We start from the raw sequence: 72089 nt of genomic DNA on the forward strand, positions 1-72089 counted from the left end.
ACACACTTCTCTTCCTCCAATGGCATTTACGCTATTGGCAAGAGGCAAAGGCGCAACTCCCCTCACCGAAGGCCCTGCTTTTGTAACTCGAAGTTGTCCACATGTAAGGCCAAGATGTAGCCAAGTCGATATGCTCATTTACACCGACTTGTGTACTATACAAGCACTGTTTTTTGTTTTTTGTTTTTTGTTTATTATTATTATTATTATTTTTTTCCTTTTGATATGGGTGTTTGCTGCTAGGTAAAGACAAAATTATCTTATTTAAAATTTTTTAAAAGACCGAGTTGTTTGTTTTGGATAAAATTTGTTGGTTAGGCTTAATTTTTTTAATTTTGCTATTAGTATTTTTTGGGACTCATATATTTTGTTTTAGATTTTAAATCTATAAATTTTTTATAGCCTTTAAAATGAGGAAAATGTTAGAGATACAAACATTTTTCCATAAAATAATGAAGTGGTAAGTGGTTATTAGTAACTAAAAAAATGGTAGGCCAAAATACAAATCAATAAGAATTTGTTATCTCAACAGTTTGTAAAAATATTATAAAAAAATTTGTGGCTATAGTATTAGTGTATTATTCTTAAAAGAATCAATGATATTATTAGGGAGACAAAGTGTATTTTTATAGAACAAAATTGCTAAAATTAATACATAATAATATATTTTTTTTAAACACCCCGCCCCCCTCCCCAAGTCCAAGCTTAACTCCATCCTGATTGAATCCTATCATATAAAATAAAGGCATAAATGCACTTTTAGTCCTTACATTTTGACTTTTTTCCATTTTGGTCTCTACATTTTAATTTTACCACTTTTAGTCTCTAAATCAATTAGCATGTGTTATATCAGTTCTTGCTGTCAATTAACATAAAAAGCTAACGTGACTGATGACACTATTAAAATAATAATAATAAAATTTATTTTGGCATTAAAAAATGCCACATCAGCATCTAAATTAAAAAATAATAATTTATAAATTTTAACTAAATAAAAAAAATTTCATTATTTTCAAAAGAACAATGGGTAACATGTTCTTTATGTTCTTCGAGTTGCCTAAAAAATTAAAATAATCTAAGATTTTCTTTTCTTTTCTTGTATCTTCTTATCAAATAAACATGCAAAAATTCATACAAAATCCCTATCCTCCACTGAAACCTCCAACATGAAAAAATCATCAAACCCACATTAAAAAACCAACCCAAAAAAATCGTCAAACCTCCAACCTAGAAAAATCATCAAACCCACCACAACCAACAAAATCCAAACCAATCAACAACAACCACTGCTTGGGGTTCACAACGCCACAGCCACCAATCTTAAAGAAAACCCACTATCATCAACCCAAGCCAAAATCATCAATGGACCCAACTGACCAAAGGAAGACCAAAAACAAACAAACCAATCGACCCACACCAACAACAAACCCACCAATCCACAACCACCACCACTTGGAGTTCACAACACCACAGCCACCAACCACCGATCCATTTTTCACAACACCCACCAACAAGACTCCAAATTTTTCCCATTATTTTCTTCGCATTAAGACCCCATGGTGTCCATAATCAAAACCTCGAAGATCAACCCCTTATTTGCTTGTCGTTGGCTGAGATTGGGTGTAAGGTTTTGAGCGGAGATGAGATTTTTAGACTAGAGAAAGCTTAGGTCAGATCAGTGGTGCGTGGTGGAGAAGAAGGCCGACCTTGTGAGCTCCGGCCATGGAGCTATAGTGGAGAGAATTTTGAGATCAAAGGGAGATTCTATCCATGGAGGCTATAGAGAGAAAGGGAGAGGGAGAAAGAGAGAATTAAAGATAGATAAAGTTGGTTAGGGTTTTTAAAAAAATTTGATGACTAACACGTTAAAGAAAAAAAAAAGAATTGAAAAGATAATGATTTTTGTTATTTAAGAAATAATTTTAATTAAATTGTATTTTAGGTTTTTTTATTATTATTTTAATAGTGCCGTCAGTCACGTTTGCTATTTCTGCTAGTTGGCTGACGACAAGGATTGATATGACACGTGCTAATTGGTTTAAGGACTAAAAGTGGTAAAATTAAAATGTAGGGACAAAAATGGAAAAAAGTCAAAACTTAGAGACTAAAAGTGCTTTTACACCTAAAATAAAATTAGATATTCAAATTGATCACACGGTTACAAGCTAGTTTGAATCAAAAGGTATATATAAGGTTCTACACACGAGAAGGCATTTGGTATAGAATAATACCATGTCAACGGTATTAAAATCCAATAAATGTGAGACATATCAGTAAAAAATAATTACTTCACTAACAAATAAAAGATATGTGTTAGTTGATAGTTATTTTTATATATGTCTCTCATTTATTGGGTTTTGATATGGATGACATGGTAGCATTTGATGCAAAATATTTTTCCTACATACAATCCTTACTGAATTTAATAGCGTGCATCAAACTGTTTATTATTCCAGATGCTGTCTTTTGCCTAATTTTACCATTATCATTGAGAATCCGAAGTCCAAACAAGTAGCAACTCCATCACTAGAAAAACAAACAAAATACAAAGACATCAATACAGACCATTTCTTTGCAACAACAGTGTCAGGTACTGCTAAATTTCTTTACAACAACAGTGAAGCACCAACACTAGGGGAATTCAACAATATCATCAGGCTCTGCTGGATTCATAAGTTTTTCTTGAACCACCAATGCCGTCGTTAGCATCATTTTCTTTTGAGCAATTCATTGGCCATTAGAGCAAAGGCTTCCACTTTTGTATGGGTTTTGAGGGATTTTGAGTAAATGGGAACTTTGGATGGATTGAACATGTTGGTGGAGGAAGGTTCCCAAAACAATTCAAGAAGTTCTTCTCCAAAGAAGTGACCTGCTTCAAGACGCTCAGCACATCGGGAGGCAGTTCCTGTTCCTTCACCATTACTGCTGCTTTGAAAGGCCCATGCACTGCCGTCTGTAATCAAGAATACTGCATCCATAGGCTCTCCCTCCCGAACAATGTAGCACTGCTCATTGTAGTACACTGGCTTGAGAGAGTTGCAGATGTCACGCAACAATTTTTCATGCTCAGGATTATCCAAGCTATTCTTTATTTTGTTCATGAGCTGAGCAAGAAAAAAATATTAGTTGAAGTGCAGATCTACTTCCTAACCAAAAAAAAAAAAAAGTTTTTTTAATACGTAAAATAAAAGGGTTTTATAGACTAATTTTTTTTAATTAATTAATAACACCAAATAAAGTTCGGAGTTCTATAGATATCACTATAGAGTTGCAACCATTAATTTTTATGTTATCCCTTTTATCTAGTACAAAATTAACAATTTTACAAACTAAAAGCAATCACAGCAAAGATATGAAAAAGTTAAAATAATGAAAATCAAGCTGCATCAAAATTGCTACATCTAAAATTTTTAGCTTTTAGATACAGTAAGCTGTTATCTAAAATAACTCACTATAGCATCAACTTAAACATAAAACTCAATTTTTTATACTACCATCTCTCTTCCTACACAAGGCCGGCTGAATCTATAGGCCACTTAGGCAGTGGCCTAAGGCCCCCACTGATAAAGAGGCCCACAAATAATAATAATATATTATATAATATCCCATAAAAAAAATTGTATAATTTGAAAAAAAAATTTTCTTAATCTTGAATATTTTCTCACACATAAAACTTATTCCAATATTGATGGCTTAGATTTATTTTCAGAACTAAAAGTTTTAAAAGAAGTTTTGCAAATAAATGAAAACTCTCTAATTAATGTACTAAATTATATAAAGAGGCTAGAATATTTTTCAAATGCATGTATTGCGTTCAAAATATTACTAACTATACCTGTTAAAGTTGCTTCCGCATAAATAAGTTTTTCAAAATTAAAATTAATAAAATCCTATTTAGGATCAACTATGTCACAAGAAAGATTAAGTGGATTAACCATATTACCAATTAAAAAGGAAATGTTAGTGGAACTTGAATGCAAAAATTTAATTAGTAATTTTGCCCCTCAAAAAGCAAGAAAAATAAATTATAATTGAAAAAAATATATGAATTTATAATTAAATATAATAAAAGGTCACATTTAAAGATTTCGCCTAGGACCCCTAAATTCATTGAGCCAGCCCTGTTCCTACAATTAAAAATTCATTTCTTTCTCACTCTCCCTAACGTTTCTCTCCTTATTCTCCTCCCTCTCAGACCCGATGTCTTTATTCTAACATCTCCTTCCTTTCCTTATTTTTTTTATTCCTCTCATCTCTCACTCTCAAATTTCCTCTCATCTCTCATTTTCTCTCTTCTCTTACTCTCTTGGCTGTGTTGTGGGTCTTGGTGGTTCAATCGTGATTATGGGCAACTGTGGATTCTTGGATTTGTGGTTGGGTTGATTTTGGAATGGGTTATGGTGGGTTCATGATGGTTGAAGTTTTGTGGGTTTCTTTTTTTCTTTTTCTTTTTGTTGATGGTGGTGGCTGACGGTGGTTGTGGTTGCAGTTTGTGGGGTTTTTTTTTTTTTTCCTCTGGCAAGTTGCTTTTTTCTTGTTTGTACTAGAAGTTTTATGAGTTTTTTGTACGGTGGTGATGGTTGGCAGTGGTTGAAGTTGGTGGATTTTTTTTTTCCTCCAACAAGTTGCTTTTTTTCTTGATTGTGGTTGATTTTTTTTTTTTTTTTTTTTTCAGTGGTGGCGTTGGTGGTGGCTGGCAGTGGTTGAAGTTTGTGGGGTTTTTTCTTTACCCTCCAGCGGGTTGCTTTTTTTTGTGTTTGTGGTTGAAGTTTAATGGTTTTTTTTTTCTTTTTTCCGGTGGTGGTTGGCAGTGGGCTGTGGATTCTTGTTTTATGTTTTTTTATAACCGGTGGTGGTGGATGGTGACAGTGGGTAGGGGCAGCAAAGAAGAGAAAGAGATGGAGGAGAAGAATAGAAGATAGAGAAAGAGGAGAGACTAAGAATTAAAAACGAATAAAAAATGAATATTTAAATGAAGTGGTAAAAAAATAGAGACTTTAATGTAGGATGTATTGTAAAGTAAGGTATTAAAGTAAATAAAGTAGATTTTTTGAGTTGCTCATAACTAAAATTTTTAGCTCCTTTGATATGTATGTTCTAATTAGAAAAGAACTGTCAAAATTTATATTCAGATCACATGAGATGAAAATTTTATATTGTTAAGAAAATGATAATGTGAGAGACAGAGATCTAGTGAGAATTTAAGGCTAACTTTTTTATTATAATTGTAAGGATATTATGTGACAATGACATGCATCATTGAAGAAGACCAAAAAGTCTTTTATTTATTTATTTATTAAGAAACAAACACACATATGAGAGAAAAAATGAGATTCTAAATCCAAACTAATTTGGAAAGAAAATTTTTCAAACTCTGGTGATATATTTTTATTGGGTGCGAATTTTGAAAATCAAACTTTAGATTGTACATTCTTATTATATTCTTCATATTTGCAAAATTTGAAGAATATCAAAGATCAATAGATATGTCATCAATGAAATGTTTAAATTTTAAATATTTGTGATATAAAATTATGCATAAAAAGTTAGTTTATTAATCGAATAGTAAAAACATTAAATTTGAATGAAATTTGACATGCGTGTTAAGAACATAAAGTACATATAAATCAAAGATTAGATTTTCAAAATTCATATTCAATAAAAAGATATATAAAAAATCTAAAGGGTATTTTTGTAAACTAATTTGTAGACAAACTTTGTCCTGATAAGAATATGCATATATGTTTATATTTGGTATAGGCCCTTCTAGAGTGGGTATTCCAATATTTGATACGTATCAAACACAGACGCCTCATACACTTGTTAAACACTTATTCAACAAAATAATATTGATCTCAACATTAAACCAAAAAAAAAAAAAAAGATTTCAATACATAATGGACAAAAACTTTTGCTAACTTTTGCCGATAATAAAGGTATGCAAGATGTCGGCAGCTCCAAGAAATTTTTTAGGGTCGTCACTAAGAAAATTAAATTATATAAAATTTAATAAAAAGATAACTTGAATATATCAACATTATCAAAAAAAACACAAAAACACAAAAATACATGAATTATTACAACTTTTTTCCTACTAACAAAGAGAAAAAGAAAGAAATGTACTAATAAGAAATAAAGTAGAAATTGAGAATGCTGAAATTAGAGTAATAAAGTAAGAGAATTGAAATGATAATAGAAAAAAGAAAGAAAAATGGATGATATTTGTTACAACTACAAACTAGTTTGCTAAGGATAGCAAAATTATTGCGATTGCAAAACCAAAAAAAGCATAACTACCGGAACTCCCAAAGAACCTATGAAATTAGGGATTATTTTTATGAAAGAGTTACAAATTTGAATGATTATTTTTATTTTTTTCTTTTTCAATAGATTTTTTGTTGAATAATTTGTTTACTAGTTGTTGTTTGATCTAGTATTTTTTTTTTTTTTTTTTTTTAATTTAAGGGGTTTTTTTTTTAAGGGGTTAAGAATTATGTTTGAGGAGCCAAAATCAATATTAAAAAAAAAAAAAAATTCGTATACACCAATTTGTTATTAGTGGGTTAAAAAGTGATGTCAATGTTAAGTTCAAATTAAAATTAGTAACCACTTTCTGCTTATCACATAAAATTTATTGTAAAATTATTGTAAAAATGTTATGAATGTAACATTACTCTTATTTTTATTGAACCGAATTTTTTGTAATTCTCAAGTTAGGGTGGTCAATACTTTTATCAAGGTAGTCAAAATAGATTAGTTTATTGTGTGTATATATATATTTTGGCAAGTGGGTAGTCCTGTGACCACCTTGAGTTACATATGGAGCCACCACTTATAATAATATAATCCTTCAATTTTATTGTTGGATGATATTTATAATACCATTTAATGGCATATTCAATATGCCCGGGACAAACATTTATTTAGCAAATTTATAGAGGTGAAGAAACTCACCTGCTTTAGTGGTTCAAAGCAGATTTCGTTCTTGACATCCCATTGAAGTTGTGCAGGAAGTTCAGAGATCAGGATCTCCACATAAATATCTTCTTCTTCGTGAAATTTCTTTTGCACGATATTAATAATTTCACTGCTTGTTTCTGTCCGGAACTTTTTATTTTCAATCCACAAGTTAATGCTTTCTACTTTTCTTTTCGCAGCTGTTTGGTACAACTTATCTTTTTAGTTTTTGAAAAGGAAAATCTAGGATTTTTAAAAAATTGTACTTGGCAAAAAAAGTTGATACTTAAAAGAAAAATGTTGAACTAGAACGTACCTTCTGCAATTGATTTTTTTTTTTGCTGAAGTTCTGCAATTGATTTTGAAGTTATCCGACGCTGCAAGTATATCTGTCCCAGCCCACTTATGCTAGTAAGTTAACTTTGGCATATCTTACAATATACTACATTTTTACAAGCATACATCTCATTGTTCCAAACACTTTTTTTTTTCTTTTTTTCTTTTTTTGAGAAAGTTGTTCCAAACACATCTTAAGTGGGAGATCCACAAATGAAAAAAAAAACACTCATTACCCTAAAATTGAGAAGTGTAGCTTAGTAATCTCTCTCTGGAAAAAAAGAAAAAAGAAAAGGTTTGATGGCATAATAAAATTAGATTGGTCTTGGAATTTTTTTTTTTTTTTTTTAAATAGAATCTTTAATAAAGACCAAAATAATAAATATTATGAGGTTCCAAGGTATTTGGGAAGACCAAAGACAATAAATGTTGTGTGATTCCTAGATGGTTATGTTTGAAGGGAAGAATTCCAAGACAATTTCATCTACTTTACTGAACATCCAAACTCATGTGATGGGATAATTATTAAATTTGGATAGGACATTAACCTAGTCTAAGAGTTAGGTCATTTGGTCATTAGTTCAACTAATGGGTTATCAGTCGAACCACATTGTTAAAAAAAAAAATATATATATATATATATATTAAAATAAGTTTGAGAAGCCATAAAATAATATGAAAGTTAGAAAAAATAAGCATGTCTAAATTAAGTCTAAAATACAAGCCATCTAATATAATTCAAACTCAATGTTTCACAAGTGACAACACTAAAAAATAAAAAATATGAGATAGAAGAATGTCAAAATTGTGGCCAAGTCCTTACTATATCATTTTAAAAAAACAGTCTTTACTATTTTTTTTTTTTTTTTTTACAACACATTTCTTAAAATTCTAGGAATAAAAGCCTATCCCAACCTTCAAAAAGTCACATTTTGCATTTACATATTAGAAACCATATATGAATATATTTTCATAAAGATGTTATATGTTCATGATTAAAAATCAGATTTGAAATTTCCTTTGAAAAAATATTTCTTTTTCATATAAAAAATCAGATCTGGAAATTCACTTTCAAAATCATTCTCTTTTGCACATCAAAAACCACATCTGAGTCTATTTTCATAAAACATTCTATTTTCCTTGACAAAAACCAGATCTGAATCTTTTTTTTTTTTTAATAAAAACAACAGGTTTAGTGTTTCCATGAAATATTCCATTTTTCCTAATAAAAAATCAGATCTAATATTTTTTATATATAAAATATATTTCTTTCAATAAAAATAACAATTAACAACAACAGTAAAAACGAGAGCAACAACAAAGTAAAAACGAGAGCAACAACAACGACAGAAATATAAAAATAGCATTATGAGATTGACAATCGTATCAATGTAATAATATAGTAGGATGATTAGTATATTACTCGGAAAATTATGGTGTTTCATTCTTGCCATTTAGAAACCACTGTCTCTCTGCTTTATAATTGTACAACTAAGAGCCTAACATTAAATAAAAAATAAATAAATAGAAGAATTGGATTCGCACCTGAAAATTTCCCATGTAATATAGAAATAGTAACAAGCCAAAGATAGTAATGCAAAGTACAAAGCAGTTTTCCCATACATCGCTACTTATTTGGAGGTTAGAACCAAATGAACTGCAAAAGCGGCACAACTATAATGTATGAGATGCTAATCTTGAAAATTTATAACTACAATGAATTTACAAAATTTTATAGGGAATGAATAAGCTTAGAGAATATATATATATATATATATATATATATGTGCGTGTGTGTTTGATATGTGCACGCGCATAGGTTTCAGGCCCTCCAATCCTAATATGCAAGATGTAGAGCACCGACAATGATTTTGGCAATCAGAGAAGTCCTGAGCACGAAATCCAAGTCTCCATAGTGGATAAATGCTATGGCATAAACCACCTAGGAAACTAATAGTAACTCTTTTAGTCCATAATGTAAGCAAAAAACAAATTTAATGCATTGAAATAGCTTAATATTGATCTTCTCAAAAAAAAAGCTTAATATGGAATTGTACAGTCTAATATGTGCAAACCTCAGATTTCGCATGCCCCAACAGAAACAGTAGAATATTTTTTGTGGAATATTTTTGGACTCTAAGATCTTAGACTGATGAGCGTCAAGATATACTCCAAAATCAAAGAGCTCCGCATTTGGCATATTTTTAGGGCAAAATTCATCTAAAACGGAGTGATAGCGAAAGTCGTGGTCGCAGTAATAAAAAGAATTTCGGACACATCCACCAAGATTTTTACACGCCATGTACCAGCAAGCCACAGTTCGTTGAATAGAGAAACAATACCAAAAGGCTCCTAATACCTAAAAGACGAGCAAATCATTTAACATCAGTCAATTTTGTAGATATCATAACCAAATGTAATAACTATTTCAACTAAAACGATAATAATTAAAAGAAAAAAGAAGAAGAGAAGAGAATTCAAAAGATATGAAACTACTTAATTTAGTTAAAAGATTTAAGTAGGAAAGAAGTAATACACCTAAGCACAAAAAGCACGCTTGGTTGAAGGGAAGTGCACAATTTTCAAATATAATATTTCATAACTTCTAATAGAAATATTCATAATATATTATAAAAAAAAAAAAAATAAGAACAAAGTTTATTAAAAAAAAAAATTAATATTACTACATATTTTAAAAATCTAACAATTAAATTGCATGTTTTTTATGCTCTTAATATACATGTGTCAAATTTGTGCCAATTGGATATTATTTACTATATGATTTATAAGTTTATATTTTATGCATAATTTTAAACTATAAAAACTTTCAATTTAAACAATTTATTAATAACATAACTATTAATCTTTAATTTTCTAGAAATTTTGCAAGCAAGGAGGGTGTAAAAAGAAAATATAATCCAATTGTGGATTTGTCAAAATTCACCTCCAATTTTGTAACTAAACTTTTTCCAAAAAATAATAATAGCCAAAAATTTCTATTTTTTACCGATTAGGGAAGTCAATTGTATAATGTTTGTAAATTCAATTTTTACCTAAGTTATTTCAATTCTTAAAATTTTTATATAGTAAATTGAAAACAATTATCAATGGTCAATATCATAATAATCTAATCATAGAAAGTTTTATACATAATATATTCTATATTTCTCTTGTGCTATAAAGTACAAAATCATGATAGCTATAATCAAATGATGTATGTGGTTCAATCAACATACATCTAAAAGTCGAAGATCAAAGAGCACAAGAATTGTAAATTAACCTATCTTATTACATGTAAATAAAAAAATAATGTGTAATACAACACCCTAAAGATAGTAGTTGTGTAGTAAATCATTGGTCCATGTTATTTCTTTCAAGATCAAACAATTAATTTTTATGATCCATATCTATTTTAGCAATAAAATAAAATAAAATAAAAACGTGCCTATGCATGCTTTATTCTTCTTCAAAAAGCTCCAAAAAAAACATGCATAAGGCATGCTTCATTAAATGATCTATTTTTTGGCCTCGCAAAGCTTTGAGAGATTGGGACTTGGAGCTTTGAGCTTAGGCGCACTTTTAACAACAATGGTGCACTTATGTGAAACCTGTCTTGACCACATGTGATTTTGATCTTTTAAGATATGAAATTACTTAATTTTAAGAGAGAAATCTAAGTAACAGTATTTAAGTATTATATCTAAGTTTTGCCCATAGTTATATAAGATCTAACTTTAACCCAACTCCTCAAAAAAAAAAAAAAAAAAACCATCTCTCTCTCTCTCTCTCTCAGAGAGAGAGAGAGAGAGAGAGAGAGAGAGAGAGAGATGGTTTCAACACTTGCACACTTGCCAAGATTAAATTTAATGAATATGAAATTTCTACACAATCAAACTTACATGACCGGCAATGATGTATAGAAAGAAATCCAGTGGGCCTAGGACCCATAGCCTTTCACCAAGTATCTCATGAGAGAGAGAGAGAGAGAGAGATGGTTTCAACACTTGCACACTTGCCAAGATTAAATTTAATGAATATGAAATTTCTACACAATCAAACTTACATGACCGGCAATGATGTATAGAAAGAAATCCAGTGGGCCTAGGACCCATAGCCTTTCACCAAGTATCTCATGATTTGATCCCAGATCCTTCCTTGGTAGGTAAATTTGAAAAACTCTTGGCCAATATTGGAAGAAAATAAAAATGTTTAAGATCTGTAATGTTTTTAAAGATTTCATGGCTCTCACGTCTAAGAGTATGCAAAACATTACCACCTGAACAAATTACAAGTAGTTCCATGTTTAGAGGCGCTGAATAAAATCCAATTATGTGTAGGACAATGTTAATTCAAAGAAGATAGTATGCGTGTATAAGAAATTGCATCAAATTTCTGCTTTAATTATTCTATTTGAACCCTTTTGTTGTGGAAGAAAAATGTTTTATTTGTCAAAGAAATAATTTAGTTTTCCTTATAAAAGAATCAGTATTATTTGTCCATTAAAAATTAGGTGTTATAGCCGTATGCAGGCACTGCAATTAATAAGTAATTAAGAATTAAATATATGCTAAAAAAAAAGGTGATTATGTTTAGAGGTTGACAGATATCTTATTGGTTTTGTGGTCAAAAGATACAGATATCATATTTTTGTACGTCGGCGTAATTCGAATTAAAACAAACTTATAATGTGTTAGAGTGGTATCTAGGCACTACTATTAATAAGTAATTAGAGAATTGAAACATATGCAAAAAACGTGATTGTGTTTGGATGTTGATAGATATCTTATTGGATTTTTGGTCGAAGGATACAGGAGCGTGATTTTTTTGTTTATTTGTATAGGTGAACACATTGAGTGTTGTTTGGGTCATATTTTTGTATTTTGGCATAATCTGAATCAAAACACACTTTTTATGTATTTAGTCTTGGTTTAAGTGTGTTCATATTCATAAACAAACGGAATATATTGAAGACACAAGAAACTACTAAAGAACGGTTGAATCTGCTGCCTCAATATAAAGCTCGACTCCACTTTAATGGCTTGGAGGTATGACAAAATTGCTTTCCTTATATTATATTTTCCCCCATACTCAAGTAGTTAAAAGGGTTATTGTAAACTTGCCCCCAACATACAACCAATCCTATTGGGTTTTACAAATTGCAACTTTGGAGAATACCTAGTTTTTCTAAATTTTTTTGTTAGGGAGAATAATGAGAGTTTATACATTATATATAGACCATGAAAATTCAGAAATAAAATGTTATAAGGGCTGAAAAAATGTTAAAAACAATCTCCAAATATTCATAAATGTTTAAATATGAAATGGTGCAACTCTTGGCAATAACTCTGTAAAAAAAAATTGCATAATCTCACAAGACATTGGTCAATGAGTGTCTATCGAGTTTCAGACAAAAACTCTCGTAAGACATTTGTTAGATGTTCAATCATTCAAAAACACAATTTCAATCAACTCAACATCTATCCAAACATTATAAATGCATTTTCCACTTGATTTTTGATCATTTCTTTCACACTGTCTCTTCTAAAGAGATAATGACACTTTTCAACTTGCAAAGTGGAATCAAACAACAGTCTTCCACTACCAAAGTGGGATCAAACTTGTACTACAACTTATTTAGATATACAAAATATCCAATGAAAAATTGGAATTTTGATTCCAGGTTGTTGCTAAATTTTATGCTTTCAGCTGCTCAGGAAGTGACTGGCTGCTCCTTCAACCCAGAGTGGATTCTAGGGGAAGGGCAAGGAATTCGAACAAACAGGTGGCAAGGAAATAGTTATTGGCTAATTTATTTGAAGCTTCCATTGAATTTGAACAAACAGGGGGCAAGGAAATAGTCTGTTGTGTGTTATATCTATTAATTGACTCTTTTTCCCAATAAAATATGAGAATTTGTTTTGGGCTTAATGAGATTTAGGTTAATTTGTGTTTTTTAAAGGATTGTGAGTGCATTGATATTTGTAAGTTCGTAAGTGGGGTCTATAAAAATTTATCAAATGTGTAATATTTATCATTGATAATAAATTTTAATTGTTGTCGCATGTGAATAAAAACATGTGATTTGTTGAACTATGTTACATTTTTGTGTTGTTAAATTTCAGTTTACATGAATGTGCTTTTGTTAGTCCCAAACTACAAGAAGATGTGAAAAAAGTATTTTGCAACCAAGAATTTAGCTTTTAGTCTAGTCCATTACCTGTGGGATGGGAAGAAAAACTAAAATGTCAAATAGAAAGTGTCGATGCAAGATATATTTTCTGAGATCTGTTTGCCACTTATCTGCATAAAGGAACCGGGATTTTAGTTTTGGGGGAGACAAATTATAAATAATTATTTTTTTAATTAAGAATTAAAAATATACTTAGGGTCCGTTTGGATAAAGCTGAAAACTGAAAACTGAAACTGAAAACTGAAAAACACTGTAGCAAAATAATTTTTAAATATGTGAATAGTATCGTGGGATCCATTTTTAATGAAAAAGTTGTTGAAAAATGTATTTTGTGGGACCCATGAACAGTGCATGAAAGCACTGTTCACAACAAGAAAGTCAAAAAGTTACGGCTTGACCAAAAAAAAAAAAAAAAAAAAAATTTCTGAAACGTAAACGTGCGTCTGGGAAGCAAAACGCGCTTCCCAAACGCACTCTTAGTATGCATTTGGATTGGCATTTTTCAGCAAATCCATGCGTCTGCGTTTATTTTTGGGTCCATGGATACTGTTCACGGACCCACAAAAGTCAACAAAACACAATTTTCTCTCTTTGGATCCCACAGCATTATTCATCATCTAAAAATTATTTTGTAATAGTATTTTCAACAATAAGTTTTTTGTTTTCACCAAATAAGCGATATCCAAACATACTCTTAGAATCCGTTTGAAAACAGCTTATTTAGCTAAAACTAAAAACTTTTTACTGAAAGTGTAGGAAAAAAGTTAAAAAATTAGCTGAATAGTACAATGAGGTCCTATGAATAGTATCAAAAAGTACAATAAGACTCATGAATAGTATTAAAAATAAACTAAAATTACAAATAAGCTGAAAATTTCAGCTCATTCCAAACGATCTCTTAGAGTGTGTTTGGAACTAGCTTATAAGCTAGCTTTTAATTTTTTAGTTTTTTTTTTTTTTTTTACATTTTCTGCAAAAAAGTTAAATAATTTATTCCCAAACGACACTAAAAAGCAAAATGCTAACTTATAAGCTAGTCCCAAATACACAAAAGATGCATTACTAAATACTACAAAAAAATATAAAACTAGTATCAATTCAATATAACAATATATAAACAAACGAAAAGACAAATAATTATTACTCAATGCATTTCAATCAGTCATTTATCAAAACGAAATTTGACGTCTTTTAAATACAGGAAATCATTTATGATATAATTTCTATATTAAATTCAAGGTAATTTTCCTTTTAATAAACAAAATCAAGTAGTCCTTTAAACAATCATTTCCATAAGAGTAACTAGTAAGCATAAGTACAATCACCTTATAAACAAGTTGGTAGATCTTTATCTTTAAATCACTATCAACCATTTGGTACCATTCAAAAAGAAATGGTGACTAATTTTTATTAAAAAAAAAAAAAATTTATATATATGTGTGTGTACTTCAGATCTACTACCATGCCATCAAAATTTTGAAGAAAAAACAAACGAGGACACCTGTACATGCAACATATATAAGATCACAAAAGCAACTTAGAATAAATACTTAGTAAAAAAATTGGGGGGTGTAGTTTGGATTGTTGATATCATTATTTTTTTTTTTTCTTATGTTGTTATTATTTAACTAGGTTCATTTTATTTATTTATTTATTTTTATTGGAGAGATATTAGGTAGATTACAATTTAGATAGCATGTTATTATGTTGATATTTACCTTTAACAGGTGTTGGGCCAGTGGGGCCCCTGATCTCCGTTGATCTTGACGTGGCTCCGTTGATCCTTACCTTTACCAGGTGATTTTTTATTTTTTTTCTATATTTCCGAAATTGGTAGCCTAAAAACCCAGTATGAAATCGCAGCACTAGGTAACTGATATCAAGGATAGATCGCGAAACTATAGCTGTGATCCCCAACTTTCTGTCTATCTCAACGCATTTCTTGTATTCATTGATCATGAGACCATACAAGAACAAGGGTTCCAGTGATAATGCGATCATGCGCACCAATATAACTATTAGATTCCAATCCCATGGAAGAGAATTTACCCATTTTTTTATTCTATTCCAATCCCATAGAAGAGAATTCCCTCGTGAGTCCGAACTTGTCTTTGTCGTAGATTCTTTCACTGATGCAGCTTTGCCAACCTTGGGAGCCTGCTCTTCGATATCATTTGTCCTAAACAAAAAGCATGGAAAACATAAAATTAGTTTATATGACTCTTATCTTATAGGACTGACTTTCAACTAGATAAAAATAAACCCATAAACACAAACTTCCCATAATGTATTAGTAAAATTAATCATTTTTTTTTTCAGCTCATCCCAAATGGATGCCTAACAGTAACCAATTTAGAAATATGTTAGACTTATAAAAAATGACAAGTGTTATTGTTAGAACATAAAAAGAGGTGAAAAAGAATAATAATTAACTAAATATGATTAATTAATATGAAAGGATTTAAAATATTTTGAATAGATATTAAAGACACAAAAGATGAGGTAAAAAAAAATAATGTCAAGGGCTAAGGAAACTAACCTCGTACCATTCCCCAGCTGATTTGAACCAGAATTCATAACTAAAGCTTATCAAGGAAACGATGCCCAAAATGAAGAATCAGCCTTTAAACTATGTGTAGGCCCAGCCCACTTAAACAGGAAAATCTGAATTAATCTTGATCCCTGGAGAAATGGGAAACAGATTAGACAACAAAGGCAAATTTCTTTTTTTTTTTTTCTTTTTTTTTTTTTCTCGAGAGAAGCAAAAGATTTTCACCAAATGGTGTGACTAGCGTGTGAAGTGTGAGAAGGTGGAGCAATGCATAAAGTGGCAGAAGTTGGCTTTGTAATGGGATTTTAAGAGTGCTCAGAGGCAGATGCAAGTAATAACAAGCAAGAGCAAATCCTCGCTGCTAATGGTCAATCCTGGCTGCTAATGTTGTCTAGTACTGGCGTGTGAAGTGTGAGAGTCATTCACAATGGTCAATAGTCTTCTAATGTTGTCCTATTTCAGCAAGTCTTTGTTTTTTTTTAATAAAAGAAGACCCGGTCAACTCCATCTGCTCAGACTAGTAGTGTGTGTAGTGTGGACCATATATGGTCCATGGACAATGTTCTAGTCTTTCTTTAGCATTGTCTTCTTCATCAAAGGGTATGAGGAAAAAAAAAAAAAAAAAAAAAGGGTATGAGCCAGGGGGGGGGGGGGGGACCCCAAAAGGACACGTCTCATTTATTCCAAAGTAAAATCAGCTAACTAAATATGGTAGTGTTGTACATATGGCGGAAATGAAAATAAACAATATTAAAACTTATCAAGGACATATGATATTTTTCAAAATTTATTAAAGTAGGAAGTCGTGATTAAATCAAAATCACTTTTAAAATGATATATTATTGATACATTTTTTATTATGCACTTATTACAATATATCACATTAATAATTATGAAATTTTATTTTATGAGAAGACTTTTTGAATAAAATTCTAACTCACTACTTCCTAACAAAAAAAAAAAAAAAAGGTAAAAAAAAAGAAAGCATAATTACACTTCTTAATATTTTCAAAAAGTTTATTATTATTATTATTATTTCAAGTGCTAACAATGCACACCTAACCACAAAAATATTTTTTGTTAGTTAATTGATGGTAGGAACCTACTTGATTGCAAATTAAAAATAAATTATATTCCATTAACATATCTTAAGATTTGGGCTAATGACAATCAGATCTAAAAAATTTCAAAACTAGCCAATTTGATCCCCTAAAGCCAACTTAGGCCCTAAGATAGTTTAGAAAAATAACTAATTGACCTTTTGTTTATTGAGAAACAAACACACACATACATGCAAAAGAGAGGAAAAGAAGTTTTAACACAGACGTAAACCACAAATTCCACTCAAAAGCCATAATAACTTTTAAATATTTAGAGATTAAGTTGACTTTAAAGGCCAAATTAATCAATTTTGAAAAATTTTAGACCTAATTGATATTAATCCAAATTTCACACTATTTTAATAGAATTTTCCTTTAAAAATAAAATAAATCAAATTAAAAATTACAAAAATAAAAAAATAAAATTAAATGGTTATGATCAAAGTTAAGAGAGTTACGTTTAATATTAGGCCTAAGATTTAAAAAGTTAAATGTAACAAGAAGTAAAAGATTAAAAATAAAAAAGTTTAAACTTGTTATGAGTGATTTAAGAGGTATTAGGCCTATTCCAACTGGATCCAAATCCCCAAAATTCTATTTCTTGGCCGTCTATTTTAAGCTATCTTTTTTTGTCCGTTTATGTCAAGTGATTGTCGGAGACTCTGATGTGAGATTAAGGGGGTGTTTGGTACACCATTTCAAACAATAATTTTCAATTTTTAAATAACATTACACATTTTTTTATATATTTTTTTCATTTACACGTAAATACGCATATTTTCAGACAACAAAACACATGTTCTTAAATTACAGGAAACAAACGCCCCTAAATAATGGAAAAGTAACTTTAAACTTTGTGCCTTACAGCTCGATTCAACTCACCCTCAAAAAACGTGCCAACTTGAATGTATTTTTGCAATATTGCAACTTTATTTTAATTTATTGATTTTCATTACACAGGTAGGCAGTAGCAAGTACGAGTCAATTGGTTATATATTAATAGTACCGCAGCCTATTCAACAACTTTTGATTTGATTTTAAGATAAATTATTTGGCAATTTTTTGCTACAACTTTAATGAAGTAAATTATGAATAATTATAAAATAAATCTATAAAATTAATAAAAATATTTTATAAATTTTCTATGTGAGAAACAATTTTTCATTTAAAAAAAATCTTATTTTCCTTAGATAATTACGTAGTTAATGGCAATATTTTAATAGAATTGGATGAAAGCAAGGTCAGCTCAATCATATACGTAATAACGTAAATGATGCAATAGCCTAAGCCCCAAATAAAATTAGGCCTCCATTTTTAACTAATACAATATAATTTATTTATTTTTATATTTTAATTAAAAAAAAAATTTAAGTCCTTTTACTTGTCAATAAAATGCATCAAAAAGGCTTCGGTGTATCTCTAAATACAGAAAATTAAAAAGGAAAAAAAAAATTAGTCAAAATTCAGCTAACAAATTCACTAGAGACAAATTCATTAACTCATTCTTTAAATCCGCTAAAATCCAATTTAATACCATACAAATTCGTTAATAATATAACGTAAATATCTTGAAATATGCTAAAATATATATTATAAATCTCTAAAAACAAAAGACAAAAAAAAAAAATCTCTCTCTCTCACGCTCATACCCATATTGCTATACAATCATGAAATCTCCACTAACAAAGGATGAAACAATTAAGATTTCTAGAAGTTTATTCACAGATGAAATTGATAGGTCGGTTCTCAAAAAAAAAAAAAAAAAAAAATTGATAGGTCAAAACATTTCTTCATCCCTCTATTCTCTTTAGTACAAATAAAATACTCAGAAATCACACTAAAGCATCACATAAATGAACTTCATCACAAAAATGTGGATCAATTCTTTTCCCATTTACCTAAAAAAATAAACCACCATTGTTTCTTGGATTGGGTATGGAATAAGAGGCCTATACATCCACTATCATAGCATAGCTGGTGTGTCAGTGAATGCTTTATTACTTTGTATGGTCACTTACACCTCATCAAGTAGTAGTTTTTTTAAGCATTCATTTCACTTGTAACTCCTCACAAACCCAACGAAACAACTTAACTAAGTTACAAATTGAGCGCCTAGTGTAGGTTATTACTCATCCAACCCATAACACATCACTTGGGTGGAGAGCACTGGCCATCTTTATTGTTAAAATAGCTATCTAAAAAGCTTGATCTCAAAGTTTTGAATAAAGTTTCTATATTGACATTGATATTCTAGAACAACCAACAATTTATATATTGTACTTCTAAAGCATTCTAAACATCATTAATGATTAGTTTAACAGATTTAACCAGAGCAACAGAAAGATATAAATTCAGTCCCCTAAATAAAAACATCATGCTCCTCCCCTTCTTGGCACAAAACTAATCTAGACTGTAAAGAATTAAAATTTTCACTTTTAATAAGTAAATTTTGAAATGTCAAGGTTTGGGACCTTTGGGTAATGTGTTTCATACGCATATCTTTACTCACAATCTTGCTCAGTTACTCTCAAATCTAGGAGAGGTATCACATTTACAACCAAATAAAAAATAAATATATAAAAAAACCCAGAGAGCCCAAATCATGTCAAATTACTGTAACTTAGTATTTTCTAAATGATATATATATAGGGCAAAATTTAAGTACAATATTTAGGTGTTTTTCCTTAGATTCCCTTCTTAAAATTCAATCACATGGCTGCTTAATACTTCCATCCCATGAGAAAAAAATCACATAGCTGAATTTAAAAAAATGAATCTAAGGAACAACATTTAAGATACTATACCTAAGTTTTGTCCACATATACATATATATATATATATATAGAGAGAGAGAGAGAGAGAGAGAGAGAATTACCTCAAGATCAATGCAGCGGTAGAACTGCGGATCATGGGCATCAACAACCATTACAAGCTGAAAAGAACAAAATGAAATCAGTATTAACCTAAACTAAATCATATGATTTAAGACGAAGGAAACAATGTGTTCTATAAAAAGAAATGCAAAAAATAAAGGGAATGCTTGATATGGGTGCAAGGAAAACTAACATGAGACTTTAAAAGGGAAATCTAACAGGATTTCATAATTATGGTAGATTGCATGTATCAACATTACAAGTGAATAAAAATTGCTATCAGCCAGTAAGGTCATTACTCAAAAAAGATAGGTCAATAAGTATGATCACAAACTAAAACTTAGAGAAAGCATACTATGACCACAAGGTCCACAAACTAAAACTTCAAGAAAACATACTCCAAACATGCATTAAAGCAGTTATTACCAAATATAATCACCAAATGCCTGCAAGAATCTTGAGTGAAATAAAACAAGTCTTACAATTACAGGCGATGACACCTAATCTATAATATTTGGGCATGTTTGTTAAATTAATTATATGATAAGTAGAATTCTAGCATGTTTATAAAAAAATTACTGCCTGGATAATAATGCTGAAGACGAACAAATATCTCAGGTGAACAAGAGTAAGAAAAGAATCAAAATTATATGCCTTAGCCTATGAGATATTTTTATGCAAAGAGCAATAATTTCCTAAAATAACGGTGGTTTAGAAATATCATTACAATTACACTCCTAAATAAATGTCAAAACAATGAAATACCTTCATTCCTAATAGTTAATTAAGTCAATTTAAAAATGAAATATTTCTGTTAACATCTTGTATTAACTTTTGACATCCCAATCGTTTAGAAAGCAGCAGTGTTTAAAGCCAATTAGAAGTCTCATTTACTGTGAGAGCTGATTATATGAAAATTGTAGGTAAACCCAAAACAAATTTGTGCTGTATGAAATTTTCCTATCTTTCCAGGATACTTCTACAGCCATTTAATAGACCAAGAAGATATGGCCAGGCAAATGCAATAATTTTTTTCAATTGGTCTCTTTGTAAATAAAAAATAAAAAGCAAAACTAACCAGGTAGATTGAAGCCAAATTACCTACCCCTACATTACATCTTGTTATCAAGGGTACTTCAAAGCCATCCATATCCCATATATGGGGCAATGTCATAATATACAACTGTTTATTAAAGCGACAGTCTTTACAAAGTTACTAGTCTAAGCTTACATGGTTTTTAATTGAGTAAATCCCTTCCGGCTTCATCATTATCTAGAGTTCCAATTTTCATGCCAATTTACAGAATAACTCCTTCAGATGTCTAGTACTTGCCATAACAATTTCAGAGTCAAAGAATAAAACCATTATTTATTAAAATTCATACAAGCCAGTATACTTGAATCTGCCTTAACAGAATTTCAGTCAACTTAGAAATTGCACCATTATTTCTATATTCATCCAATTGCTATGATACCAATTCCATTACAAAAATGTGTATTAGCTTTCATAAGAACTGCCCCTAGCATCCAAATTCACAGAATAGGATTTAATCGAACATTTTCATGTTGAGAACACAGTATCTGTCGTACTGGCAGATTTAACACACTTACACAAGATCATAAAATAATATTATATTGTCTTATTATCATCTGGGGATTCTTATACACTCATAAGACATGTCAAACAACACTTATAAACACTCATTTCACCATTTATAACAAAATGAATTATAAAAAGAAATCCAGCAGGAATTTAGTAATCAAAGTCTAAACAATAAACACACTAAGAATTTTGTTTTTGGCAGAGTTTCACCATGACTGTGAGGTTATCAAAATCTGCTTCTTAAGGTATTTTATGTAGTATTTTCATCCGTACTACATTAGTGAAACTTTTACTTGGCAAGACAAGTATTAGCTGCATGAGCTGTTGTTCAGTAACAAGCAATATATCATAAACTAAAAAAGAGCACGTGTATAGCATACCAACACGCCATCTTTTGAGCACTCAAATAATAAATTCCAGCTAACCTAATACTAGAAAATTTTAAAACCATTCAACACTTATGCTACCAAATACCAATAAGATGGCATCAGCTACAATGTTGGGCATTATCAATTAAACCAGTATGGTTTTGCACTACCAATATCTTCATGCATCATTCATGTGTCATTTAAGCATTATTCATGTTTAAAGTTGTATTGCTCTGTTTAATTGCTAAAATGAGATATTTTCACTACAAAACTTTGGAAGTTAATCAAGATTGATTTCGTCTGCTTCCTTACCATATCTTAGAATCCAAATGTGGTATAACCTCTAAGCCATATAGAAACGATGCAAGATCTTTATACAACCTATTTAAATTATCTATAAAATTTAACTCAGACAAATGTCAAGCATGTGGAGTTCACTTTAAAGAACAGATAAATAATACCAAGAAAATAAATGATCTTCTCAGCTAATGGCATGACAATTAGAGATCATAATCTTTATGACATAATAAGCAGGATTCAAATTCAATCCTTCCATTATTTTCTTCTTCAAATCATTTAACGTCTTAGTCTTACGGCATATCATCTTGTAGTAGCATTCGATACCCGACCCTTTAAATGGGAATCCGTCAATCTCTCTAGGATTGACAAGGGGTCCACCGTAGTATATATTTATATCAATATTCTTCAGATATTGTGATCCTATTAGAGTCAAGTGTAATAATATGTTAGTGACATATTTTTATCTCTTTCATTTAACATCAATTGCAAAACTTTTTCTATCTACTCAAAGTTCAAAAATTACAACTTGTCACCCCACATTTGCATATACTCACCCCACATCACATACAAACACACAATCATTATCATTTTATACTCAAACAAAAAAAATCTAAAGACAAAACTCACCCCCATTACAAAATTTCAAATCAGGTCTAACAAAAATATAAATAAAAATATCAAACCAAACAACAATACAATCATTAAAAACCTAACAATACAAATATACCAAGACTACATCTTAAATATATCAATCATTATTTCATACTGAAGCAAAAAAAAAAATTAAAGACAAATATCAAACCAAACAACAAAAGAAATTCATGATACATACCCATTATAAAAACCTAACAATACTCAAATGATTTTCATACTAAAGCCAAAAAAAAAAAAAAAATACTAAAGAAAAATATCAAACCAACCAACAAAAGAAATTCATGATACATACCCATGATAAAAACCTAACAATACTCAATGATACTCAAGCAAAAAAAAAAAATAAATAAATAAATAAATAAAGAAAAATATCAAACCAAACAACAAAAGAAATTCATGATACATGCCCATGATAAATTTATAAACTACATTTTCTGTTATCTTATTTTATTCTCAACTAAATAAATGAGTTTTTCATCCATCTATTTTTTTTTTTTTCATCTTTTTAATATTTTTCATCCTTTAACCAAATAGAGCCTTAGGGAGAAAATTTGTTATTTTTAAAAAGTCTTAATAATACTTAGTATTAGCTAGCCTAAACCTTATGATCATTTGTGTGTTTTATCCTAGATTTATTGTTTGATTAAGGTTCATGACTTGCAAATTGCAACATTGTGGGTATTTGATTAAAGTTCATGGCTTGCAATATTGTGGAAGCATAAAACATCACCTTCGGCAACAATTGTTTCTTTTGAATTCTTTCCGCGATTCTTTTTAATTATTATTTGGGAAAAAGGCATTGATTTGACGAAAACCTCTAGTATTATTATTATTATTATTATTTTGGTTAAATAAAAACCTCTAGTAGTAATTTATATGTATTGGTTGTCTCAAAAAAAAAATTACAGACGATATTGGTTACATAAACAAACAATTTTATTTTTTTATTATTATTATTATTATTATTTTTTTTTGAGAAAGTAACAATTTTATGGTCTTGTCAAAATAGTTGGTAGAAATTGGGCTATTGGCTTGAAAGTAACCAGAGTATTAGGGAAAATAGAGTAGACCCAAATATCAAACCTAACAATACTCAATGATTTTCATACTCAAGCAAAAAAAAAATAAAGAAAAATATCAAACCAAACAACAAAAGAAATTCATGATAAATACCCATGATAAAAACTTAACAAATACCATCAATAATTATAATTTCATACTCAAGCAAAAAAAAAAAAAAAAACTAAAGACAAATATCAAAACCAAACAACAAAAGTCATGATACATACCCATGATACAAATATATGTTAACACTGTATACACTAACACTAGCAAAATCCACTAACACTATATACACTAAACAATCAACAGACCCTTACCTGACATGAGGATTTGCAAATGTGCTGAGATTGTATGAGTGAGAGGGGGAGTCAGAGAGGAGAAGACTACAATGAGTGTTGGGAGTATGACCTGCTGAACGTGTGTGAGACCTGAGAGACCCAGACAATTTCAGAGTCAAAGAATAAAGCCATTATTTATTAAAATTCATACAAGCCAATATACTCAAATCTGCCCTAACTGAATTTCAGTCAACTTAGAAATTGCACCATTATTTCTATATTCATCCAATTGCTATGAGACCAATTCCATTGCAAAAATGTGTATTACCTTTCATAAGAACTGCCCTAGCATCCAAATTCACAGAATAGGATTTAATCGAACATTTTCATGTTGAGAACACAGAATCTGTGGTAGTGGCAGATTTAACACATTTACACAAAATAATAAAATAATTTTATATTGTCTTATTATCATCTAGGGATTTTAATACACTCATTAGACATGTCAAACAACACCTATAAACACTCATTTCACCATATACAAAAAAATGAATTATAACAAGAATCCCAGCAGGTATTTAGTAATCAAAGTCTAAACAATAAACACACTAAGAATTTTGTTTTTGGCAGAGTTTCACCATGACTGTGAGGTTATCAAAATCTGCTTGTTAAGGTATTTTATGTAGTAGTTTCATCCGTACTACATTAGCTGCATGGGCAGTTGTTCAGTAACAAGCAATATATCATAAACTAAAAAAGAGCACATGTACAGCATACCAACACGCCATCTTTTGAGCACTCAAATAATAAATTCCAGCGAAGCTAATACTAGAAAATTTTAAAACCATTCAACACTTATGCTACCAAATACCAATAAGATGGCATCAGCTACAATGTTGGGCATTATCGATTTAAACCAGTAGGGTTTTGCACTACCAATATCTTCATGCATCATTCAATTGTCATTTAAGCATTATTCATGTTTAAAGTTGTATTGCTCTGTTTAATTGCTAAAATGAGAAATTTTCACTACAAAACTTTGGAAGTTAATCAAGATTGATTTTGTCTGCTTCCTTACCATATCTTAGCATCCAAATGTGGTATAACCTCTAAGCTATATAGAAACGATGCCAGATCTTTATCCAACCTATTTAAATTATCCATAAAATTTAACTCAGACAAATGTCAAGCATGTGAAGTTCACTTTCAAGAACAGATAAATAATACCAAGAAAATAAATGATCTTCTCAGCTAATGGCATGACAATTAGAGATTATAGTATCATACTCATGAAAAACAAAAGAGAGGCAAACCCCAAGAATTAATATTTCCTTTTTGTAAGCTTACAGAAAAAATAACAGCAAAGCTATAGTTCATTGCTTTGTTAAATCTCAAGAACAACGATGTTTTGGATGTTAATTACCAGGAAGGTGCATCTCACATATTAAAAACATCAAAACTAAAATTCACCTAAGCTACCAACGACAGTAAAAAGTTAAGTGTACAATCAAAACCATTTAGGCCACATAACCATCAGTAAGTAGTTAATGCTTCCATAGCCAAAATCCAAACAGAAGCAAATATGAAAAGTATGTACCAGCACAAATCTAAGATAAATTCAATTCATCTCCTTTTCGTCCATTTTCAGAGCAACCAAATAGAAATTAAAGCTGAAGTTTCTTAGAATCTCATATTTGTAACCAAAAAGTACAAGATTGAGAACTTAAACCACAATTCAAAAGATTTAACATAAATCAAATAATCATGTAGGTTACAAATCTTTTAGAAGAACTTTTAGCACCATAATAATCACCAACCCCCCCCCCCCAAAAAAAAAAAAAAGAAACAAGACAAACAAACAAAAAACAAGATCTCATACATAAAAACTTTCAAAAGGCCAAAAAATTTAATAATTAAACTCAGAAATTATTAAAACTAAGCCATACACACACACATGACTACAAAATAAAGAAAAATAAGAGATAAGAGGGGAAAAAAACAATTGAATATCTTCACAGTTGTTGAGGTGATAACTTGGTGATCAAACTTGTATACCATATTGCCATCCACGTCCCTATGTAAACTACTACCATGGTGATTTTGAAAGGAAGTTTAGAATTAACTCATGCTGCCTATGCACCCTTCCCCACATTGCTTCTATTTCGTCTATTATTTTTCTTTTAAAAAAACTGGATATCTAATAAGTGACACTGAATGTATGCATTTATAAGTTATATAATGACTTATGGGGAAATAGAACTAAACAAAATTTGAAACAGGTAATTGAAAAAAAAAAAAAAAAAAAGGTGAAACAGGTCTAAATGGTATTATAACTTGTTTAATAGGTACTATATAGTTTTATTCAAACATTAATAATACAAAAAACACAATGTCTTGATTATTCCTGAATAAAACAAGGCAAACACAAAATAAATTATTGACTCTTATTTACTATCATCTAGTGAAAAATAAATAATAACAGAGGTATGTTTTTTTTATTCAAATAAATTAATTTGCATAAAGTTGTAATTTACAACTATTTTGTGTTGGTTTTAATTCCGTGCCAAATTTTATTGTAATTTTAGTCAATCATATTTCCCTGTATTTATGTGGGTCTTTAATTGTATGGGATGAATGTGAGAGGGTGTGAAGACTCAAGTTTAAAATGATGAACAAGTGGATTTTGTGAGAAGCTCGCAAGAAGCTAACTTGCAAAATAAGCCACATGTAGAGCACATGACTGGAAGGCCTAGAGGATTTCGCAAGTGTCTCGCAGGTAAGGCCTTTCCACAAAGTACCCACGAAACTCTCTATGAGGCAAAATGTCATGTTATGTTTTACCAAGTTTTTACCCACACTATATATACCCTCATTACCCACATATTGTAAGCAGTGTTTTTTAGAGAGAAAACCCTAGAAAATACACTTTGAGAGTTAGAGATTGTTTTACCCACAATCATCTACACATTTCCTTGTAGTTTTCCTCTACTCCTACCTCTCCATCTCTAAATCCTTGAGAGGTTGATAGCCCAAACACTTACCACACCCAATCTGAGTGTCAAGTGAGATTTTGGCGCTGCTAGAAAGCATTAAAAGGAGCCATTCATTGGCAGATGCAAGCAAGCTGAATTGCAGGATCCGAGAAAGCTAGAGAAGACAAGGTTCCAAGAAGCCAATTGATAGCAGGAGCTTGAAAGGCTCAAGTACATTGGGTAAACCAGGCTTGGAGGGCCTTTTGTTTTTCGTGTACTCCAACTTTATTCTCTAGTGGATCAATTACCGCTTGGAGGGCGATGAAGAGGTTTTTCGTCGAGTTTTTCAGTTTCCTCTTTAATAACATATCTCGATGTTATCATCTCTCTTCCCTAGTTTTAAGCTTTACTTTATATTATTAATAATGGATGAATATGGCTTAGGGTAGTGTTATCGGTTGTTTGCGCTCATTTACTCTTATTCTGCACTTAGTCTAACTTAGAGTAAAAGCAATTTAGCCATAATTTTAATTTGGGGGTCTAAACAAGCTCTTGTGTTTTCATACAAATCCGAGCTTTCAGTTTGGATTAGGTTTAGTTTAATTAGTTTCAATTATGGTTAGTTTTATTGATAGAATATAAGAAGTTAGTACTTTTTTTCTTGGGAAAGGTTTTGTTGCATACTTGTATGCAGCAATGTGGCAGCCAAAAAAAAAAAAAAGGAACATGTGTGACATGTTCCTTTTCTTTTTTGCTGCCACATACCATTATATGCAGCAATTATAGCAAAACCTTTCTCTGTATAAATTCAGATGTTGAGAACAAGCTCTGAACTCTCTCAAAGTAGTTTATTTTATGAAAGTTAAATCGAAGGTCAAATCACCACACTCAACCAATGTGGGAATCTTTAACAACTTTTCCCAAAAATGCCTATAAGTTCTAGAAAAATTTCATAAAAAATACACTACTAATATCTTCAAGGGTGCATAAGCTCTTCTTCTATATATAATGTTTAAATTTAAGCTTTTGTATTTTAAAACCATGTGTAAAATATGAGTTTATGAATTGAAGAGTAAATAATATCTAATTAGCTTGAAATTTGGCATGTAAGTTTGAGAACATACAGAAAATGTAATTGTAATCCAATGGTAAAAGTTTTGAAATATTAATTCAATAAAATTTATGAGCTGATGTAACATTGCTTATATATATATATATATATATATAAATTTAATTCAACACTTTAAAATATTAATACTGAAAAATTATCATTTTGGAGGTTTATATATTAATGTATGTTCTAGAATTTTGTTTTATTTCTATCATTTCAGAGGTTTACATGTTATTTTGGTCATTATAAATGTTTTAAGGGGTATTTGCGTATTTGGAGGTTTAGAGTGTATTTTGGTCATTTTGGACATTTTAGAGGGTATTTTTGTAATTTTAGAGGTTTTGTTGGGTATTTTTTTTCAAAGTGATTTTCAATGGAATTTTGATTTTTTTTTTTTTTTTTTTAAATTCGGGAGTATTTCAGTCCTTTTGAAGGTTTAAATATTGTTTTGGAGGTTTTGAAGGTACTATGGTCTTTCTGAAGATTTTTGCAATATTTTTTTTTAAGTTTATGTTCTTTTGAATTTGAAAATGGCTGAAAATGTTTTACGTGTTAACAAGAGTATTTTTTCTGCTCAGTGAAAAATGGTTTTGCTTTGACCAAAATTTTCAAGTGCCAAACAACTCAAAAATAAGGAAAATATTTTCTAAAAAAGGTTGTATGCCAAAACAAACGACACTTAAGAATATGACCAAAAAAGAAAAATGTTATTATTAGCACATAAGTAGAGAGAAGGAGAAAAAAAGAATGGACTGAATATCAGAGTATTCAAATAAGCGACATTAAAGCTGGAAAATGATAAATAATAAAAAATAAAGCTAAGGACACAACAATTTCATAATATTAATAATAATGTCAAGAGCAAAAGAAACTAACCTGTCACTGTTCCCTTGCTGATGGCAAAAATAACTCATAACACTAACAGTTTTTTTGAGCATCTGATAACTCATAACCATATTACTTAACTATAGGGCTCTTGGCCGGGGTCTGATTTGGGTCCTATGCACTAAATCTGACACGTCTTCAAAATTGATCACGCGTTCACATCATGTCCCCTGTTCAATGCTTTAGACAAAAGCTTTGGTCCTTCACTATGTAGTAAACCTAAACACTATGTAGTTCTAAATATTTAATTTAAAAAAAAAATGTTCTAAATATGAGAATGTGTATTTACAAAATGTAAATTGAACCTGAATAACTCAAATGGCATGCATTTTACAAGGCAGAGCAAGAGGAAATGGGATTTGGAAAGCATAAAGTGACAGAAATTGGCTTTGTTATGGGATTTTAAAAGTGCACAAGTGCAGGTGCAGGTGCAGGTGCAGAAACAGTTGCAAATTATAATCCATATATGGCAACTCCTGCCCTGCTCTTAAAACAGTTGGTACTAGTGTGTTAACCATTCACAATTTAAGAGTTGATTAAGAAAAATTCATTTGAGCCTAAAAAATGCCACTGGTTTGGTTTAGTGCTTTAGTTAGTCCTCCTCTCTTAAAATTCATTTGAGCCTCCCAACACAAATTATTTATTTATTTATTTATTTCAAACTTGATCTCCAAGAGCTTGTTTGGAATGAGCTACAAACTTCAGCTTATTTGAGTTTTTATTTTCTTTTTAGTACTATTCACGGTTCCATTACCTTCTTTGGTACTATTTCTAAATTCCAAAATACTATTCAACGAGTAGTTTTTAACCTTATTTTCTACGCTTTTTCAGCTGAATAAGCTGAAACGGATAATTAATTAAAAAAAAAAAAAAAAAAAAACCCAAAAATAATAATAGCAAGTATCTGGCCCAGTCCATAGCCTCTCCAAAACAAACAACTTTAACAAATTCCTAGATCAGCTTTTCCCTATCCCAAAATAAAACACTTTGAAGTCCTGAGCTCCATTTTTTCACGTTTGGACCCATTAGTAGGATCAATCATGTGCTCTCTGCTTTCACATCCACAATGGTCCTACTAATTAAATTCACGATGAGTCCACAAATGTATGAAAAAGCTGAAAAGAGAGCTACTTAATTAATAATTTTCCATAAAACATAACAAACAAATCCTTTGTAAATCAGTAGTACTCACTACTCCAATTTCAAGTAAATCAAAACTCTTCCTAATACCAAACCACAAAAAAAAAAAAAAAAAAAAAAAAAAAAACCCAGCTTTAGTACATATATCTCTGGTTTACTAAGAAAAGAAGCTAGAGAAAAAGAATCCCTTACACTGCAGATATGCAACGCTCTGAGTCCTCTATAGCTTGCCATCCGGACTTGCTGCCTGCTGGCCGTGGTATCAGACTCTCTCTGTTTTTCGTTTAGATGTAGAATGAACTGAGTGATCGATATTCTGGATAACTGTGTATATGAGAAACCAAAACATAAAAAGAAAAGGAAAAAGACTACTGGGTATACGGTGTGATTTATGGCCGCATATCAGTGTATAAAGTTTTTCAGTTTAGTGGTACACAGCTCTGCTTGCTTGCTTTTTTTTTTTTTTTGAGAAACTGCCTGCTCTATTATTGATTTGACAAGACAACAACATTATATTTGTTTTTGGTTTTTTAGTTAACAACTTTATATTTTCCTATTATTTTAGATGCACGTGTAAAGTGTGCTATTTGTTTTTCTCAGGAGAAAGTCTGTACATCCAAAAAAATTTCACACTTGGTTATAGGGACGGAGGAGGCTTTGACCTTGGGCCCAATGACCCCTCCTAATGAATTTTTTTTTTTTTTTTTAATATTAGGGTCTATTTGAGATTTATTTATTTTGTTAAAATTGAAAATTTTTTGTTAAAAGTATTGTAAATAAATGTAAAAATGGACTAAAATAGTACAGTGAAACTCACGAATAGTACCTGTGGGTCCGAGAGGTCTGCAATCCGGCCCAAACTCTATCTGGGCCCAGGACCCGTGCCGAGGAGGTATCTTGCCGAGGACGAATTGTCGATGGCCGGGGAGTCCAGGGGAACGGCTGAGAAGCTACCCTGTCCTCGGCGCTCCAGAACTTCGATGGGACGATCAACATCTTGGTAGAGGCTATCCCCAGACAGTCCCCTGAAAGGGATGTAAGTAGAAGGGGGCCCATAGGGAAGCAGGGTGTAGGATTGGATCAAGGATGACGCGTCCCCTCCGTATTAAATGCATCTGCCAACACCCAGATCCGATTAATGAGAAAAGACGTTGGGACGGTGTAAATTTCGATCTTCGCAACTAGTAAAAAGTAAGATGGGATGGTTGATGGGATGGATACAGAAAATAAGCTCCTGCCTGACCTACAAGTGGAGGGCCAGGATTAACCAAGACGGACTATATAATAAAAAGATAAGTAACCTAAAGAAGAGGCTGGGAAAAATGGCCAAAAACCAGAGCCTCCCAGCCCACCTCCAGGAGAAAGACTCCATAGGTGAAGATAACCTAGACACGCACGAATACCACGAAAAACCCACCGCCTGGTGACTAAGGCTTAGCCTTCTAAACCCACGCTCTACAAATGATATTGTTTTGGGCATTTTTACGTGCGAACCCCACACTGCTACGGTTCATTACGAATCGTGTCCTTACAGTACCAAAAAATGTATTGAGACTCATGAATAGTACTAAAAATAAGTTGAATAGTAAAATAAGTTAACAAAAATAATTTTAACTAATACTTAGAATATTCACATGTATCAATTTTAGTAAACTTTTTCTGTAAAATTATATATTGTGTCTCTTAATAATATTATTAATTCTTTTAAAAGTAATACTATAATGGCAAACTCTTTTATAATATATTCACAAATCGTTAAGGTAGTAAATTTGTATTAGTTTGCACACTCACCACTTATATCACTTTTTTTGCTTACTAATAATCACTCACCACATTAGTAATTTGTACATAAGTTTGTAACTCTAGCATTTAACTCCTTTAAAAGGACTTTCTTAAAAATAATAATAATAAAAAAAAAACCATAAAAAAATTTATAGATGTAAAATTTAAAACAATATATATAGCCCAACTGCAAAAATTATCATAAAGCTAAAAACAATTAAGCTCAATTAACCAATAATAAAAAATAAATAAAAACTCAGTGTTTAAAACTTTTTTTAAACAAAATAATTTTGTCTTTAACCAATAGCAACTGCACACATAAAAAACACTAATAAATAATAAATAAATAAAATAACCCTAAGCAATTAAGTTAAAGTCAAAGTCAAAGGTCAAAGCTGCCACACGCAACTAGAAGAAAAGCCGCCCCCCCTAACTTCAAGTTCTAGCTCCATCCTTACTTGGTTGGAACAAGGTTTCTATCCAAACTAGTTTAGAGAAAAATCTTTAAAATTCCTCTTATATCTTTTTATTGAATATGAATTTTTAAAATCTAATTGTTAAATTGCGTGTTTTTTATGTTCTTAACATATATGTCAAATTTCATTTAAAGCAGGTGTTATTTACTATTCAATCAATAAATTTATTTTTATACATAACTTTAGACCACAAAAACTTGAAGTTTAGACATTTGATTAATAGCTGAGTTATTGATCTTTGTTTTTCTTGAAATTTTGCAAGCTTGAAGAATATAAGAAAAACATACAATCCAATTGTTATATTTTCGAGATTCACATTCAATAAAGAAAAACTATAAGAGCAGTTTGAAAGGTTTCTCTCCAAAGGTTTTTCTACAAATTAGTTTGAAGAGAAACTTTTTTCCCCTTAAAAATTGTTATGTAGTAGATAAAAAATTAATATCAGTGATAGGTTTAGATAACAACCAATAAAAACTTGCTAATTTAATTGTTGTAAATTTGTTTGTGCTTGTTGCATGCTCTTTGTGTTGTTGACTAAAAGCTTTTTAAATTTTTTATTCACATGACAGGCTTAAGACGATAACTAAAAAGAAGCTTTTTTTTCATATAAATATTTATTAGTTTTTTTTAAAAAAAATTTATATCATAAAATTTTTTTCTTGCCTTATGTAAATATGCAAACTAATTAAGATTATTTTTGTACAAAAAAATCAAATATCATGGTCATGCATGAATTTAATAAAAATGGATAAAGTAACACTCCCTTCTTCGGTTGACACTGTGGAGTGTTTGGTAGCTGTATGAATTCTTCAATTTGCCATTGAATGTGTTTTCTCCTCTATAATCTTGGAGGATGATTCTAAAACTATGTATAGAACTCTTTGCTGTGAAGATGTCTCCCCTCTCTTTGTTTGGCCACTTGGTATACGGATTCAAGACCTCTGCAGAAACCTTTTGTGTAGTCACTTTCTCCCGTACATGTAGACATTGTAACTCTATAGTTCACAACCTAGCTAAGCATACTATACATGTTAGATGTTTATCAAGGTGGAAGGAGGATGTTACTTCACACCTACTTCCTTGCAGAAACCTTTTGTGTAGTCACTCTCTCCCGTATGTGTAGACAATGTAACTTTGTAGTTCACAACCTAACTAAGCATGCTATACATTTTAGATGTTTATTAGGGTGGAAGGAGGATGTTACTGTTAGGTTCTAAATGTTTAGAACAATTAGCAAATCGTGAACACAAACTTATCTAGATATAGATCTTAGAGTCTATAAGTATTATTAGACAATGCTCAAGGTGATTCAAGTCAAGATTCAAGAACATACAAGCTGCAGGAAAAAGATTTCATAATCTGTCTGGTTTGATCGATTGAAAGACAGGCTTGATCGATCGAAAGTCGTATCTGCAGAATTTTAATTAAACCCAAACAGCAGTTCAAGCCCATTAAGGATTAGGGTTTCTAATCTACTTCTCCCAGTATATAAAGAAAACCCTAAGCACGTTTTTATGTGGCTTTTCAGAGAGAAAAAGAGTGTGTCTCTTTTGTATTTAGGGTTTTGTTCCTAAAAAGCTCTCTTATGTCTTCTACCGGTATTATTCCTTGAAGAATCTCAAGATCCGGTATTGTAGAAGTTGCTGCCTTCTCTAGTCATCAAAGGTGCTGATGATCTAAACCTTCAAGGGTGGTCTTGGAGTGACAAACAGGAGAGTTTGTGTTGCTAAACCTTTGAGTGGGATCTCAAAGTCACAAACAGGGGTGTTTGTGTTTTGCAAAGGCTAAAGAAAGAAGGAGTCCGTGGATTCGGAGCTTGCACGTGGTCGTGTCAGTAAGTTCTACTGGTGGGTAGCAATAAGAAGTCGAGCGTGGGGGCTTGTAAGTCTTATTATATGAACTTCGATTCTTTCTAGTGGATTTGTTTTTTACCTTGAGGATAGCTAGGTTAAATCCTCTCCAGGTTTTTTACCGGTTTGGTTTTCCTAGGTTATCATATCGTTGTGTTATTTATTTTTCCGCTGCTTTGCATGATATGATTGTTTGATTGTGATAACCTAGATTTGGAATTTGGACTAAGTAACAACTTGGCTAATTACCTAGGTTAATCCAATTGTGTTTTAAAGGGTCTAAAAACTAACAGTTACTTAACACCTACTTCCTTGCAGAGACCTTTTGTGTAGTCACTTTCTCCCGTACGTATAGACAATGTAACTCTATAGTTCACAACCTAACTAAGTATACTAGACATGTTAGATGTTATCAAGGTGGAAGAAGGATGTTCCTTCCTTCTTCTTTTTTTTTTTTTTTTTTTCATTCTCATCTTAATTTTAGTTATAATTGCACACACACACACACACAACCAAAACCTTTTGAATTACGTGGTGACTTGATCCCTCTCAAGGGGTACGTAGGTAGCTTAGTATTTTATACTAAGTTCAGTCATGTCTCAAACGAAAACCTTTTGAACTACGTGGTGACTTGATCCCTCTCAAGGGGTATGTAGGTAGCTTAGTATTTTATACTAAGTTCAGTCATGTCTCAAACGAAAACCTTTTGAACTACGTGGTGACTTGATCCCTCTCAAGGGGTACATAGGCAGCTTGGTATTTCATACTAAGTTCAGTCACATGTTAAAACAAAAGTCCTTTGAATTATGTCATGGCTTTGAACCCCTTTCAAGGAGTATGTAAGGAGCTTGGTATTCTATGCTAAGTTCTGTCGCCTGTTAAAAAAAAAATGAGCAATTAGTTTTCAACTAAGAAGTTCAATTACATGTTTCAAATTAATCAATTAGTTTTTAACTAAGAAGTTCAATTACATGTTACAAATTGAGCAATTAGTTTTTAACTAAGAAGTTCAATCACATGTTTCAAATTGATCAAATAGTTTTTAACTAAGAAGTTCAATTACATGCTACAAATTGAGCAAAATTAGTTCAATCACACATTAAAAAAAAAAAAAAAAAAAAGAAGAAGAAGAAGAGAGTAGTGACTAAGAAGTTCAATCATATTGAAGGAAAATTCCAAACTACATCATGACTAAAAAAAAATCCAATTCCTTGAGCTAACTAATTGAACAAAACAAATGTCCTATCTCAAAAAAAAAAAAAAAAAAAAAAAAAAGGTACAATCAAGGCATCCACTTCAAGTTCTTCAAATTGGAACGCTTGGTCTCTAAGGTGCTTTGTATCTTCTTCAAGGCCTCCACATCTTGGTCGTTAAGCACAGTAGTGGACTTAATGCTTTCAAGTTGATCTTGCAGAGCTTCTATGATGCCATCCTCTTCAGCCTACTTGGACTTTATTTGTGGCACTAATTGTTCTAGCTCAGCTAGCTTTGCCTTCATGTCATTAATCTTTGAATTGGTAATTTGAAGTTTAGTGTCTAGAGATTCTTTCCTACTCGATGCTTTTGTAATAAGAAGTTCAGTGTCATTCACACGACGTGTTTGAATCTCTAGACTCACATGATTACTCATAGATGCCTCCTTCTCTATGTAATATGAAACATCTTTTAAGTATTTGTCAACATGCACCTGCAATGGCTGAGTGTCAATCCCAAAATTCTATATCCCTTGATAAATCTTGCTTACCTCATCCTTGGGAAAGATCTTATTCAAAGTGAAGTCTGAAAGCTGTGACAAAAGGAGGTCTCCAAGCATCAAAGCCCCTTGTTTACTCATAGACATCCCTTGTTCTTGTTGTGAAGAAACCTTGTTTGTGTCATTCACGGGTTTAGGAGATGCCATAGCATTATTAACCTTATGCTTTTTGGTCTCCAAGTTCACAATAGAAGGTTTGTTGTGGGTTGAAGTAGGAACATGGTCAGCTAAGGTCATTGTACTAATACCTTTTGATGATTTTCTTATATGATTCCAGTTAGCATCGGAATCCTTGCTTGCATCATCATCAGAAACTACAAGTGTATCTTCATATTGCATATCACTTGAATGTTTAGTACCTCTCTTTTGAACAGCAATAGTAGTGCTAGAAGGATTTTCAATAAACTGAAGTTGATGGCTAGGACTCATAGTTGCTTGTTCCTTCTTTCCTTTGCGAGATTTACTAGCTGGTGGCTTAGCAAGAAAAAGTGCAATCTTAGCTTATGTATCAGTACCTTTAGTAAAGTCATCCTTGCAAATGTTTTTCCACCAATCCATGTAGCTACAAGTAACTCTCTTTTCAAAGTCTGTGGATGAAGATGGTATGAGAATTATAGAAGATGTGTTGGAACGGGTGAATGATTGATAATATTGGTACAACTCCTTTAAAGTACCAGTTTGAATTCTTTTTTTTAGGTCACTTGGAATGTTTTGGTAGAACCCAAAGCGTCTACTAAATCGATGTGGGCTATATGACTCTACAACACAATGATCTTCACATCGGAGAGATAAATATCCAAAACAGAGAGACATAAAATAACCCAGTCTTAGAACAGATAGTCCTCCATTGTCCTCAAAAGTTAGGTCAAGGTCCGACCTGAATGAAGTCCCATGCCAAAAGAAATCCTTACCAGACCGTATGCGGTCACGTGCAGATACTTCTTCGAACGGCACCTCATAGCTTACTCCAGAATATCTTGTCATCATCGGCTTTTCCAGTTCATCATTTACAACACGATGGCTTTTGAAGAAGTGCGACATCCATGCATAAACATAATGGACAGCAAAGCCATTGCTAGACTTGCTTGGTACAGGATTGTTAAAGATTGTATTAAGCCCTCGATAGATGCTTGCTAAAATAGGAACGGCAAGGCCAAAAATTTCACCGCTAGCCATGAGACTAGCAATCTTAAAAGTACTAGCACGAATGCTACCCAAGTCCTTAATAGGAAAAACAAATACACAAAAGCCAGCAAGCAAGAAAGGCTATCAAATAAGTTTCTTTCTTAAGGTCTTCAGGAACCTGAAGATCAAAAAGAGCCGCGTGTTCTTTGTCTTTCCAAGGCCCACGGTCAAGGATAAGGCCTGATGGATTTTGGCTGCGTTTTGGATGGAGTCCTTTCTTTGCTTGTTTCTTTGGAGTAGGATATCTTTCATCTCCTTTAAACCAAAAAGCAATCCAATTATTGACGTTAACTTTACTTTGCTTCTTCATTTGATGTTGGAGATGATGGTAGACTATAAACAAATAGTGACAACTTTGAGGCAAGTAATTTTTCCCTTGATCATCAACTCCTTCAAGCTCCTTTGCAGTGGGAACCACTTCATCATAAAAAAGTCCTCTAATGGGAAGCCCACCAAGCTTATGCAAATCCCATGTTGAAATAGAAACAACCAAAGTATGCAAAGTATTTGTCGTTGGGCTCCAACATTCACAAAATGATTTCACAAGATGTTCATTGAAATCATATGTGAACAAGGAAGCAAAAACAGCTTCATAAAGGTTGGCAGCCTTAAGAGTTTCCTTGCATCGACTGAGTATGTCCTCCAGCCATTCCCAATATAACGGAATATAGGAAATTCCTCCATTCATGTTGAAGGAATACTCCCAGTTTGTTCGACCCGCAACTATTTCTCGTCCTAGAGATAAGTATGGTTTCATACTCGCAATGTTTGTGTGGTGGGAAGCGAGTAGAAGTGTGGCACTTGCATCAACATTTTGGGGAGCAGCTTGTGACCATTGTGGCAAGTTAGGTGGACATATATCCCAATCCCATTTTGGTGAAAACTCTCCAATAATGGGAGGACGGGTGATTAGAGTCAAAGGCTTCACTTCCTTGTTGTCTTTCTCTGAATAAATGAATAGGGCCGGTTTGTCGCCAATATTCGAATCTTTGAAGGAAAAGGCTTGAACACGCTAAAAAGAGAGGAAAAGAAGCAAAAGTCAGTTTTCACAATTATTTCTATATAAAATTATAAAAAAAAAAATGACACACTTGAGAGAGATGGATAAACCAAGTCCCGCATCTCAAGTACTTTCAAAAAAAAATTATACACTTGAGAGAGATGGATAAACCAAGTCCCGCATAAACCAAGTCCCGCATCTCAAGTACTTTCAAAAAAAAAAATTACACACTTGAGAGAGATGGATAACCCAAGTCCCGCATCTCAAGTGAGTACTTTCAAATCTTAATACTTAAAAGAGATGGATAAACCAAGTCCCACATCTCAAGTACTTTCAAAAAAATTACACACTTGAGAGAGATGGATAACTCAAGTCCCGCATCCCAAGTACTTTTAAAAAAATTACACACTTGAGAGAGATGGATAACCCAAGTCCCACATCTCAAGTATGTATGTCAAGAGAAAGTCACAACATGCAAAAGAAAATATTGCATATAAAAAAAAAAACTGAGTACAAGAATGTACCTCTCGAAGAGAAAGTTCCATAATCGAGCTTGTGCAAAATTTGACACAGTTGCGATGGTCTTTAGAAACAATGAAAATTGTTAGGCTACAAGAAGAAAAAGAGTCATGAGTACGGTTTACAAAAAAAAAAAATATATATATATATATATATATATACACGAGGTTATAAAAATAAGAGAAGAGATCATGCCTTGCTACCTGATTGAGAAAGAAGAAAAAAAAAAATCTTATGCCTTCTTCAAGAAGTTTTCTTGAGATTCCCGAACTTATGCGCTATGCGAGGAAAATTGTGAATTATGTGCGGCTGGAGCTGCCCTTTTATAGTGCTGGTCAGAGAGAGTTTAATTGCAACTAAAACTCATCCAGTCAAGACCACTTTGGCTAGGAAACCGATTCCTTCTTGAGGTTATCTTCTCATGGGAAGGGAATTCTTCTTCAGCTTGGACCAGGAAACAGAAATGTGGATTCTTGCATGGTGGAGTCTTGCATGTATTATATGGGTGGATTCTTGGTTGCATTAGAGCTCTTTTAAGTCTTGATATACCTCGGCCAATGGATTTGAACGTGGCTACTATTACATTAGACATCCTCTACTTGGGCCGTGAAACAACAGTGGGATCATTGTGAAAGTATGAAAGGTGCTAAAATTAATTGCATCAAAGCATGAAATTTGTCGAGACTTGGTCACTTTCCACACTTAAAATTGTGGACATAATCAAGTTTTGAGGGGGCATTTGTAGGAGACAAAATTTTAAGCCAATCATAAAATGCCACATCGAAATTTAGTGACAAAATTTAAATTAATATGTCATTAAATTAGATAAATCAAGTGTTGACATGTATCATTTAAGATGATATTTATCTTAATTAAATATGGATAAATATCTTGATGATAATTATTCTAATTAAATATGGATAAATTTCTCAATTAAATTGGAATGATAATAGTTAGTCATTATCTCTATTAAAATAAATAAATAAAAATAGAGATAATTATCTACAAGGAAGTCAATCCCAAGTGGGACTGATCCTTTGAAACCACTATAAATAGAGGGCATACCTCCTCTCATTGAAAATTTTTTCTAAGATGTGAAAGTTCTAGAGAAATTCTGCCTCAAGAACACACGAAGAACATTTAAATAAGTTCTTTGATGTTCTATTCGAATTAAGCTAAAAAAAAGCCTCCATAAACTTCAACAAACCTCAAATCCTTAAAGCTCAACGAATCAAGCCTCTAAAGCCCCAAAGAACTTCAACCTAAAAGCTTTCATATTCAAAGACTTGAAGAACAATAAATCTCTAATAAGCTCAAAGCTAGAGATTTGTTGTGGAGACCGTTCAATCCATCTTTCAACTAAAGTTAAGAAGATTCCTTGTTCGAGTCAAGTTCAATGAAGATAAAATCAAAAAGTATTCTTTTGTAAAAGAATTGAAATAGAGATTGTGCTTTTATTCATCAATACAAATTTATTATTTGCAAACCATATTTCTTTTCAATTGTTTAATTTTCTATCATTGGAAAAATTTGTGTTTACACACCTTTGTTTCATGGTGTCCATACATTGCACTAGTAACACAAATGAATGAAACATAATGAGCTACTACTTACAAACTTGAATAATTAGAAGGTGCAGACATATGTTACCCTAAACAATTTACTCTAATTCTACCATTACCATATTCACAATCCATCAAAAAAGAAGAAGAGCAGCAGCTCTATAAGTAGAAAAAAAACTAACCAGTCCATCAAAACTTAGTACATGTTAGACATCAAAACAAACTAATGCTTTGCAACAACAGTGTCAGATTCGTTGTAAAATAGAAGGTTCCTTCGATTCAACAACAGCACCATCCGTCTTTGGGTGATCGCGGTGCCCACGCCAAATTCGTTGTACACGGGAAGCTGCCTGGGATTGCAGTTCTTCAGGGCCAAATTGTGACAACTTAGAATGCCATATTTGCTTCAAGTCGGAGGCCATTAGAGCAAAGGCTTCCACTTTTGTGTGGGTTTTGAGTGTTTTTGAGTAAATGGGGAGTTTGGATAGATTGTACATGTCTGCGGAGGAAGGTTTCATAACCCATTCAAGAAGTTCTTCTCCAAAGAAATTTTTTTCAAGCCGCTCAGCATGTTGGGAGTCTTCACCACCATTACTACTGCTTGTGCAAGTCCATACAGTGCCTTCCGTAATAAAAAAAACCGCATCAATTGGGTCTCCCTCCTGAACAATGTAGCAGTGCTCTTTGTAGAACTTTGGTTTGAGAGAGTCGCAGATCTTAAGCAACAGTTGTTCATGCTTAGCCGCCAACCCATTGTCTTTTACGAATTTCAGCTGATCAAGAAAAACAAATATAAGTTGTAGTAGAACAAATTAGTAAAAATAATATATATGTAAAAATAATATGCCCGTCTAATGCACGAATTAATTTTTTAAAAAAAACATATGTAAAGTAATTGAAGAAATGATTAATGCAATATCATTGAAATTAAAAAATAAATTGATAATACAAATAAAAGAAAAAAAAATTATCTTATGTTACATCACATAAATACATTATGTCAGACCAAATATTTCAATAGCTAACATTATGATAAATGATTCCATTTAAAAAAAAAAAAAACCATTATGGTAAATGATTAAAATAATGAAAAAACAACGAATTTTCTTTTGAAATTTCGTAAGACTTCTGCAATAAATTTTTAGTCAAAACTTTTTTTTTTTTTTTTTTCTTTTATTCCAACCAAATATTTTTGAACAAGAGGGAAGGAGAAATGAGGGACACACTTCCTCCTCACTCTCTTTTGCAAACCCAAACAAAGCCTCTTGAGCTGCTCGATTACAAGAATTTGGAACAAAACAAATTTAAAATGACCAAGCGAAGAATCTCCGAAATATAAAATATCCCTTTGAAGCATAATGCTCCTTAGAGTTTAGCAGGGATATCAATCCCGAATTAGTGCGTTGCAGGATATCGAATGTATAATACCCAATTTTTATTATATTAGCCAAAACTTTATACTATATCTATATAATTCCCCAAATATGTATTATTAAAAATAAAGGTACGAAAAAATATTTCATATTTTATTTAAAAAAGTATAATGGATGTATAAAACTCACATTCTTTAGAAGATTTAAGCAGAGATGGTGCTTGACATTGCTTTGAAGTTCTGGAGGAAGATCAGGTATCAGGTTCTCCACATAAACATCTTCGTCTTCTTCAAATCTCTGTTCTATGTTCCTCATAATCTCGGTTTTAATGGTACTATCAAAGCCCCGTTGGGAAATCCACGATCTCATGATTTTTTTTTGCTTTTGTCGTTTACTCGACTTCATCTTCTTGCGTACGTTATCCCAATTTTTAATAGATTTTTTTGCTGTCCACTGCATGTACATCTAACCCACCTCTACTAGTCAGTTCAATTCACCAAATCTTACCGTGTATAAGCATTAAAAGTAATTATATTTTACAATCATACATCTCATTTTATACTGATTAGTCACCAAGAGTCGGTGATAAATGAGGCATCATCTTGAGACGAGTGTCACGAAGTGCCCCCATGCATAGCTAAACTTCCAAACTCATGTTTCTGTTTCAAGACACAATTTTGCCCATACCTAGGCTAGAAAATTTTGTGACATTCCATTAATCTAGGCTTTTTCAACGGAATCGTCTAGAGTTCAAATCTCACCTTCCCATTATAACTATTAAATTTATCAAAAAATTAATAGTATCAATTTAATACTACTACTAATAATAATTGGATGATTAGCATATTAAATTATTGATGTGTCATAGTACTTCTTGTCTAGAAATCACACTCTCTCTTCTTCATTTGGTACAATAAATGGTATATTACAAACCTCTCTCACATTCATACGAGTCCAATCTATGAAACTAATGCTTAATAGAGGTTACTTTTATGTGAGAGAAAGATGTTATACATTAGATTTACTGAATAAGTCAAAAAATAACAATGAGCCTTTTTTTTATAAAGAAAAGAAGAGAAGAGAAAAGAATTGGGTACTCACCTGCAAATTTCCCATGAAATATAAAAATAGTACCAATCCAAAGATGGAAATACCAAGTGCAAAGCAGTTTTCCCATATGTAGTTACTTGTTTCAAGGTTTTGACCAAGAGAACTGCAAAAATGTCATAACTATAACGTATGAGACACTAATCTTAAAGATTTAAAACTACGATGCATAAAATAAAAATTTAAACATTTTTAGGGGAAATGAATAAGTTAGGAGGAGATGTACGGTCCTATGCTTGGGCCTTCAAGATTACAGGTTTATGGCCTTTGGAGAAATACGACCTCCCCTTACATTAATGAGAAAATTTTCTCGATGAAAAGAAAAACAGCCATCACCACAGGCCTAATAAGGGAAGAAAACAACAATTGAAGACCAATATTGAACTCAAACTCTATCACATGCCGCTATTTCCTTTTTATTTCGGATGAGTCAATGTCTTATACCTCTGTGTATATGGCAGAGAAGAAGCTACCAAAAGTTACACCAAAAATGTATCGGGAAATGACTATAAGCAATAGAAAAGAAAGTATAACTGTGACACAGATGTTACTTCTTGACAACAACATTTTTTTTTTTATAAATATATTTGCCTAGTTTGATACTTCTTTGATATTTAAAAATATCATTAGCTAAGTAGCAAAGAGCAGGGAAAAAAATATTATTAATATTATTATACAAGATAAAAATTCTATTCTTGCCTAATCTAAAGTGTATATGGGTTAAATTTCCTCCTAGAGATTTAAACTCTGGCCCTTACACCCCACAAGCTCTAATACTTTTAGAGTGATCACCGCATCAAAGGTGCGCGGTGGTAAGAGCGGGGAAATTATTAGTTTAACAAATGTGTGAGGGTCAATCTTCCACCCACTTCATATCCAAAAAAACAACAGACAATAGTGTAAGGACAACTAATGTTCTTGAAAATTTTAAACTAGGGGAAATCAAACTATTTTAGTCCTAGTGTGTTCAAATATCAAATTAAGAATTGATTGAGATAGCTTTAATATGGAATATAGCAAAAAGTCTAATACGTGCAAACCTCAGATTTCGCATGCCCCACCAGAAACTGTAAAATAATTTTTGTGGAAAATCTTCAGATTCTAAGACACCAGATTGAAGGGCTTTAAGAAATATTCCAAAGTCAAAGGACGTTTTGTTTTCAGTATTTAAAGAGCAAATATCATTTATAAAAGACAGATTTCCAATACTGTGGTCACAATCAAAAGAAATTCCAACACATCTACTACGATTTTGACCACACGCTTCATGCCAACAAGCCGCCAGTCGTTGAGTAGAGAAAAAATACCAGAAGGCTCCCAATACCTAAAAGACCAGAAAATCATTAAACATCAATAAATTCTGTAGATATCCTATGTCCCAACTAAATCTTATTAATTGTTACAACAAGAACAATAATAGTAAGAGAAAAAAGAGAATTCTATAGACATGAAACTTCTACTTATTAATTGAGAATTCCTCATCATCTGATGGCTATTATCTTACTCAGGCCAACTGCACCTCTAACCTCATCATTTAAGCTAGTATCAATAGACAGTAAGATGGTTAAAACGCCCATTGAGAACAACACTCGATTACATGTTTATAACAATGATCATCTTCGCAATCTACACTTTACAAGCAGAACTGGTTAGGAGTGCAGTCTATATCTAATACTCACTTGACCAAATATCTCTTACACAATACACATTGTCAATCAATTCATGGCAGCAGCTCAATCATCCTATTATGATGTTGTTCTTAGGATCCTTCGAGATCTAAAAGGCATTTTTTTCATAGAATTAATTTATTCTTCCAATCGTTATTAGCACTCCGGGCATACACTAATGCCAAATTGCCAACTAGGTAGGAGATCCCAGTGATCATCATTCATCATGGGATTTTGTTTCAACTCTAGGACTCCCTTATATCTTAATGCAGCTAGAAAAAATTGCTACAATTGAGAAGTTAATATAACATTCAGCTTTGGTATTGAAGTAAGCAACAACTAACAACAATTTGCTTCTAGCTGCGTTAAGATATTGGACAGTCCCTGTACACATTGTTTGTTAAGTTCATTGCAACACATCGGTTCATCCCATTTAAAAAAGGATAGAGTTTGTGAAAGATTGTCAATATAGTATTTGTGAAAATTAATAACATTCAATAATCTCAAATGACAATCAGCTTGGTTGGAAAGATAAGACACTTGAAAAATATATCTAACTAAAAAATTAATCAACCCTGATTGTTATAAGGGATTACTACATATTTGTTGAAATGTCAGGGGTCAAGCTCCAGCCCCCTGACCCCCGGTCTTCCCCCTAAATAAATCGGCTCACGGGTTGAACAAAGAAAAGGGGGTATAAACCATGTTGGAATGTCAAGGATCAACCCTTGAGTCCCCTGGCCCACGTAAATCGGCTAACAGATTGAACAAAGCAAAGGGGATATAAACCAGGTATTGTAAATCATTAATATTAATTATAAAAAGCAAAGAGTCATCTCACAAACAAGTGCTTTAGATCGCACACAGATAGTGGATTCCAGTTAGCTCAACAGGAAAAATCTCTAATGGTTGAATAAGAGATTTGAGGTTCAATTTCCGCCTACACTAAATACTGATTGGTGTCTTGGTCTGATGATAAAAAGCTATCATCAGAGTGGACACCATAAATTGAAACTCTCTCTCAAAAAAAAAAAAAAAATCGCACACAGACATGAGTTATAGCCTTTACATTTCCACCACTGCACCAGGCATTCATATAAGAGGTTTAATCCACACAAGTCCAAAAAACAAATAAAGTGAAACCTTTGGAATCTATAATTTTTTTCATATGTGGGTTCATTTCAAATAAATGTTTGTTAAAGATGACAAAACATTGATAAAATATCAAAACTTGCCAAGATTAAATTCAATGAATGTGAAATTACTCTCAAATGAAACTTACATGACCAGCAAGGATGTATAGAATGAAATTCAATGAAGCTTTGACCAGCACGATTCTATCAAATTTCTTGTTATTTGTTATTAGTTTCTTCCAAGATAGGTAGATTTGAGTAACTCTTGGCACATATTGGAAGAGAACGATAGAGTTCAAGAATTTTACTTTTTTTGAAGATTTCGTGCCTCTCATTTCTGAAAAAATAGTCAGAGTCACCACCTGAACATATTATAAGAAATTTAGTGTTTAGAGCCAATGGATAGAATCCATCTGTAGGACAATGATAACTTAAAGAAAATAAAGATTATGGAGGTAGTGGAAATTAAACTAGGATCTAATCTTTAGTGGTCAAAGTCTGAATCAAATTTTTTTTTTTATTATTTAAATTCAAAGAATAAGAAATAGACTGAAATTTGATGCCGAATTTATACATGAAAACCAATATTAATTGTTGGTAAAATATAAATAAATGGAACGACACAAAATTATTGTTTTTTAAAACAACTCAATTGTCTATTAAAGAAAAGTTTATTTTACTTTGTTGAAAAACCTAGTTTTGATAATTTTTTGATTGGAAAAGTCAAACATTATACTTGAATTTCCCATAATCAACAAATAAAATAAATATTATATATATATTACCTCAATATTTTTCCAATATTCTGATAACTAGAAAACTAATTAATATGGTCAAGTAAAAGTTAAAAATTAAAAATTAATTTTTTTTAAAAAATTAATAATTCAATAGGGGAGGGGGATTTTGAACTATGGACTCTTTGTTGGAAACAGAGAGAGATACCAGTTGAATCACAAAACTCTTGGTCAAAATTACTTTGACTTACAAACAAATGTTTGAAACTATTCAGCTTTAGCCTCTTTGTATTATGTTCTATATTATATCCATTTTTCTTCTAGTTTATTGCCAAAAAAATTTCTTTTAAAAAACACAACCAAATAGTTTAGACAGAGCCAGACAACAGCATGCACAAAGTCCCAAAATTTTAAGGTCCTAAACAATAAATAATCAACGTGACAAATACATTGTCATTTATATATTTATAAAAAAAAAATATGAAAAAGCCCCAAAACAGAGTAGTTTGATTATTTTTTTTTATTTAAAATTTATATTCTAGTAACACTAAAGGATTTGTTGCACATAAGGGTTTTTTCTTTGGTAGGGGCTGCAAGCCACAATAATGGATTAGCTAACACATACATATATATATATATATATATATTATTTTTAAAATTTTAAAATGTAAGCAACATTTATCAAACCAAACAAGTGAACAACAATTAGCAGAGGTCTCCCTTACCTGCGGGATGGGAAGAATAGTTATAATGTCGAATAAGAACCACGGCCATAAATATTTACGAGCTATTTTCCAAGCATCTTTATTCAACTCAGATTTTCCACTTTTCAGAAGCTTCTTGTCTATAAAACCAGTGCGAAATTGCAATATGATATGCAGCAGGTAAATGATATCGAAGAAGGATCGCAAAACGATAGCTGTGATCCACAACTTCTTGTCTAACCGAATGCACTTCTTTTCTTCATTGATCACAGGAAGATAAAAGAACAGAGGATCCAAAGATACTGCAATCACGCATGACAATACAAATCCTACATTCCACCTTTTAAGGAATGCCTTCCTTGGATCAAGAATTTTCTTCTGTGCCGTTGTTTCTTTCACTGAATCACCTCCACCATTCTTAAGAAATTGCCTCTCAATGTCTTGATTATTCCTGAATAAAACAAGGCAAACTCAAAATAAATTATTGACTCTTATTTACTATCATCTAGTGTAAAATAAATAATAATAAAGGTATGTTTTTCTTATTCAAATAAATTAGTTTCGATTAAGGTTTAGTTTGATTAGTTTCAATCATGGTTAGTTTTATTGATAGAATATAAGAAGATAGTATATTTTTTCATGGGAAAGGTTTTGCTGCATATTTGTATGCAACAATTGCTGCATACAGGGATATGTGGCAGCCAAAAAAAAAAAAAAAAAGGAACATGTGTGACATGTTCCTTTTCTTTTTTGCTGCCACATACCCCTGTATGCCATGTACCCCCTTTTTTTTTTTCTTTTGGCTGCCACATACCCTTGTATGCAGCAATTATAGCAAACCTTTCTCTATATAAATTCAGATGTTGAGAATGAGCTCTGAACTCTCTCAAAGTTAACTTGAAGGTCAACTCACCACACTCAACCAATGTGGGAATCTGTAACAACTTTTCCCAAAATGCCTATAAGCTCTGGAAAAATTTCATAAAAAATACACTACTAATATCTTCAAGGGTGCATAAGCTCTTCTTTTATATATAATGTTTAAATTTTAAGTTTTTGTATTTTAAAACCATATGTAAAATATGAGTTTATGAATCGAAGAATAAATAATATCTAATTAGCTTGAAATTTGGCATGTAAGTTTAAGAACATACAGAAAATGTAATTATAATCCAACGGTAAGAGTTTAAAATATTAATACTGAAAAATTATCATTTTGGAGGTTTATATATTAATGTATGTTCTAGCATTTTGTTCTATTCTATCATTTTAGAGGTTTTCATGTTATTTTGGTCATTATAAAGGTTTTAAGGGGCATTTGCATATTTGGAGGTTTACAGTTATTTTGGTCATTTTGGACATTTTCGAGGGTATTTTTGTAATTTTAGAGGTTTTGTTGGGTATTTTTTTCGAAGAGATTTTCAATGGAATTTTGATTTTAATTTTGATCTTTTTTTAAAAAAATTTCGGGAGTATTTCAATCCTTTTGAAGGTTTAAGTATTGTTTTGGAGGTTTTGAAGGTACTATGGTCTTTCTGAAGATTTTTGCGATTTTTTTTTTTTAAGTTTATGTTCTTTTGAATTTGAAAATGGCTGAAAATGTTTTACGTGTTAACAAGAGTATTTTTTCTGCTCAGTGAAAAATGGTTTTGCTTTGACCAAAATTTTCAAGTGCCAAACAACTCAAAAATAAGGAAAATATTTTCTAAAAAAGGTTGTATGCCAAAACAAACCGACACTTAAGAATATGACCAAAAAAGAAAAATGTTATTGTTAGCACATAAGTAGAGAGAGGGAGAAAAAAAAGAATGGACTAAATACCAGTGTATTCAAATAAGCGGCATTAAAGCTGGAAAATGATAAATAATAATAAAATAAAGCTAAGGACACAACAATTTCATGATATTTATAATAATGTCAAGAGAAAAAGAAACTAACCTTGCACCGTTCCCTTGCTGATGGCAAAAATAACTCATAACACTAACAGTTTTTTTGAGAATTTGATAACTCATAACCATATTACTTAACTATAGGGCTCTTGGCGGGGGTCTGATTTGGGTCCTATGCACTAAATCTGACACGTCTTCAAAATTGATCACGTGTTCACATCGTGTCCCCTGTTCAATGCTCTAGACAAAAGCTTTGGTCCTTCACCTGATTGTTCAAAAAATGTAGTAAACCTAAACACTATGTAGTTCTAAATATTTACTTGAAAAAAATGTTCTAAATATGAGAATGTGTATTTATAAAATGTAAATTGAACCTGAATAACTCAAATAGCATGCATTTTACAAGGAAGAGCAAGAGGAAATGGGATTTGGAAAGCATAAAGTGACAGAAATTGGCTTTGTTATGGGATTTTAAAAGTTCACAAGTGCAGGTGCAGGTGTAGAAACAGTTGCAAATTATAATCCATATATGGCAACTCCTGCCCTGCTCTTAAAACAGTTGGTACTAGTGTGTTAACCATTCACAATTTAAGAGTTGATTAAGAAAAATTCATTTGAGCCTAAAAAATGCCACTGGTTTGGTTTAGTGCTTTAGTTAGTCCTCCTCTCTTAAAATTCATTTGAGCCTCCCAACACAAATTATTTATTTATTTATTTATTTCAAACTTGATCTCCAAGAGCTTGTTTGGAATGAGCTACAAACTTCAGCTTATTTGAGTTTTTATTTTCTTTTTAGTACTATTCACGGTTCCATTACCTTCTTTGGTACTATTTCTAAATTCCAAAATACTATTCAACGAGTAGTTTTTAACCTTATTTTCTACGCTTTTTCAGCTGAATAAGCTGAAACGGATAATTAATTAAAAAAAAAAAAAAAAAAACCCAAAAATAATAATAGCAAGTATCTGGCCCAGTCCATAGCCTCTCCAAAACAAACAACTTTAACAAATTCCTAGATCAGCTTTTCCCTATCCCAAAATAAAACACTTTGAAGTCCTGAGCTCCATTTTTTCACGTTTGGACCCATTAGTAGGATCAATCATGTGCTCTCTGCTTTCACATCCACAATGGTCCTACTAATTAAATTCACGATGAGTCCACAAATGTATGAAAAAGCTGAAAAGAGAGCTACTTAATTAATAATTTTCCATAAAACATAACAAACAAATCCTTTGTAAATCAGTAGTACTCACTACTCCACTTTCAAGTAAATCAAAACTCTTCCTAATACCAAACCACAAAAAAAAAAAAAAAAAAACCCAGCTTTAATACATATATCTCTGGTTTACTAAGAAAAGAAGCTAGAGAAAAAGAATCCCTTACACTGCAGATATGCAACGCTCTGAGTCCTCTATAGCTTGCCATCCGGAGTTGTTGCCTGCTGACCGTGGTATCAGACTCTCTCTGTTTTTCGTTTAGATGTAGAATGAACTAAGTGATCGATATTGTGGATAACTGTGTATATGAGAAACCAAAACATAAAAAGAAAAGAAAAAATACTACTGGGTATATGGTGTGATTGATGGAAGCATATCAGTGTATAAAGTTTTGCAGTTTAGTGGTACACAGCTCTGCTTGCTCTATTTTTTTTTTGGAGAAACTGCTTGCTCTATTATTGATCTGACAAGACAACAACATTATATTTGTTTTTGGTTTTTTAGTTTAACAACTTTATATTTTCGTATTATTTTAGATGCACGTGTAAAGTGTGCTATTTGTTTTTCTCGGGAGAAAGTCTTTGCACCCAAAAAATTTCACACTAGGTTATAGGGACAGAGGAGGCTTTGACCTGGGGGCCAATGACCCATCCAAATAATATATATATTTTTTTTTAATATTAGGATATTTTGAAATTTACTTATTCAGTTGAAATTGAAATTTTTTATTAAAAATACTGTAGTTAAAAGTAAAAATTGACTTAAATAGTACAGTGAAATTCATGAATAGTACCAAAATATGCAAGAGGACCCATAAATAGTATCAAAAATAAGCTGAATAATAAAATAAGTTGGCAAAAATTAATTTTTACCAAACGGATACTAGAATATTCACATGTATCAATTTTAGTAAATTTTTTCTATAAAATTATATTTTGTGTCTCTTAATAATATTATTAATTCTTTTAAAAGTAATGATATAATGACAAACTTTTTTATAATATATTCACAAATTGTTGAGGTAGTAAATTTTTGTTAATTTGCATCTAAACTTACCAATTACATCACTTTTTTTTTTTATTTACTTACTAATAATCACTTATTACATTAATAATTTGTAAAGAATTTTGTAACTCTAACATTTAACTCCTTTAAAAGGACTTTCTCAAAAAAAAAAAAAAAATCCTTTTAAAGGCCATAAAAAAATTTATAGATGTAAAATTTAAAACAAAATATATAGGCCAACAACAAAAATTGCCAATAATAAAGCTAAAAACAATTAAACTCAATTAACCAATTTTACCAAAAGAAAAAACTTGGGCGTTTAAAACTTTTTTAAACAAAATAATTCTATCTTTACCCAGTAGTAACTGCACACATTAAAAGCACTAAAAAATAATAAATAAATAAAATAACCCTAAGCAATTAAGTAACAGAGTCGGAGGTCAAAGCCACAACACGCAACTAGAAGCAAAGCCACTCTCCTAACTTCAAGTTCTAGCTCTATCCCTACTTGGTTGGAACAAAGTTTCTCTCTTCAAACTAGTTTAGAAAGAAATCCTTCAAATTCCTCTTATATCTTTTTATTGAATGTGAAATTTTAAAATCTAACTGTTAAATTACATGTTTTTAATGTTCTTAACATATATGTCAAATTTCATTTAAATCGGATGTTATTTATTATTCAATCAATAAATTTATATTTATGCATAACTTTAAACCACAAAAACTTGAAGTTTAGATATTTGATTGATAGCAGAGTTATTGATATTTGTTCTTTTTGAAATTTTGCAAGCATAAAGAATATAATAAGAACATACAATCTAATTGTTATATTTTTGAAATTCACATTCAATAAAGAAAAACTATAAGAGCAGTTTGAAAGGTTTCTCTCCAAATATTTTTCTCCAAACTAGTTTGAAGAGAAATTTTTTTTCCACTTGAACATTGTTATATGGTAGATAAAAAATTAATATCAATGATAGGTTTAGACAACAACCAGTAAAAACTTGCTGATTTAATTGTTGTGAATTTGTTTGTGCTTGTTGCATGCTCTTTGTGTTGTTGACTAAAAGCTTTTTAAATTTTTTATTCACATGACAGGCTTAAGACAATAACTAAAAAGAAGGGTTTTTTTTTTTTTTTCCATATAAATATTTATTAATTTTTAAAATTTTTTTTTATATCATAAAATATTTAACTTAAATTTTTTTTTTTTCTTGCCTTATGTAAATATGCAAACTAACTAATTAAGATTATTTTTTACAAAAAATCAAATATCATGGTCATGCATGAATTTAATAGAAATGGATAAATTAACACTCCCTTCTTCGGTTGACATTGTGGAGTGTTTGGTAGTTGTATGAATTATTCAATTTGCCAGTGAATGTGCTTTCTCCTCTATAATCTTGGAGGATGATTCTAAAACTATGTATAGAGCTCTTTGCTACGAAGATGTCTCCCCTCTCTTCGTTTGGCCACTTGGTATACGAATTCAAGACCCTCGTAGAGACCTTTTGTGGAGTCACTTTCTCTTGTACGTTTAGACAATATAACTCTGTAGTTCACAACTACTTTCTGTAACTTTAGCCGACTTTGGCTGAGTTTGCTTTAATAATATCAGTTTCCTTTTTCTTAAAAAAAAAATGGTTAAATGTTAAAAAATTATTAATATTCCCAATTTTAAAGAATTAAAATTGCACTTTTTTATTCTAAGGTTAAAGCAAATCTTGCAAAATAATGACGTACCAATATCTAAGAACAACACATGTCCTGCATAATTTAAAATTAGAGCTTTTTATTTATAGGAATTAAGCATATTAAAAAAGGGTAAAAATTTGCTACAAACTAAGTTACAACAAATCCTACAAAATAATGATGTGTTAATATTTGAGAACAACACCTGTCCTGCAAGATTCAACACCTTGCCTTGCCCTGGACGGGTGCTGTTCTCAGATATTAACATGTCATTATTTTGCAAGATTTGCTGCAACTTAGTTTGCAGCAAATCTTTGCTCGTTAAATTTTTATTTTTTCCTTTTTGAATAGATACTTATCTATTTCATAGTATAGTACGCATTGAATGAAATATTGTGAAATAACAAAACAAAATAACATTTAAAAGCCTATTTACAAAGGTTAGGCCTTTTTGTAAGTGCTAGTGTTGTAAATCTTGTCTTTTCACTCCCTCCTTCTCCATCTCCTGTGTCTTCTGTTTATACTATCTAAAAAAAAAAAAAAAAGATTAGTGGTCTAAAGTACCACATCGGTCAATTAGTAAGTTTGTTTTCGGTTTATAAGTCTCACTAGTACTTACAAAGGTTAGGTCATTTTGTAAGTATTAGTATTGTAAGTTTTGTCTTTCCACTCTCTTTTCCCATCTCCTGTGTCTTCTATATATATATATATATGCAATTATTTTAATATATAAATAACTGACTTTTTTTTTTTTCACAATTGACTAAAAGGTTGACCTTGGGACGCGGTAGTGCAATAAATTAAAAAGACCCCACTTGGTGACTTCCTAACAAAATAATGTTAAGATAACATTTTATAAAGCAATGTAAAAATTGCCTTCTTTTCTTTGCTGAAGTAAAAGTTCCAATTTCTAATGTTTAAACCTCAGCATTTAAGAAAACCTCAGCATTTAAGAATGTGAGACATAGTTATGATATCATGTCAAAATATAAAAATATTAGGAATAACTAAAAATAAGATGAGAATGAAAAAAAATGGAAAAAAAGAAGGAATTAATGTGACTCTCTTTTAGTAGTCTGCAACACTGCATTCACAACAAAAATCTCTAAATGACACGTCTTAAATGTTATCTCACAAGCATTAATTTCATCTAAAGTGAATATATTTTTTCAATGGATTTACATTTTTTATTAATAAAATATTTTTGATGTAGTGAGTACTAGCTTTAATTGTTATTCAAGAATTCTTTATTAAGCAATTTATATTATCCGTACCATATCTCTCTCTTGGTTTGCTTAATATGGCATTCATCTCTATTGTGGTTTGCTACTTTGCTTTATGAGGTATTTTGACTATTTTTGCTACCTTCAGCGGAATTTTATAATGTGGCAAGTGCTACCAACACTCACTGGGAAAGAATTAAAGAAAAAATTATCTTAAACGTTCTCTCTTTTAAACATACACAAACCCAAATGTCAGGAATTGAAAGAGAAAATTAGAGTGAGAATTAGAAATATGAGTATATGTGATGTTGGCAATTGCCAAATCATCAAAATTAGCAAAAATGCTGCATAAGGCAATCCATGAGAGAGGTATATCCGTATATGCCTTATAAAACGAATCGCAATGGAATTAATTAGTGTCATAAAATTATCACATTGTAGTTCTATGTTTGAAAGGTATACCCTATCTATAGTTAGAATGCGTAATTTAAAAAATAAAAAATAAATAAAAATCTACCCTATATACCAGGGTGCCCATGCATTGCATTAGTTACTTAATGAATATTCAAGCATGATTGTGAAATATAAGCTTAGATAACCAAATCCTATACATCACATCACACGGATTAGGATTACAAAAGGTTTAAATAAACTACACACAAACACAATCCTTATTGAATTTAATACCGTTCATCAAACAGAATTCACACGTTGTCCTTTTCCTAATTTTGCCATCATTACTCAGAATCCAAACAAGTAGCAACTCCATCACTAGAAAAACAAATCTGAAAACAGCAAAGACATCAAAACAAACCATTGCTCTGCAATAACAATGTCAGGTACTCCTTATGGATTCAGAACTAGTTTTCTTAAAGCATCAGCAATCGGTCTTTGTAAAATAGAAGGTGTCTTGGGTTCAACAACAGCATCGTACGGTTTGGGGTGATTCCGCTGTCAATTCCAAATTCTGAGCAACACGCTGCTTGTACTGTCCCAATTCTTTTAGTATTATTTCAACAGCAGCATCAAATTCCAGTTTCTTATCATTTTCAGAAATCACATTGTTTGAAGCACTACGCTGCATGTAAACCTGTCAAAATTCTGTTAGTAAGTTCAATTCGGGATATCTTACAGCATATATTTAGGCATTAAAAAAAAGGGATATTTATACAAGTATACAACATCTCATTCCTCCACACACAAATTTGCTGGTTTTTTTTTAAGAAATGTTAGGGACAGTTGGACACAAGAAAAATTCACAACATTTCCAAATTAACATTTTAAAAAATTAATTGGAGATTATTGTGGACCTATGTGTAAGTTGACGTGTTAATTTGAGAATGTTATGACATTTTGTTTGTGTTCTTGGTATTATTGTATTTTTTTTCATTATAACTCCATTACCCTAAAATTGAGAAGTATAGTTAAATAATAATTCTCTTTAAAAAAATTAAAAATAAAAAGAGGGGAGAGCTTCGATGGTGGTCATGCACATGGCATAATAATAGAATCTTTGATGAAGACCAAAAACAATAAATGGTATGGAATTCATAGATGGTTTAGTTTGAACTTTGAAGTAAAGAGATCCAGGACTAGTTCATCTAATTTTCTCATTTAATGTCCAATACTGGTAATATATGTGTCCAATTAAGGAGTGCTCTAAAGACACTAGTCAAAGACCAATAAATGCTCAATTATGAGCTCTAAGCAAGCTTTAAAAAAAAAAAAATACACATATTAATGATTTATTAGTTTACACAGATATATTATTTAAAAAAATGTATAAATATGATTTAATATAACATTAAATGCATCTTAATTATTGTCCTTGGGGTATTCATTAACAAAATCATTAAGTGAGTGAGTTCCTAACGGAGTCTCTCTTCAAGCGAGTATTGACTCCTTGAGTGTATCTTATTTCTTGAGAGTAATAATTTCAGCCAATTATGATTTGACACATCATATCACTAAATTCATGTAGTGTATTCAAAATGGCTTATTATAGGGGGCCATATACTACTCTCTTTTTCTTTTTCTTTTTCTTTTTGGAGAGGAAGGTGTTGTATACTACTTAGTAGGCTACACTGTCTTAATTCATAGATTATTGGAAATTTGCCAAGTGTCACTAAAAAAAATTCCAAAGAATGCTCAAGAGCCAATGACACGTCGACACGTTGAGCTTTAATTTAAAATACAAGCAATCTAATTAAATGTTGTCGTATGTTATTTTAAATTCAATTAAGACACTTTTGACTAATCAAATGATGTCATATGCTCTTAGGAGAATAAAATAGTATTCTTTCTCTCAATATATATATATATATATATATAAAGCAGAAATATGCTTTTGGTTAGCTAAGTTGTTGGCTAAAGTAATTTTATTTAAATTTCCCTATTTTGAGAGTAAATTTTGGGTGATGTGCCTTCTTTTGTTAGCGAATTAATGAAAACAAGGATACAAAGAAACACGCTTCAAAAGAGTTTGGACTCAAATAAAACAAGAACAAAAATTATAAGGACCAAAATGAAACCATCTCAAAAATTTGTGGACCGAAAGCAATTTAAGCATCAATCACAATAGTAATACTAAGTACTAACAACGGTAAAATGACAATAAAAACAATAATAAAGTAACAATAATATCACTGGTAGGACCAAAAAAGTTCTAATAATATTTGGTTGTGATTGTTATGGTCTCATAGTATACAGCCTGTACACTTGGGGAATCTTCTTCTTGTTTTTGTTTTTAAGTTCTGTTATTTATCAAAATAATAATAATATATATATATATATATATATATCTCTGGATTAATGGAGCTAATGGCATTTAATTGTATCAGGTTTTGCCTGATCTGCTTTTAAGTCAGTCAGATATAGTTGCCATTAGACATTAGTACATAGTAGAAATATAACCAGGCTGGTGGCTCGGTGCACTGTCTGTTACTTCTGATTTTCCCAGCTTTTGTGGTCATATGTTCTAATAAGCGTGTGTTTGACTCTAAATTAAAAAGTCAGTTTATTTTACTATTCAATTTATTTTAGCTACTATTCTTGGACCCCACTACACTTTTTGTACTATTTATGAATTTCACTGTACTATTTCAGCTAACTTTTACCTTTATCTATAATACTTTCTGCAAAAAAAATTTCAATTTCAGCAAAATAAGTGAATTTCAAACATACCCTTAAAAATTACTGTTTCCTCAAAAAAAAAAAAAAAAAAAAAAAAAAAAAAAAAAAAGAAAAAAGGATTTTCCCAGCTTTAGAATCACATTGCTATCTATAAAATGTGATTGTGAAACCTAACTCTCTATTTATCTAATGAAATAGTTGGATTGGGAATACTAGGGATTGATGGATTCAATTAATTTGAGTGATATGGGTATAAAATATTGTCGTTGAGATTGGTTCCATATTGTGAATGACTTTCATTTTTGGAACATTAATGTTTAGATGTTATTATGTAGACGAAATCTGCATATCATGGTAAAAGCAGAATCTCTATCTTTCATTTAATCTTTACTCTTTCTAATTTTATTTATTTATTTCTTATTCTTTGCCCTTTGCCATACAAAAGGTGTCTACGATTTAAATTCATCATTTCTTTTCTTATATTGTTGTAGCTATTGAATTATATTAAAATAAAGGGAAATGCTAACGAGTGCTCTTAAAACATTGATTAAGAATCCAGTTAAAGAAAGTTTTTATGGAAAAAGAAAAAAAAAATTTAATGTTTTAACAGCTTTTTTCATTTCCCATAAAAGTGATGTCAAAACTTTCTTAAAATGAATTGTTAACGATTGCCCCAAGGGCAATCATTAGCATGACCCATAAAAATAATTAGCATAATACTTAGCGAATTAATGAGGTATCATTCTCTCTCTCTCTCTCTCTCTCTCAATTGTACAACTAGGACACTTAAACAATTTTGAAAAGAATTAAAAGAAGTGAAAGGAAAAGGATCGGGTACTTACCTGCAAGTTTCCCAAGAAATAAAGAAATAATAATAGGCCAAACATAGAAAGTCCATATGCAAAGACGTTTTCCCATAATGTACGTACTTGTTTGGAGGTTTGAACCAAAAGAACTGCAGGCAAACTATAATGTATGAGAGTCTGAGACACTAATCTTAAAAAATTTTATAACTACAACGCATAAAGTGAGAATTTACAAAATTATACGGGAAATGCATAAGTTAAGAGACGATATGCAGATGTAGAAGCATATAAGAGTAATAAAATCTTATATGTATGGGTAATTGCGATTTATTTGTTATTCTTTTAGATGATATCGCTAGTGAACTTTTGAATATATAAACTTAAAATTTTGATATATTATTTAAGTTTTGATAATTATTATTATTATTATTATTATATATGACATACTAATTGGTTTTTATCCTGACTCGAACAGGAACGAGACCTGACCTGACCCATTTACCTAGTCTAAGAATACATCTCACACACACACACACACATAATAGAGTTTCAACCTATAACATTAATTCCATGATGCATGCTCTTTATTATCAAACCAAGATACTAATCGGTTTTTAGTGTAAACGGAGTTCGAACCCCAATTTTGTTATTCAATGACAAGAAATTTTACTAGTTAAGCTAACTAAAACCCAAATATCTAATATATATATATATCTATATATATATCTTGAGTTTTGTTTAGAGTAATTTTTATAGTACTATATATATAGTTAAAGAACAAAGCATACTAGAGCATCTCCGGGATAAAACCAAATTAGTTCTATTAAAAAAAAAAATTTTTAATTTAGATCCAAATCTATAAAAATTTGTAAAAAACTCAATACGGATATTTATTTATAAACAATTCATGAATTAAGTATTTTCTTTCTATTGTGATCCAATGTTTATCAGGCAATTCATGCATGGTTTACATATGTGTGAGGACAAGTGATTCTAATTTACAAATTTACCACGTAAGAAAAAAAGAATATTTTTATTAAATGAGATCACTAATAAAAACTAGGAGAACCAATAATTATTTTAACTAAAAAAAAAAAAGAAAGATAGAAAATGCCATGAACCTTGTGACTCAGTGATATTGCTGAGTTTCTATAGGAGGAGATCTATGGATCAAGTCCCTTTATTTGTTGTAACAACTGATATATATGTTGTAACAACTGATATATATATATATATATATATATATATATGGAATAGTAAAGGATGCAAACCTTAAATTTCGCAGGCCCCACCAGGCAGTGTAAATTAATTTTTTTGGAAAATCTGTGGACCCTAAGATCCCGGACCGACGGGCTTCGAGGAATATTCCAAAATCAAAGGTTCTTGTATTTTTTGAATCAGTAGAGCAGAAATCGTGTGAAACAGAGAGATTTCCAAAACTGTGGTCACAGTTAAAAGAACCTTGGACGCATTCACCATGATGTAAACACGCTTTACGCCAACAATATGTCAGTCGTTGAGTTGAGAAAAAATACCAAAAGGCTCCAAATACCTAAACGAACAGGAAAACCCGTTAAAACATTAGTAAATTTTGTGGATATCAAAACCAAATGCTAATAATCAACAATATCAATAACTGCATGGGCGGAGCTACGTTGGTGACTGGGAGGGCCATGGCCCCACCAAAAGTTTTTAAAAAAATTTTAGAGTCGGTAAAATTGCATACTTGAATCATTTTTCTAAGAACTGGCCCCACATGAAAAATTATTTGGCCCCCATTTGTCCATGTTTAATATTTTTCCTCATTTATGATTAGTTTTTATTGCTAAAACTCCTTCTTATGTCAGACTATTGGCTTGATTAGAAGTTCTACTTTTTCAATTCCCAAGTTTCAATATATTTTTCTGATCTAGTGTGAGCTGATATCGCTCTTTATTGTTATTATATTTGCTCTATGTTGTAAGCTGAGATTGTTGTCCGCATTTGTTGCTACTTGCTAGTAAATGTTGCTCTCTATTACTGAATATACCTGTAGCTATTTTTCCTGTTTTTTTTTTTTTTTCCTGCTCTATTTTGGTGTGGCCATTCTTTTGGCTTTGTATTCTTTCTTTTCTTTGCATAAATTTTATAATTTTGTCTCAAAAAAGAGTGCTAAGCTTATTTGAAACTAGCAAAAATGACTTTAAGATCTTGAGAAAGTACTAGAGTATTCTTCTTCTTCTATTTTATTTTATTTTATTTTTATTAAACCAATTGATAAGATTTATTCAAAATACCAAAGTCATCTTGTATTTTTATATATAATTTCATATTGGCTTATAAGGATTTTGTTATTTTTAATTCTAAAATTTTTATATTTTCTTGTAGACGTAATTATTATATTTATATCTAATTTCTTGAATGGTTGAACTTATGGTTGTTAAAAGGACTAAGAGAAACTTATAAGGGAAAATGAATTTAAGATACTTAATTGGTCATTTAGTTTTTTTAAGTGCTAATAAGAATTACATTGATCAAACCAATGCACAAAAACATATATGTAGCATTTTGAGTTTTTCTTGAATTGTGACTCACTACAAGGTAGTTTAACCTCGGCCCCCCTAAACCAAAATTTCTAGCTCCGCCCCTGTCAATAAGAGACTATGATACACTCTTGGTGTAATGGTCACTTTACAAGTACAAGTACTTGTGAGATGTAAAGGGTAAGAGCCGATGTTCAAATCCTTATACTTAGATTAGACTAGAGTACGTAGAATTTCTATCTTGAATTAAAATATATATATATATATATATATATATGTATATATTTATCAATAAGAGAGAAAAAGATTGTATAAATATGAAGCTTCCACTTAATTTCTATAAAATATATATATATTTTTTAATTTAAAAAGAAGTAATATTAATAAGTCATCCTCAATATGCAAATATGTAAAATAGAAAACGAAATTACTACTTAAGCAAACTTTAAAACTTACATAACCAGCAAGGATGTATAGAAAGAAATTGAATGAACCTCTGATCGGTATGGGAATATTTTTATGTTTATCCAGTTTCTTCAAGGATAGGTAGATTTGAAGAACTCTTGGCACGTATTGGATAAGAATAACAGCGTTCAAGATTGTTGCATAATTTGTATATTCCGTGCGTCTCATTTCTGAAAGAATGTATGACATTAACACCTGAATGGATTACAAGAACTTTCGTGTTTAGAGTCAATGTATAAAATCTAATAATGTGTAGGGACAACATTAATTTAAATAAATTAGTGACTATGAAAAAAAAGAACTTTTGTTGTCAAATAAGTAACATAACGTTCCTTATCCAAAAAGAAAGTATTCTTTGTCAATTGAAAATTAGGTTTGTGTGTGTGTGTGTGTGTTTATAGATAAAATTTTAACATATGATGTCAATTCCAAAATAATTGATTTTTATCATCAAACCAAGACAACAATCGATTTGTTATAGACAAGGAGTGAACTTTAAATCTTTTATTCAATAATAAGAAACGTTATTAGTTGAGTTAACTCAAACCTATAAAAATTACATGTTAGAGCGTTATTCTATAGGCAATACTATTATGAAATAGAAGTAAGAACATTGGCATAGTGTGCAGTGGCATCTTTAAGAATTGTTTTTAGGATGGTCACTAAAAAATTTAAATTATCAAAATATTTTTTTTTGTACCATTTTTTAAAGTAAAATGAAATCAAAAATTATTTTTATTGAATAGGTTGGACAAGCTACAAATTTTATCTTTTTGTTTTATAATAGGCTTTTTGTTGAATAATTTTTTCACTTCTTGTTGTTTGGTCTTGTTTTTTTTTTTTTTTTTTTTTTTTTTTTTTTTTTTTTTTTTTTTTTGTGTGTGTGTGTGTGTTTATATTTGTTGTTATTTGAGCTAATATTTATTGTCATTATTTAAGCTTTAAAAAGAACAAGGATTAAGAATTATGTTTGGAGGCAAATTTAATTTTGGAATAATGCTATGTTTACAATACTTTTACAATAAATTTGATGCAAAAAGCTGTTATTGGTAGGTAAAAAAATAATATTAGTATTTGGCCTAAATTAGAATCATTAACAACTTACTACATTAGATTTGTTGTAAAATTATTGTAAAAGTATTGTGAATATAGTGGCACTACTCTTATTTTTGTTAAACCCAAATTTTTGTAATTCTCAAGTTAGGGTATTCAAAATTTTTATTAGGGTAGTTACAATATATTAGTTTAGCATATAATATTTTTTGGCAAATGTATACTGTGGGGCCAGAGAATTCGCGGCCCAAGCCCACTCTACATTAGGGCCCAGGGCCCAAGCCGAGGAGAGCCATTGCCGAGGACGACCTCCTGCTCGGCACTTCACTAAATGCCCAAAGAAAGGAGCAAACTGAGTGTAGGAGCAGGGCAAGGGAAAAAGCTACCTACGTCATAATACAAAACCCTATACCTGACAAGCCCATACTCTAAGCCATGCCCTTTAACTTTCCCAACGACCCCGGACCACTCTAGGTATGGGTTGACAGGACAGGCCTGCACCCCAGAAAGTAAAACTTACACGTGGACTCCAAAGGAAAGGAAAAGAACACGAATATAAAAGGAAAAACGACCCAGAAGAAGGGAGAGGGGGGGGGGGGGCTCTCCCTCTCGACCCCTGAAAAAGGAAAAAAAATGGAGGACACAAGGTTCCTCGGACGCCGTTATAGGACTCAGGCCCTATAACCCGTACTAATGGAGGGCTTGGCTAGATAAGCCAAGCTCGCCTATATAAGAAGCTTCCATACAAGCCATGATGAAATCACCCACCTGTGCCCAAGGTCATGCCTTTCAAGCTCACTATCTACAAATCATATTGTTGGGGCCCTTTGCATACGAGTCCAACGTCATTCATGGGTCGTTACAAATCGTATCCTTACAATTGGCGCCGTCTGTGGGGAGGCTTGCGCGTTAGCTCAGGTGGCGGTGGAGTTGAGCCTTTGTCAAGCAAAGGTCTGCGAGGGTGCCTTCATTTCCAGCGACATGTTGTTGTTGTTCCAACATAAGTTCCCACTAGGAGCTATGCCTGGCAGTGCCAAGGGCGCGGGCAATTATAGGGGCTTCCAACATCAAGCTAACCCCTCCCCACTTTGGTCAAGGGGCTAACCTTTGGAAATTAAATCAATAAAAGAAAAACTACAAGTTTTGGACAGAACCAAGGCCTTGTATGGTCCTCAGACTCAAGCCTCTGGGGAAACCAATTACTTAGAAGAAAAACTACAAGTTTTGGACAGAACCAAGATCTTGTATGGTCCTCGGACTCAAGCCTTTGGGGAAACCAACTACTTAGAAGAAAAACTGCAAGTTTTGGACAGAACCAAGGCCTTGTATGGTCCTCGAACTCAAGCCTCTGGGGAAACCAACTACTTAGAAGAAAAACTGCAAGTTTTGGACAGAACCAAGGCCTTGTATGGTCCTTGGACTCAAGCCTCTGGGGAAACCAACTACTTAGAAGAAAAACTGCAAGTTTTAGACAGAACCAAGGCCTTGTATGGTCCTCGGACTCAAGCCTCTGGGGAAACCAACTACTTAAAAGAAAAATTACAAGTTTTGGACAGAACCAAGGTCTTGTATGGTCCTCGGACTCAAGCATCTGGGGAAACCAACTACCTAGAAGAGACAACATGGGGTTTGGGCATGACCTGGACGTTACATGGACCTTAGAATCTATCCGAGGAGAATTCCCCCATTGATAGTTGGGCTAATCCCTAAATTGCGTGGATTCCCCAGTCTACTCTCGGATCCTCAATACCAAGGGGATTGATGCAATATAGGGCAATATGTTGCCAAAAACACAGTTGAAGTCCCTCAATGCTCGGCTACCCTCTCGGATGAATTATCTAGAGTTTATCATTCTTGGACGGTCGCCTTGCATGCATTACGAAGCGCTTGGCCGTTATCTCGGTTAGTTTCAGGAATTTAATTTATTGAGAATTACCATTGTTATACTTGATAATGTCAGTAAGTTCAAGCTAGTAGGAATCTGTTTTAAGGTTTTTTCCTGCTCTAAGTACCATTAAAGGAAAGTGTACGTTTTATATTCATGAACAAAGTAGTTGTTGCAGAAAAGAAAAGTATTTGAGAGTAAGAAAATTCATTTCTTATTAAGACAAAAGAACGGTACAACGTACAATGAAGGAGCTTAAATAAGCTCATACTAAAACTAACTACACAAGCGAAAAGTAAAGATACAAGGGAATGAAGGAAAAGCCGAAGAAGAGGTGCAGAGAAGAGCCGCGCTGCCACTTCAAAATTTCGTCTAAGGAAGCCATTCCTCAATACTTTTACATGCCTATAACTCAGGCAGCCAAAGAACCCAACTTGGGGCCTGCACCGTTGAAGAAGAGGTGCAGAGAGCCCGGTTCTGGGCTAGCGCAGCTGAAGAAAAGGTGCAGGGAACCCAACTTGAGGCCCGCACCGTTGAAGAAAAGGTGCCGGGAGCCGGAAGTTGAGGAGCCTCCACAAAATCATGCCTGCGATAAGGCAGACGGCGCTGATGGCGGAAAATCTTACTTCTGACGCACCAAGAATCTGGTGCGACCAGTACCTGCTTCGGATTTTGACCGAAAGAGGGAGAAATACCATTTCCCCCTTGTCAAGACGGAAGAATAACTTGAATCTGTGCCTCCCCTGTCCAGACCACGCCACTTTGAGTCTCGGAAGGACCCGGCGCCTCTGTGGCGGATGTAGTTCCAATACCCCAGTCCGAGTCTCAAACATATTGTATAAGGGGTGGATAACACTGAGTATGAAAACTATGATTATGGCTAAAGGATTGGGATTTTGAAGAGAGCCGAAGGGTTTGTATGTAAGGAGAACAGCCTCCTATCCTACTCATATAAAAGGTAAGGTGGTGACATTCAATTCATGCAGCTTTCCAAGGAATGCTACAGACAAGGAGTAGTTGGCTCAAGTTCCAACGCCATTCGTGACCGTAGGATCTGAAGATCCTCGTGAAGGTGCACCTCGAGTATAGAAGCGTCAAAGGACTCCGTGTGAGTGGGTAAAGGAATACCTCTTAATTTGGCACGTCTCCCGTGTAAATGGAAAAACACAAATATTAATGGAGTGTAGAATCAGAGCAAGCCATGATGTAAGCCCAACATTATCAAAACCCTCCTCCCCAACTAAAAGTCGGGAAGCAGGCTTTTGAGGGGCTATTGTGGGGCCAGAGAATTCGCGGCCCAGGCCCACTCTACATTAGGGCCCAGGGCCCAAGCCGAGGAGAGCCATTGCCGAGGACGACCTCCTACTCGGCACTTCACTAAATGCCCAAAGAAAGGAGCAAACTGAGTGTAGGGGTAGGGCAAGGGAAAAAGCTGCCAACGTCATAATACAAAACCCTATACCTGACAAGCCCATACTCTAAGCCATGCCCTTTAACTTTCCCAACGACCCCGGACCACTCTAGGCATGGGTTGACAGGACAGGCCTGCACCCCAGAAAGTAAAACTTACACGTGGACTCCAAAGGAAAGGAAAAGAACATGAATATAAAAGGAAAAACGACCCAGAAGAAGGGAGAGGGGGGGGGGGGGGCTCTCTCTCTCGACCCCTGAAAAAGGAAAAAAAATGGAGGACACAAGGTTCCTCGGACGCCGTTATAGGACTCAGGCCCTATAACCCGTACTAATGGAGGGCTTGGCTAGATAAGCCAAGCCCGCCTATATAAGAAGCTTCCATACAAGCCATGATGAAATCGCCCACCTGTGCCCAAGGTCATGCCTTTCAAGCCCACTCTCTACAAATCATATTGTTGGGGCCCTTTGCATACGAGCCTAACGTCATTCATGGGTCGTTACAAATTGTGTCCTTACATATACATATACATTTTTTTGCAAGTTAGGATGGTCCTGTGACTGCTATGGCTTGCAAGTTGAGATCCGCCACTGGTGCGTCAAACATATTTAGAGTAGTAGTGAAGCCAAAAATTAGCTCACGTGGGCCGATGTATAATTTTGATGATTAAGTGTTTTTTTTAATAAATTATATTCTTACTATGTAGAGTAGAATAACATATATAGCGCCATAAACACAATTCAAAATATAAATTAAGTATTTTATAATTCAATGTGTACCAAATAAAATACATCCATTAAACTTTAGCAAACTTGAGTCAAGATCGACAAAAAGATTCAGTATCTTTAACTTATCTTTAATCAACTATCATTTTTATGAGGAGGAAGCCAAACAAAATATTTTTTTTTCTTTGGGTTATCCCTTTAACTTTAAGATAATGGTTAGGTAACTATATATTAATTATAATTTATGAATGTCCAATTACCTTAAGAAATTAGTATACACTACTCATCATTAATAAGTTCGTGACTTTATTCAAATGAATATTAGAAACCTCAAACTTTCATATAAATGTATATAATTTAACAAGTACTTTATGAATAAATTATACTTTTGGTCTTTGAAATTTAGGGTAATCTTGATTTTGTTCTGTCCAATTTAAAAATTTTGGATTTAGTCCCTAAAATTTCAAAGAGAAAACGTTTTCCTACCTAAAATTTAGGGTAAGTTCAATTTTGGCTCCCTACATATGAGGCTGGTTCAATTTATTCCCTATAAATGAGGTTGATTCGACTTGGTCCCTAAAAAATGGGGTAACTTAATGTACTGTTAGCCATGTAAAAAGAATGGAGAGACCAAATTGTGCCCTTTCGAAAAATTTGAGGACCAAATTTGAACTTTTCAAATTTGAGTGACAGATCGAACCTACCAAATTTTAGTGACCAAAAGTATAATTTACCTAAATTTTATTTATATTAAATTTTTCATTGGCATATGGAGGCCATAAGTTTATATATATATATATATATATATATTTGTTTTATAAAAAAAGAGAAATGATATATTTACAACATTTTTACAACAAATCTTAAGTGACAGGTTGTTACTGGTTGTTATTATTGGAGTAAAAAAGTAATCTTAGTGTTAGTTTCAAATTTGAACCAATAACAACTAGCCACTTGTAATTTGTTGTAAAAATATTGTAAAAAAATTGTAGACATAGCATCTCTCATAAAAAAAAAAATGTACTACCCATATATAAATCAATATCTATTTAGAATTTTTTATTTAAAAATAATAATAATGGGGAGGGGGTGGCTAATCCACAGTTGATTTGATGGTTAAAAGATATATTATACTACTTTTGGGGTTAAAGGATACATAGGCGTGCAATTTTTTATTTTTATTTTTTATAAATTTGAGTGAATTTCAAGTTATAATGTTCGCTTCATGATAATTACTTTTTTCTTTAAGTCAAAATTCTAATTAGTTTTGGTGTAAACAGGATTCAAACCCTAGATTTTTTAATCAATGAGATTTTATTAGTTAAGCTAATTAACTAAAACTTGCCACACAAGTGTGATTTAAAAGTTTGTTTATTCAGACAATATGAGAGTACCATTGAGTATAAATTGGGCTTCGAGTTGTCAAAGTGTTACTTTATAGCTTCATATTTAAGAGGTTGTTTTGAGTATATAAGATTTAGTTTAGTTTGAGTCTTTAAGAGAGTGCATTTATAGTTGTGGGAGTTAATCTATAGGTTTAATTTATGAGTATTGATCAAATAATAGTAATGTATATTATTGATAATAATTTTTTGTTTTATGAGAAGCTATTGATGATAAATTTTGATTGTTAATGCATGCAGCTGAAACATGAAATTGGTTGAATCATGTTAGATTTTGTGCAATTAATTTCTACGTGAATGTGGTCAGAGTACATCTAACCTAGTACTCCGAATTAATAAAAGGATTTTGTTTATGAATGCAAGTTAATTTTTGTATTATGTTGATTTTTTTAATTGGCTTTGGAAAACCATCTCAGTTGTAGTCTTTGAGTACCCAACAATTTTTTTTTTTTTTTTTGATAAATCTTAAGAGTACCCAACAAATTTCTGAACGTGCTTTTGTTAGTTATGTACCAAATCACAAGAAGACTTGAAAACAACATTTTCCAAACTACAATTTAGCTCAAGTCTCTCTTACCTGCGGAAGGGGAAGAATAACTAGAATGTCGAGCACGAGCGGCATCCACAAGTTCCACAACTCTTTTTCTTTTTGGCTGAATAAGTTCCAAAACTTGTTTCGCAACTCACCTTTTTCATTTTCGTTTTGAGCTTTTGTGCTGGTAGCATTCGAAATTTTGTTCTTGTCTTCACAAAATTTCACAACAAAATGCACTAGGTATGTGAAATCTAGGGACGATCGCCAAAAAATAGCATTGATCCACATTTTTTTGTCTTCACTAATGCACTTCTTGTCTTCATGGATCACAGGAACAAAAAAGAACAAGGGATCCAGTGCTAGTGCGATCGCGCGCGATGATACAAGTAAGATTTTGTACAATTGCTCCTTATGGTCTTTGCAGAACTGTAAGATTTTGTACCTATCAAGTTATATGTTTTTAGTAAAAATATAAGGAGACCATTATTTAAATTTATATCTGTGGGGACTATGGCCCAAAATAATGTATTGGGCCTTGGGCCTTGCCCGAGGACACACTAACAAGTCTGAGGAGAGAAACATGACTTAGGTGATCTACTTTACAAGCCTCATCATTGGGAGACAAAGGGAAGAAAGTCCGAGGAGGAACTTCTCCTCGGACACGGCAAACCCAGACCAAGTGTATATTCAAGCGATTGAAGTACGCACCCGAACACGTGAAAGAGAAGAAAACTCAAAATATCTAAGGAAAGACTGCCACCACCACATTAAATGCATTGCAACTGCTTTTCTGGCTGCATTAATGTAGAAAAGACCCCTGAACAGTGTTGCCTTGGCTGCCGCAATTCACAAAGGACTGAAAAGGGTGTCTGATGGGATGGGTGCTTAAGTGGAGGTCCAGATGATCAACAAGTGTAAGGCCCAGATGATCAGAAAGAGCCTATATAATGTAGAGAAGCCCCCATGAAGTAAGGGGCGAAAAAAGAAGAAGATAATACTGTAGCATGCAAAAAAACCCTAATGTGGTGATCTGTACTTATAAATAAAATCCTAAGCCTCCTCGGACAGAGGTCTTTTGACCATAATAGCTTTTATTCTTGTTTGTTTGTTCCTCAATTCCATGCAAGCCATTTCTCAACTCATCTAAACCTAGTCCTTTGACCCATACTCTATAAAATTCATTGTATTGAGCTTTTTGGACCAGGATTCCATACGGTTCGGGCGTGGGTTCCAAACTTTGTCCCTACAATATCTATTCTAAAAAAAATTATATTTAATTTTTTTTTCAAAAAATATTAAAGGAATAGGGGATTTTTGAAAATTCAAGGGGATCGTGGCTATCCTAGCCCCCTCTCTCTCTCTCTGCCTTTGTCCATAAGATACTCTGGAAACCTCAAGGACCGATAATTGAACCTAAAACATCTATGTTTACGTCACATTCTAGACCAATGAGTGCGCCATCTAACTCACATTGTGATTATTGGCATGTCACCTCAATTATTTGAATTCGAGGCTCAAAGTTAAAATACTTCAATTATTTGAATACAAGGCTGAAAGTTAAAATTTTATTATTGTGGGATTTGAGTATTATTGTATTATTTTGTTCGACCTAAAAAAATATTTTGGATTTTTTGTCTTTTTGCTTCTTCTTTTTTTGAAAATATTTTATTTGGCAACACTAACTAGTTTTTTTGTGTGAGTAAATTACCATTTTGGTCCCTAATATATACTATGTGTCAATTTGTTTTACAGTTAGTCAGGTTGGGTTTAGGTCATAAGATTTACAAATCTGTTTAACTTGACCCAACCCACATATATTTAATATATATTTAAAATTTAAAATTTTAAAAATATTTTTATTTACATTTTTACCCCTCTTCCTAAATAAAACCAAAATGTTAAGTTCTCCTCATATAATTTTTATTGATTTTGTATTATACTCAGTATTATATTATTTGGTTATAAATTTGTTCTTATTTATGGTGATAGTATTCTAATTCTCAATTTAATATTAATAATAGTAATTAAAAAAATTTGTCCAACCTGATTCACGTGAGTTGGATTGGATTAGGTTAGATTGGGCTCCTGTGATGGGTTGGATTAGGTTGATTTTTTTTTAACCTATCATGATGAGTTGGGTTGAAAAAACCCTCCAACCCGACCCAAGTCTACTCCTGCACACCCTAGTAAATACTAGTGGACAATAGAATAGAACAGACATACGAAATCTTCTTGAAAAATGTTTGAGCTGATAGCCTAATAATAACCAATGAATTTATTAAAAGAAAATTGCTACAATTTAGAACTAAATTTGTTAGAGTACTGGCCAAAAGAAAAAAAGAAAAAGTTACTTTTAGCATGTAAGTAGGGAAAATGAAACTACCTTGCATCGTTGCCTTGCTTTTGGTCACTTGGGCTATGAGGAGTCATACCTAAAGCTTGTTGATGATCCATCCTCTGAACTATGTTTACACAACCCAACGAGCTTTACTAAAAAAGTTTGAATTTTGATCCCTGGAGAAATGGAAAACAGAGATTAGACAATACTAACAAACTTTTCACTTATTTCAAAGTGCAACAATACTAACGAAAAACAAGGCTATTGACCTAATTGTTCAAAAAACATAATAAAAGTAAACAACTTCTATTGGAAATGTTAACGATTGCCTTTAGGATACTAGTTAAGAATCTAGTTAAAGAAAGTTTTTATGGGAAAAATAAATAAATAAATAAATGTTTTGACAGCTTTTTCCATTTCCTATAAAAATAATGTCAAAACTTTCCTAAAATGATTTGTTAACGAGTGTTTTTAGGGCACTCATTAACATGACCCTTTCTAAATATATATATATATATATATTTTTTGGAGTTATAAATAGCATCACAAAATATATATCTCTTAAGTGGGTGGTTGAAAATATGGTGAAGTTGGCTTCGTTGAGACTGCGTGGTATATCGGTCTGGTATTGACCTTATCCGCATACCCCCCTAGTTGTTTCTTGGATCAATGGAACAAATACTTGTTCAAGAAAAAATAAAATGTAACCCCATAGTGAGAAAGAGAATGTGTAATTGAACCTGATCACAAACTCAGGTAGCATGCATTTTACAAGGCGGAACAAGAGGGAAGGGAATCTGGATAAAACAAAGAGTGGCAGAAACTGGCTTTCTTAGCATTTTAAAAGCATGCGGAGGTGCAGAAGCAGATGCAAGTACTAAATGAGAGTAACTCCTGTCGTCTTACTCACAATTAATATCGTCTTCTTCACAAACAAAAAGACTTTTTTTTTTCCCCTAAGAAATTAGAAGGCCTTCAGCGGGTAAGAATTCAATTTGTTGTTACTTATTAGGTCCACGGCCCAACTACTTTTGGGTCTTAGGCGAAAACGTTAAGCGAGGCATATTTTATATTTGAATAATAATTAAATAATATTAATTGATTTTTTTAATTTAAAATCTATTCTTTATTTTTTATTACATGATTTAATAAATTAGGACCACTATAATACAAATGAGTTGATAAAATATACATCAAATTATTAATTGGTATCATAACTAATAATAATTGAAAAAGTAAAAATTTAAATAAAAAAAATATGGAGAAATTACACTTTACCCAAATGTGGTTTGTCGAAAAACACTTTGTCTACCTGCGGTTAAAAAATTGACACTTTACCCATATGATGTTAGTTATGTTTGTCTTCAGTTAGTCATCTCTGTTAAAAACAAGAATAAATTTGTAATTTTATTAATTTTTTATGTCTCTCCTCTCAAAACATAAAAAAACTAAAAAAAAAAAAAATCAAGGAAAAAAAGATCTAAAAGTTAAGTTTTGTAAAAATTAAAACCTAACTTTTACATCTTCTTTTCATGTATCAACTTTTAAATCTTCTTACCTACG

The 72089-nt window shown here is 31.8% G+C and overlaps 2 protein-coding genes and 1 long non-coding RNA gene across 15 annotated transcripts; all 3 read right to left on the bottom strand.

The window, feature by feature from the left end:
* Positions 1-2223: 2223 nt before the first annotated feature.
* Positions 2224-30841, bottom strand: LOC115969422 (cyclic nucleotide-gated ion channel 1-like). Of its 13 annotated transcripts, none has more exons than XM_031089064.1 (15): positions 30573-30841; positions 29232-29410; positions 25351-25419; positions 24312-24422; positions 20010-20066; positions 16023-16165; positions 15202-15662; positions 13511-13593; positions 11416-11569; positions 11193-11251; positions 9369-9652; positions 8839-8950; positions 7274-7346; positions 6955-7157; positions 2224-3104 (listed from the first exon to the last, which is right to left on the bottom strand). In XM_031089064.1, the coding sequence occupies exons 6-15, from the start codon at positions 16058-16060 to the stop codon at positions 2709-2711; spliced, it is 1863 nt and encodes a 620-aa protein (XP_030944924.1). In that variant the 5' UTR covers positions 16061-16165; positions 20010-20066; positions 24312-24422; positions 25351-25419; positions 29232-29410; positions 30573-30841; the 3' UTR covers positions 2224-2708. The 13 variants fall into 13 exon arrangements, with proteins under 13 accessions (XP_030944924.1, XP_030944923.1, XP_030944927.1 ...); XM_031089063.1 differs by having other exon boundaries at positions 29232-29420; XM_031089067.1 differs by lacking the exons at positions 25351-25419; positions 29232-29410 and adding an exon at positions 22573-22698.
* Positions 30842-40447: 9606 nt separating this feature from the next.
* LOC115969421 (cyclic nucleotide-gated ion channel 1-like) lies at positions 40448-50787 on the bottom strand. The gene is made up of 8 exons (XM_031089060.1): positions 50498-50787; positions 49164-49379; positions 47247-47676; positions 45937-46149; positions 44028-44311; positions 42982-43093; positions 42070-42345; positions 40448-41280 (listed from the first exon to the last, which is right to left on the bottom strand). Exons 2-8 carry the CDS (start codon positions 49241-49243, stop codon positions 40753-40755), a joined length of 1923 nt encoding a protein of 640 aa, XP_030944920.1. The 5' UTR covers positions 49244-49379; positions 50498-50787; the 3' UTR covers positions 40448-40752.
* Positions 50788-54901: 4114 nt separating this feature from the next.
* Positions 54902-58304, bottom strand: LOC115967633. Its single transcript, XR_004086501.1, has 2 exons — positions 58226-58304; positions 54902-55341 (listed from the first exon to the last, which is right to left on the bottom strand). It is a non-coding gene; the product is annotated as an uncharacterized LOC115967633 (long non-coding RNA).
* Positions 58305-72089: the final 13785 nt, after the last annotated feature.

Source organism: Quercus lobata, chromosome 11, assembly GCF_001633185.2.
Source record: "Quercus lobata isolate SW786 chromosome 11, ValleyOak3.0 Primary Assembly, whole genome shotgun sequence".
In the NCBI taxonomy this organism is placed as follows: Eukaryota; Viridiplantae; Streptophyta; class Magnoliopsida; order Fagales; family Fagaceae; genus Quercus; species Quercus lobata.

Bases quoted from the DNA above. Each gene is read 5' to 3' on its own strand.
- LOC115969421 (XM_031089060.1), bottom strand. From the start codon at position 49,243: ATGGTTATGAGTTATCAAATTCTCAAAAAAACTGTTAGTGTTATGAGT. The intron at 47,677-49,163 runs GTTAGTTTCTTT...TGTTTTATTCAG, and splicing joins CAGCAAGGGAACGGTGCAAG to GAATAATCAAGACATTGAGA. The intron at 41,281-42,069 runs GTGAGTTTTATA...TTTCTTGATCAG, and splicing joins GCTTAAATCTTCTAAAGAAT to CTGAAATTCGTAAAAGACAA.
- LOC115969422 (XM_031089069.1), bottom strand. From the start codon at position 16,060: ATGAATTCTGGTTCAAATCAGCTGGGGAATGGTACGAG. The intron at 15,663-16,022 runs GTTAGTTTCCTT...CTTTTTGTTTAG, and splicing joins CAGCTGGGGAATGGTACGAG to GACAAATGATATCGAAGAGC. The intron at 11,570-13,510 runs GTAATGGACTAG...TAATTTGTTCAG, and splicing joins TTTTTCTTCCCATCCCACAG to GTGGTAATGTTTTGCATACT.